This window comes from Leucoraja erinacea, chromosome 1, assembly GCF_028641065.1.
Source record: "Leucoraja erinacea ecotype New England chromosome 1, Leri_hhj_1, whole genome shotgun sequence".
NCBI lineage: Eukaryota > Metazoa > Chordata > Chondrichthyes > Rajiformes > Rajidae > Leucoraja > Leucoraja erinaceus.
Genome location: NC_073377.1, coordinates 157,152,418 through 157,215,363, shown reverse-complemented (window position 1 = coordinate 157,215,363; position 62,946 = coordinate 157,152,418). Strand labels below are relative to the sequence as shown.

At 45.2% G+C, this 62,946-nt stretch overlaps 1 long non-coding RNA gene across 1 annotated transcript; it reads left to right on the top strand.

Annotated features, from left to right (window-relative positions):
* The first annotated feature begins 19,774 nt into the window (after positions 1-19,774).
* LOC129703758 (uncharacterized) lies at positions 19,775-47,128 on the top strand. Its single transcript, XR_008724617.1, has 5 exons — positions 19,775-19,981; positions 22,919-23,191; positions 28,500-28,639; positions 39,474-39,557; positions 46,993-47,128. It is a non-coding gene; the product is annotated as an uncharacterized LOC129703758 (long non-coding RNA).
* The last annotated feature ends 15,818 nt before the right edge of the window (positions 47,129-62,946 follow it).

Sequence of the window (62,946 nt, the reverse complement as noted above, 5' to 3'; positions counted from 1 at the left end):
CTATAATAACATTTAAAAGACATTTGGACAGGTACATAGATAGGAAAGGATTAGAGAAATCTGGGCCCAAGCATGGGCAGATGGGACTAACGAAGATGGGGCATCTTAATTGGTGTGAGCAAGTTGGGCCAAAGAGCCTGTTTCCACTCTATGTGACTCTATATTTGTCCCCAATCAGTGTCAGGCCTGCACCTCTGAAGGGATGGTGGTCATAATCTCAACCACCAGTGGAAGTCCTTGGATAGGTTTAAGCAGCTTAGGACAAACTTGGCAAGGCAAGCTGAGCTTCAAACACTACTCTTGAAATATTACTTAACGAGTTGCAGACACTTCCATGGATCAGGCTTGAGGAACTGTCCAAATATATAACAAAGTGGCAGTGGGAGAACATGGCCAAAAGTATTGGATCAAAGATTCAAAAAAACATGCAGACATGAAGGCAATGGAAATAGTTCAAATTCCTCACGTGTGTTGTTTTAGTCATCAAGACAATAACTAAACCCAAGAGCAACACCACTGCAGTCAGACACTGGCCTATGCTGCCCAAACACATCTTTCACCGAACGACAATTTGTTGCTCACAAGTTCTGCCTTGCAACGTACTGCCCCAGCATACCCTCACAAAGTTCAAGTTCAAGTTCAAGTGAATTTATTGTCATGTGTCCCTGATAGGACAATGAAATTCTTGCTTTGCTTCGGCACACAGAACATAGTAGGCATTTACTACAAAATAGATCAATGTGTCCATATCCCGTAATATAAATGTATACACAGATGAATAAATAAAATGATAAAATGCAAATAACAGATAATTGGTTATTAATAATCAAAGTTTTGTCCGAGCCAGGTTTAATAGCCTGATGGCTGTGGGGAAGTAGCTATTCCTGAACCTGGTTGTTGCAGTCTTCAGGCTCCTGTACCTTCTACCTGAAGGTAGCAAGGAGATGAGTGAATGGCCAGGATGTTGTGGGTATTTGACGATACTGCCAGCCTTTTTTGAGGCAGCGACTGCGATAAATCCCCTCGATGGAAGGAAGGTCAGAGACGATGATTAGTTACAAGTGTTGCTGCACTCACATCCATATTCTATAGTTCACACACGCAACATTGAAGACACAGGACAAAAACAAAATACAAGACCTCTAAGAGTCTTGCAAGAGGTGGTCTCACATAACTGCCACAAGCAGCTAGCACTATTAAGAAAACCACTGGTGTGGTTATGGTTAATGTGGTAAGCGCCTTAATTAGATCTGGTTGCTAAACTGATCTGCCATGTCACAGGAAGTACTTACCATGGAACAGGAAGTTGTTTGAGCCTGGGTATAAAAGAAGGAGATGCTGCCATTGATAGAGAATGCTTCTACAGAGTGTGGATGGAAGTGATGCCATGGAACTAAATGGAGAACTCATGCCTATATTTGCTATTGCAGGGACTTTGAAACAGCAGAAAGGACGTGAGAGAATTATTTGTTTTTCTCAATAATTGTTTGGTTCCTGGATTGATTGAGCACACTCAATTTCAGACTGTAGTCATGACTGAGAGGTGTCAAGGACTACTGAAGGCTCTTACATTGGCTGTTGTGGGAAAAAGGAGGTCATGATTGGGGACTGTTTATTTGAATAGTGTTCTTGTACATATTGATTGGATCAGAAGCATATTGTAATAAACCAGCATGTTGCAACAGTTGTTCAGTCTCAGCTTCCATCTAAGGTCGACAAAAAATGCTGGAGTAACTCGGCGGGACAGGCAGCATCTCTGGAGACTTCTAGGCCAATGCTCGAGGCCAAGAGCATTGCTTCCCACACCTCAGCTACCAAGATCCTGGCTGACACCCCTGTTACCAAGGTCCTGGCTGCCCCACATCCTATTTATCAGAGTTCTGCTGCCGTGCCCTGGTTCCCATGGTCCTGACTGCCCACATCCTGCATACCCAGAACCTGGCCTCTCTAACCCAGTTGCCAAGCACCAGCTATGCAGTCCTTGGTTGCAAATGCTCCAGTGCCCAGGCCCCACCTCCAATGGCCCCAGTTACTCAGGCTATTGTCACTTGGGCAGTCTGCACCCTAGCGGCATAAACATTGAATTCTCCAATTTCCGGTAGCCCTTGCTGTCTCCTCCCCTTCTCAGCCCTGGGGCTCCTCCACTTCCTTTTTCCTTTCTTCTCCCGCCCCCCCCCCCCCCCCCCCCCCCCCCCCCCCTCCATCAGTCTGAAGAAGGGTTTCTGCCTTCAACGTTGCCGATTTCCTTCGCTCCACAGATGCTGCTGCACCCGCTGAGTTTCTCCAGCACTTTTGTCTACCATTGTCACTCAGGCCCCAGTTACTCACACCCCAGATATGCCAGCTCACAGAACCCTAAGCCCCAGCAAATGCCCCCTCAGCACTAATCTCCTCGGACCACCTGACTTGATGACAACACTCTAAGCACCAGATGTCAATTCCTCAGCTCACGCAGTCCACACTTCCTCCCATGCCAGCTATTGCACTGGACCTGTTGCCCAGCTCCATTTGGCCAGGCTGATGTTGCCCTGACCCAGTGTCCACAGCCCAGCCCTACTCATGAAAAGCAAGGAGCGAGTTAAAAATGATCCGTTTGCAGTCTAATGTACATCGGTCAGCGAGTAGACGAAACTCAAAGCCCAATAGCCAATCACTATGATTGGAATACTCTTATGGATACCATGGTGCTACATGTATACAGACTGAATCATAAGCATGTCCTCTTCCTGGTTAAATCTATGTGCCTGCTCCGCCTCCTACAGCTGAGGAGGAGACGAATGCCTCACTATCTAAGGACTCTTCGGAGAATTCACAAAAAAACAGCAATAAATCCCAAACTGGAACATGTGCCATATTACAGCGGCCTCTGGAGTTTGGAGCCAAAACAGATTTCACTTGTACAGACAGTACATTCCAGGCACCAGTCCACAGCTGGGCCTCAGCTTGCACCAGGGCCAAGATCTTTGTCACCACTGTCCTTCAGAATACTAGCCTGCTGAGACATTTGTCCTGGGACAAATAAGAGCATTGCTCCCAAAGGAATATTATCTGAGCAGACCACTACTCCCCTTCCTTCATAGACCACATCAGTCTTGACGTTTGCAATTCCCCTGCTGCTCCTGGGCAGAGAGGGCCAGTTGGACTTCAATTTAAGGATCTTGTACCTTAATTTGAAAAGGTGACTTTAAGCGTGAACAAATAAAAAGTCTACTTGAAGTTCTGTCCTTCAGCCCCATTGAACACAGAAACCTCACCACAAACTCCATCCTTCACAGATCTACCAGTGGTTAATGATCCCAGATGGGGTGCACAATTTAATTTCCCCTGCTTAGTTTATTAAGAGCACATACAAACAAAGAAAGTAGGAGATTTAGCCTCTCAAGTCTTCCCCACTCTTCAACGTGATCAAGGGTGATTGGCCCCAGGCATCATCATCTCCTTTGCTGTGCCCTTTGTCCCTTACCCTCAGTTCCCCGATTTTTCAAATATATTATCTTTTTCCACTTCAAATGCCCCTCATGATCTTGCTTCCACAACCCCAAAGAGTAGAGAATTCCAGAGATTCACCACTCTCCTCAGAGGGCGGTGGAGGCTGGTTCTCTGGATAATTTCAAGAGAGAGCTAGATAGGGCTCTTAAAGATAGCGGAGTCAGGGGATATGGGGAGAAAGCAGAAATGGGGTACTGGTTGGGGATGATCAGCCATGATCACATTAAATGGTGGTGCTGGCACAAAGGGTCGAATGGGCTAGACCCTGCACCAATTGTCTATTTTCCAGGAGAACATTTGACAGTACTGGGCCTCAACTCGCTGCAGTTTAAAAGATTGAGGGGGGACCTCATTGAAACTTACAGAATAATAAAAGGCATAGATAAAGTGGAAAGGATGTTTCCACAAGTGGGAGAGTCTAGGACCAGAGGTCGTCACCTCAGAAGGAAAGGGTGCTCTTATGGAAAGGAGGTTAGGTGACGTTTTTTTTAGTCAGAGGGTAGTTAATCTGTGGAACTCATTGCCACAGAGGGCTGTGGAGGCCAAGTCAGTGGATAGTTTTAAGGCAGAGATAGACAAATTATTGATTAGAACGGGTGTCAAAGGTAATGAGGAGGTGGCAGGAAAATGGAATTGGGAGGCAGAGATCAGCCATGATTGAATGGTGGAATGGACTCGATTGGCCGAATGGCCTAACTCTACTCCTATAATTTGTGAATGTGAACAAGTTCCTATGCATCCACAGTTCTGAATCACCACTCCCTAATCATGATGTTTTTTCATTCCAGGTTCTCCCACGAGCAGAAATATCAGATTACCTGCAGGCTAATTAATAATCCCTGCTGTGCAAGAGTGGTTTCCCCTGCTATAAATGGACTATACACATCCATTTCTGGTATTTATTAAATCAATGTTGACCAAGAAATAACATGTGCTATGTAATCTGCTGTTTCCAGCATGCCCAGGCAACATGAATGGAACCATGCAATCCAATTTGACACGCAGCTCAGGAGGCAACACATTTAGTTTCTCCATTCACAGATAATTCCTCTTCTGGTCTGTTAGATGCAGGAGATTTTTAATATCTTCTCATCACTTTTAGCAACATCTAATCCGAGGAACTGGGAAATCCATTGTGGTCTTTCAGGTGTTGGCAGTAACTCAGATGTTGGCAGTAAAGATCTAAAGAGCATTTGAACTAAAAATATAAAGTGAATTTCATAATTATTGTTGAAGATTATTAATGTTTCCAAGGACAGAAATAAACATCAGGAAACATCTGTCCTAAACTTCATGGAAACTAATGAACAAAAATGGCAATGATTCCCGGGGATCCGTGTGCTCGGTTGAAATGAACCGGGGAGCCGCGCGGGCCCAATCCACCCGCCGAACAACCACACGGCAGATGACCAAATGGACAACCGACGACCGGAACACACCCCGGTAGGGACGACTCGCTTCATAGGCCTCTCAGGGGACTGCGGTGAAGCCGGGCGGTGAGGTCTGTCTGGGCCAAAGGTGGCGGCGATGGGAGCCTCAGCGGCGGAGGCAACGGGTACATTGGCCACAGTGGTAGACTCGTCAGCGGCAGCGGGAGTCTCGGCATCAGTGGGAGCCTCGGCAGCAACATGGGCCTCGGCAGCAACAGGACCCTCAGTAGCGGTGGGGCCTCGCGGTTGATGAGCGTGGGGGATGGGGGGGAATGGAAGACAATGGGGACCCGGCGTGGGGGGACTGCTGTGAGGGACGATGGGAGAAGAAAGGGGGACCCAGTGTGGGGGGGGGGGCAGAGGGGGCACTCTAGTTTAGAATCTTCTGTCCAGGGGATAAGTCTGCGTTTGTTTGTTTGTTTATTTGTTCCGGTGAAATGGCTGTGCACACGGCAGCCAGCTAACAGTCGCTTGTCTTTTTCTTTTTGTTTTCTCTTGTAATTTCAATTTTTTGTGTAACTTGTGTGTTGTGACTGTCGGCAGACCAATATCCCTCCGGGGGATGACTACATTTTTATCGCATCGTATCGTTGATGCTGGAGCAAATTCAATGAATGAAAACTGAAAGCCTTGTGAAATAGTGAAGAGACATTATTAATGTTTTACTGAGTTCAGCAAAAGGGGAACTTTCTAAAAAGGTGCTGAAATGTGACAGCACTAGGGGTAAATATCCAACAGACCTTTTAGTTAAACAACCTGTAATATTGTTACAAATGAAACTGGGTTGTGACATGCAAATTAAGTGCATGATGTAGTAAAGTCATGTGATCTAGAGAGTGCAAACCAAATATCCTATAGCAATAAGATATTTGGTGCAAACTGTTGCAGATTGAGAAACCTGCAGAAGCCATTTTAATAGTTCCAACTCGATGAAGGAGATTTTTTATTTACTTTGTATCATTGTTCTAAACATCTAATTCAAGGAGCTGAGAAATCCACCCCGGGCATGTCATGGTACAGCCCTCATGGTGAGGATATGCTCTTTACTTTGTGGCACACACCAGACTTCTGCCCAGCATTCTTCTGGCGAATGTCCAGTCCCTGGAAAACAAGCTGGATGACCTCAGGGCGAGGATCAAATTCCAGAGGGACATAAGGAACTGCAACATCCTCTGCCTGACTGAAACATGGCTGACCTCACTGATTCCGGATCAGGTAATCTGCCCAACCGAGTCCTTCACTGTCCACCGTGCTGACAGAACAGAAGCATCTGGGAAATCCAAGGGTGGAGGAGTCTGCTTCATGACCAATAACAACTGGTGCAACCCTGGAAATATTAAGATGCTTTCCCGTTCCTGCTCGCCGGACCTGGAGCACCTGACGATCTCATGCCGCCCATTCTACCTTCCCCGGGAGATCGTCACAGCCGTCTACATTCCACCGCAGGCGGACACCGACGTGGCACTATCGGCCCTACACGATGTGCTATGTCAACATCAAAACAAGTACCCGGATGCGGCTATGGTGGTGGCTGGAGATTTTAATAAATCAAATCTCAAGAAGGTCATGCCGAACTTCTACCAACACATCACGTGTGCCACCAGGGGGGAGAGAACTTTGGACCACTGCTACACACCGTTCAGGAAAGGCTACAAGGCCGTTTCACTCCCTCCCCTAGGAAAATCTGACCACGCTGCTATTTTCCTGTTGCCAGAGTATAAACAGAGGATAGTTCGGGAAGCGGTAGAGACGAGGGACGTAAAGCGGTGGTCCGACCAGTCAGAGGCCATGCTGCAAGATGCACTGAGTGATGTCGACTGGAATATGTTCGAAGCAAGTTCCAGTGACGTCAGTGAGTTCGCGGAAGCAGTCATGGACTTCATCGCAACAATAACCGACAACATCGTCCCCACGGTAAGGGTAAGCACCTTCCCGAACCAAAACCCCTGGGTAGACAGATCTGTTCGTGTGGCCCTGAATGCTCGCACCGCTGCCTACAACTCGGGCTTGGCATCAAGAAACATGGACGTCTACAAGGCAGAGTCCTACCGACTGCGAAGGGCGGTGAAGGACGCAAAGAGAAGGTACAGGGACAAGATGGAGTTACAGATGGAGCAGCAGGACACCAGAAGCCTGTGGCAGGGGCTACGGATTGTAACCAACTACCGAAGCACCGCTCCCTCATCCGCATGTGCCGGCACCTCCCTAGCTGACGACCTGAACTCCTTCTACGCTCGTTTCGAGAGGGGCAACACCACTCCAGGTCTGCCGACTATCGACAATACTGCCAGCGGGCTGGCTACCGAAGCTGAAGGGAGGAATATGCACACATTCTCGCTGTCCGAGCATGACGTGAGGAGGGCACTGACACGGGTGAACACAAGAAAAGCTGCAGGCCCCGATGGCATCCCGGTGCGAGTACTCAAGTCCTGTGCTACGCAGCTAGCTCCAGTGCTCACTACATTATTCAACCTCTCCCTGGGCAAGTCCGTGGTCCCTGCCTGCTTCAAAAAATCCATCATCGTACCGGTACCAAAAAATGCCTCCCCAGCCTGCCTGAATGACTACCGTCCGGTGGCCCTTACCTCGGTAGTCATGAAATGCTTTGAGAGGCTGGTGAATAATCACATCTGCGCCTTCCTCCCTCGGAACATGGACCCGTTGCAGTTTGCATACCGTCCGAACAGGTCCACGGACGATGCGGTCTCCCAGGTCTTGCACACCGCTCTCTCCCATCTGGACAGCCAGAAGGGGGGCTACGTGAGGATGCTGTTCATAGACTACAGTTCAGCCTTCAACACGATAGTCCCCACCAGACTGGCCGGGAAGCTACTGGAATTGGGGCTCAACACCTCCCTGTGTGCCTGGGTCCTGGACTTTCTCACCGCCAGGCCCCAGGTAGTCAAGATGGGAGGGAACACATCGAAGTCCCTCACCCTGAGCACAGGATCGCCCCAGGGTTGCGTCCTCAGCCCCCTATTGTACTCCCTGTACACACATGACTGTGTGGCTAGGTTCAGCACCAATTCAATAATTAAGTTTGCTGATGACACTGTGGTGGTGGGCCTGATCTCAGACAATGATGAGAGGGCCTACCGGGAGGAGGTGGCTGATCTAGCACTCTGGTGCCAGGAGAACAGCCTCCTCTTGAACATCAAAAAAACGAAGGAGCTGATCATGGACTTTAGGAGGGCACATCATCCGAGGACGTACACTCCATTGAGTATAAATGGTGATCCTGTGGATAGGGTGAACTGTTTTAAATATCTGGGAGTCCACATCTCTGAGGATATGACATGGTCATCACACGCCTCAGCACTGGTGAGTAAGGCAAGGCAGCGCCTTTACCACCTCAGGCAATTGCGGAAATTCAGAGTGTCTCTGAGGATCCTCCAGTGCTTCTACGCAGCAGCGGTGGAAAGCATCTTGTCCGGGAACATTACCATCTGGTTCGGGAATTGCTCTGCCAAGGACAAGAAGGCTCTGCAGAGAGTAGTGCGTTCGGCCGAACGCACTATGGGAACTTCACTCACCCCCCTGCAGGAACTATACAACAAGAGGTGCAACTCCAGAGCAAACAAAATTATGAGAGACCTCTTCCACCCCTGCAACAGACTGTTCCAGCCGCTGCGGTCAGGCAAACGCCTCCGTTGCCATGCAGTGAGAACGGAGAGGCTGAGAAGGAGTTTCTTCCCAGAGGCAATTCGGACTGTAAACGCCTTTCTCACCAGGGACTAACTGTACAGAACGTTTTTCCTTCTATTATTTATTACGTAAAATAATATGTGTGTTATGATTGTGTTTATAATTTGTTTGGTTGTTTTGTTGTTCCGCGAGTATTGCCACTTTCATTTCACTGCACATCTCGTATGTGTATGTGACAAATAAACTTGACTTGACTTGACTTGACTTGACTTCACATAAATCAAAAACTGATCCAGCCCAGATAAATGTAAGAGTTACCAAAGATAGACACAGGAGACAGACACAGCTGCATACACCACAGCCAAACTCCTCTCTCAGTCAACGTTTATTATTTCCATGATGTCACTCTGATATTTAGGTTTATTTTCCATCCCTTTCATCAGTTAGACGAAGATGCTCTTCTGCCTTCCTACATTCGCTGGTATCAGAACAATGTATACCAGACACTGGTCACAAATAATCACCGCTGGGGTATGTGCAAAAGCTGTTGAGTAACAATCCTGATAACCACATAGGCTGATCTGTGAATAACTTGATTGATTGGAAATTGTACTTCATGTTTTAACTTTAAGGCAAAGTCAATTCAAAGAGTCATGTTTTCATTTTTTGGCAATTTGCCTTGTTCTTCTTAGACATTTCATTAAAATGTGTCATCATGATGTTTCCTGTATTTTATACAGGATGGATTCAAAACAAGTTGAATTAACAATGAGTTACTGAGTAGTCATTTGCAAGCTTGTCAGATGAATATTTTGAAAATGGATAAGGATTGGTTTAACCCTGTTCATTTTTATATTACAATAGAATGCAACTTGGAGCATGACTGATCAGCCAATACAAATGAAAACAGCATCATCTTGAAATAATGATATGAAAATGTACATTACCATTCTTCATAGGGTAGTCTAGTACATGAGGTGACCACCACCCAGTCAGCAGAAAGAAAATATATGATTACAATCGAGCTATTTACAGTGTATAGATGCATGGTAAAGGAATAACGTTTAGTACAAGGTAATGCCAGCAAAGTCCGATCAAAGATATTTCGAAGGTCACCAAAGAAGTAGATAGTAGTTCAGCACTGCTCTCTGGTTGAGGTAGGATGATACAGTTGCCTGATAACAGCTGGAAAGAAACTGTCCCTGAATCTGGAGGTGTGCATTTTTACACTTCTATACATTTTGCCTGATGGGAGAGGGGAGAAGAAGGAGTGGCCAAGGTGTGACATCCTTGATTATGCTGCTGGCCTTGCCGAGGCAGCATGAGGTATTGGTTTATTTCTGTATGAATCACAGAAGGTTGATATGCTGAAATGTAAGGTCAGAAATTAATAAGACAAATAGCACATTAGCATGGTATTTTCAATTTAAGAGTTAGAGCACCTGCCTGTCGTTTTATAGGACATACTGTAGGTGAAAACACATCTGGAGCTCCTGTATACTTTGGGTTGACCTAAATCACCTGATCACCAATGGCTTGAAGCATGGGACACGAAGTTAAGCTTATAACTTAGAATGAGAATATGTCAAAGATTTAAGTGTTATGGGCAGCCCCGCTTAGGCAATGTTCCAGGCGACTGCCAGCGATTGTCAAGTGGCTGGGCTGAAAAACCGGCAACTGGAAGGGCAAATGTCAGAGTGCCACACACACACACACACACACACACACACACACACACACACACACACACACACACACACACACACACACACACACACACACACACACACACACACACACACACACACACACACACACACACACACACACACACACACACACACACACACACACACACACACACACACACACACACACACAAACACACATCGCTTCCTTCACCAGCCCGTTATGCAGGCGGGGGACAGGGCAAGCGGGAGGAGCGCTGTCTGAGTGCAATTCACACGGTGCAAAGCCAATGTGATACAGACGCACACCACGATGAACAGGAAGGTTGATGCTGTAATTAAGATGGCTAAAGCAAAGTGTAAGGTAAGTCCTTTAAAAGAGGATGGGGAGAAGAAGAAGTGGAGACAACTTTTAAGAAGCCAGAGATACACGGCTGTGAAGCTCGGCGGACATTTAACATTACCAGTCGGTTATCCTTGGTTCTGAAAACTACTGCTTATGTTTTTTCCCCCAATGAGCCAATGAAATTCACCAGTCAGCACCGGCTACAACCTACGAGAACCTTCGACCTCCTGGCGACCCACTAGGACCTCCTAGTGACCCACCTATGGCACGAGAATTCTCGCTACTCTCCATGGCGGCTTCATTCTGGTCGCCGCTAATTTTTCAACATGTTGAAAAATTTGCGGTGACCATAATGAGGCCGCGACTAGTTCCCAGAATGCGGGAACTCCTCACGACCATGAAGGCGACTCCCCGGCAACCACCCGCGAACATGTGGCGACTGCATAGTCTCCTGCAGTCCCCCAAGTGGGGCAGGCCCATCAGCCATTGTTGTTATTGTAGGTTTTTTATGTCAATTAAAGTTAGGCCATCACAGGATATGACATTTTTATATGTTCTTGTTTGTTTAATCTCGGGATTGGAATCTTTTGCAGCTGTCAGGAGTTCTATCTCTACCTATAAGGAATCTTGATAGTGATACCTATCCAACACACAAGAGTTGTTATTTCAGCAGTGTATTGTAGAATAAATAAAACAAAATGGCTCCACAAAAAAATACAGAAGGAGAGAAGTAATTGAATGTTTGCTTTAAATTAATGGGTAATATTCACGGAAAGGCTTTCTTCTTCTGAGAGCTAGCAAAAAAACTGCTTTTTCACAGCAGGTTTGACTTTTTAGTTATTAATGAATTGGATATTTGACATTATCAACATGAATCATGTCCAAAACTTCCAATTTCATGATGATTTCCCCATGCTCTATTGACTTCTTGCCCTGGAAATGCTTTGCCTGATGATAACTTCTATTTCTATGGATTATTTATTTGTTATTGCTATTGCAAGAATCTGACATCCAACCTTGCTTACACGGGACCTCTGGTCTATTACAACAACAAGCTGTCATGGTTGGGAAAAGTTACAAACTGTCTAGGCTGGGACTACCTCAACAAAGAATAAAAGGTTTTCATTTAATTAAAGGACTGAAGGAGAACTCAATGCACACTTCACTGTTATTCATTATCCACATCTTCCATCAGAGGGATTATTTAAGCATTCATCCACATTGCATAACCTAGGAGGAAGCAGTTTTTTAACTGACTAGAGCAAAGCAATGCTGTGACTATTAATGTGGAAGGATGTATTAATGAACATTGGTGTAGAATAATGGAGGAGAATGTTTCTCTTTGGTGAGGAGGACAAATGCCTTTAGCAATACAGATGTTTTATTTTGCCTAGGGTCACATTGGTTTCTTGTTTCCTTTTAAAGTATCCTGATGATACCCCAGTGAGCTAAGACCATGCAGTCCAGGGCAATGGGCTTTAATTTAGTTCAGTTTAGTTTAATAATCCACACAAAAACAAGCAGAGTCTACACCGACCATTGATCACCCATTCACACTGGTTCTACATGATCCCACTTTCAAATCCACTCCCTGCACACTAGTGGCTTCTTATTCTTGCGTATGGTGTGCACAGCCTAAAGTTGGAGGACAACTTGTTCGATCTGATCTTATTTGATTGTGCACGCCGGGTTGATTGCATTGGTCGAAACAGGACGGACTACGTGAAGGTTGCAATCTTCCACACCCGTGGCAAGTTACAGAAGCCAATTAATCTACAAACCTTTAACTGAAAGGGAACCTAAACTTGACAATTGAGATCTGACTGTACAATAATTGAGCTCTTAGTTCACCTATCTCCACTCTTTAAAGTAACATTGTACAAAATTATAACTGAATATATTTTATTTATTTAGTGTTTATTAGACTTTGTATTTGAGTACATTTTCTTGACTAGATCTTTCGTGGCACATAGAGGAATTCACAAAATGTATTTTTTTTCCACTTTTGTATGAGCTCATTAACTCTGGAGACACAGTGGTGTGTGACTACATCTCTTTTGTATGCAGTTGCATGAAGACCTCTAGCCAAACACAAGTCCATGGAGACCTTTGTAATTAGAAGCTGATGTTCACTGTCTGCCCCAAACATGCCCTTTCACAGAGCACATTGACTTCGATCCATCATCTTTTTCTGAGGGGGAAATATCACAATTGTGCATGAAATCTGAACCAAATGACATGTTAAGGAGATTCCTGAATATAAGAAAAAAATATTTATTAGCCAGGAGTGACCATAACTATTCTGTACTTTTGGGAAAAAATGACCATTAAATCCCAAATCCCTAGTTTCATATCCTCTTACATATTTAAATCCCAATAAAATATGTACTGATTAACTGCATAAGACACTTAACCGTTAAGCATCACTCACCTAACTTTTGCTGAAGGCAAAATCAATAATACATCAGTTTCACTACTTCATTAAACTCGCTTGGAAACTTTCTGACTCCTAACAGAATTTTTTTTGAAGCAGTGACAAATAAATTCAATATAAGAACAAATAAATGTTATAGAAGATTTATGTGTAAAAACAAAAACTCGAGCACCAGTTCCACTTTGCAACATCCTCTATGAGCCCAGACATTGTTTTATCCTGATTATGTGAATTTAGTTACTGTCATCCGTTTTACCCAGTAACTACATGCATACGAGTTTTATTGGAAAATCAGAAAAGCTGTGAGAACCTGAATTGTCTTCCCTGCAGTGATGACATTCCTGCAGACAGAAAACATTCTTGCCTTAGATAGAGTACAGAGAAGGTTCACCAGACTGATTCCTGGGATGTCATGACTTTCATATGAAGAAAGACTGGATAGACTCGGCTTGCACTCGCTAGAATTTAGAAGATTGAGGGGGGATCTTATAGAAACGTACAACATTTTTAAGGGGTTGGACAGGCTAGATGCTGGAAGATTGTTCCCGATGTTGGGGAAGTCCAGATCAAGGGGTGACAGTTTAAGGATAAGGGGGAAATCTTTTAGGACCGAGATGAGAAAAACATTTTTCACACAGAGAGTGGAGAATCTCTGGAATTCTCTACCACAGAAGGTAGTTGAGGCCAGTTCATTGGCTATATTTAAGAGGGAGTTAGATGTGGCCATTGTGGCTAAAGGTATCAGGGGGTATGGAGAGAAGGCAGGTACAGGATACTGAGTTTGGATGATTAGCCATGATCATATTGAATGGTGGTGTAGGTTCGAAGGGCCGAATGGCCTACTCCTGCACCTATTTTCTATGTTTCTATGTTTCTATGATAGACATATCTGTGCAATTCAAAAGCTCATAAGCTCACAATGGCGGTGATACCTTTCAACTATGTTCATAATGAAATCACGAGTCAGGCACAGCTATGCATGGACTGTAATTTAGTTAATATGACCTCATTGGACCAGATTGTGCTTGATCCATTTTGCATCCAAGTCTCTACACTCTATTCCCACGGCTATGTTTAGTTTTTGCCTGGAGGTACCAAAACGTAAATGCAATCACTGCTGCAGTTGTCTTGTTAGGCAGAGCAGTCCATAATTGACAACCAGGCCTCAGGCATTGGATCCAAAGGCTTCAACCTCAGATTGTCCTGATGGCCCTTTGACAGACTACTGCTGCCAAAACCCTTAAGTGTTTTTCAAAGTCGCTGATGATCAAGGAGAGTTTAAAAACATTTCATAGAGATATAAATTATTTTTAAAATAAATAATTAAAACATAAATTTACTCCAAATGCATTTATGTGATGCAAATTAAAAAACATTAAGATCAGCTAACATGAAAGTAAATACCCATCCACATTTACCTTTTCAGTTTCTACAGCATCAGAAACCTGGGTTCAATCCCAACTTCCAGGTCTGTCTGTGTGCGGTCTGTACATATATCCCAGCAATATTGGTGTTTTCCTCCAAGTGCTCCAGTTTCTTCCCGTGTCTGAAAGATGTGTAGATTCGTGGGTTAGAAAGTCAAGGAGTCAAGAAGAGATGCGGCAGGTGAACAGGCACCTTTGGCCCACTAAGTCTGTAACAACCATTTTTATATTAATCATCTGCACCATTTTATGCTTACCAGTTTCCCAATAAATTCCTCCCAGCAGTTTCTACCACTCCTACACACTATAGGACATATTTACAGGGGCCAATTAACCTATCAACACACACAATCTTGGGGGATATGGGAGGAAACAAGAACACCCAAAGAAGACCCAAGCTGTGACAGAAAGAACATGCAAACTCCACACAAATAGCACTGAAGTAGTTGTGAGCTGTCAAGCAGCCACTTTACCACCTGCACCACTTTACTGTGCTGCCCTGAAAGGTTAATAGGCCAGAGGTAAATGACCACAATTGTGTAAGTGTGTGATAGGACTTGGTGGGCTGAGTACTCGGATATATGATTGGATAATGGAATGTGGTTGAGGGTCTCAATGTTCCCCTTCTGTTCCTAAAAGACCCTATGTTCCTAATCCCAAATCTATCAGCCATTTACAATATTTGACATTTTTTAGTTGTTTATGATCCCATTTCCTATTTTTCGTCTCAAATTGTACGTTGACACAAAATACCATCTGTCTAACCCACTCACCTCTCAATGTTGTCCTAATTGCCCTGACTGCTAGGAAAACCATTAAGAGCCCGTCCCACGAGCATGCGACTCCATGCGGCAAGCGCGACCTAACGTGGTCGCTTGAGCTGTACGGCCTCGCGGGGCCGGTGCCACTTCGATTGCTGGAGCCGTATGGAGTTGTGCGGAGCTGGTCCCGACATCGCGCGGGGCTCAGAAAAACTGACCGTGATCAAAAATTCCGCGCGGCAACGGCCTGCCGTCCCACAGCCGCCTCGACGCCGTACACACCACCTTGACAGGCATACGCAGCATCTTGATGCCGTACGCAGCGTCTTGACGCCGTATATCACGCGCGAACCTCCCGCGGACTTCGCTCGAATTTCATGTCACTCGCTCGACCTCCGCGCGGCCCCTGCTTCCGCTTTGGTCGCGCTCGCCGCGTGCAGGCGCATGCTGGTGGGACTGGCCATGTACGGGGATCACACGACCTCCGCGCGGCCCCCGCTTCCGGTTTGGTTGTGCTTGCCGCATGCAGGTCACATGCTCATGGGACGGACCCTTTAACTGTTATGCTATGCTCCTGATGGGCAAGTTATGTTTGTCTATGGAGATAGACATGAAGTGCAAGCGGATCCTGCTCTAATCCATTGGGCACATCACTACCAACTGTTCTCAGAGTTAACATAGTCTTGCACATTCTCTCTGATAACTGTGTTTCTTCCCTGGTACTAAATTTCCTTGGTGCTAATTACTTAAATAATTCCAAGGCGCATCTTTTGAACTTTTTATCAGACAGCCTTGTGCAATTCACGTCTTAGTTTATAGGAGTAGGCCATTTGGCCCTTCGAGCCAGCACCACTATTCAATGTGATCATGGCTGATCATCCACAATCAGTACCCCGTTCCTGCCTTCTCCCCATATCCCTTGACTCCGCTATCTTTAAGAGCTCTATTTAACTCTCTTGAAAGTATCCAGAGAACCGGCCTCCATCGCCTTCTGAGGCAGACAATTCCACAGACTCATAACTCTCTGTGTGATCAAAGCACCTGCAACCAATCGAAACTCCCGCGTCGGGCCGGTTGAAACTATATCCACGAGCTGGAGATCCCGAACCCGCCTCTTCTTACCAGAGGCTTCGCGATGTTAAAGTCTTCAGGCACTGCGGTTAGAACTCCAGCAAAGGGATCGCAAACTCCGTGATGTTCCGCCCCTGTCCCACTGAGGAAACCTGAACGGAAACCTCTGGAGACTTTGCGCCCCACCCAAGGTTTCCGTGCGGTTCCCGGAGGTTGCAGGTGGTTGCCGGAGGTTGCAGGTAGTGGAAGCAGGTAGGGAGACTGACAAAAAACCTCTGGGAACCGCACGGATACCTTGGGTGGAGCGCAAAGTCTCCAGAGGTTTCCTAAGTGGGACAGGGGCATTAAATAAGGATGCTCTCAATGGTGCAGCGGTAAAAGTTCACCAGAATCTGAGGAGACAGATGGACCTTCTTTAGTTTCCTCAGGAAGAAAAGACGATGGTGAGCCTTCTTGAGTGTTGAGATATTGTGGGTCCAAGAGAGGTCATCAGAGATGTTGACCACCAGAAACCTGAAGCTGGAAACACATTGCTGAGGGGTCCCGTTGTGTTGTGGAACACATTTAATTGTACCGTCGACCCTGTGTTAACCTACATATGACAAATAAAACAGAATTGAACTAAACTGAATGAAACCGGAGCCCCCAGGGAAAACCCACGCGGTCACAGAGAGAACGTACAAATTCCGTACAGGCAGCAACCGTTGTTAGTATTGAACCCTGGCCTCCGCCGCTGTGAGGCAACCACTCTACCACGGCGCTGCTCTGACATCCTATTTAGTCCTAATCTGAGGAAAGACATTCTTGCCATAGAGGGAGTACAGAGAAGGTTCACCAGACTGATTCCTGGGATGCAAGGACTTTCATATGAAGAAAGACTGGATAGACCGGCTTGTACTCGCTGGAATTTAGAAGATTGAGGGGGGATCTTATAGAAACTTTCAAAATTCTTAAGTGGTTGGACAGGCTGGATGCAGGAAGATTGTTCCCGATGTTAGGGGTCCAGAACAAGGGGTCACAGTTTAAGGATAAGGGAGATGTCTTTTAGGACCGAGATGAGAAAAACATTTTTTTTCACACTGAGAGTGGTGAATCTCTGGAATTCTGTGCCACAGAAGGTAGTTGAGGCCAGTTCATTGTCTATATTTAAGAGGGAGTTAAATGTGGCCTTTGTGGCTAAAGGGATCAGGGGGTATGGAGAGAAGGCAGGTACAGGATACTGAGTTGTATGATCAGCCATGATCATATTGAATGGTGGTGCAGACTCGAAGGGCCGAATGGCCTACTCCTGCACCTATTTTCTATGTTTCTTTGAAATGGAGAGGGCCATGAAATTGACAATGCATTGAAATGGACAGGGTCATGAAATTGACAGGGCAATGGAATGGACAGGGCAATGAAATGAACAAGGAATGAAAATTGCCAAGCTATTGTGCTTGACAAGGCATTGAATTTGTCAAGGCAACTATATTGACAGGGCATATAAATTGACAAGGTATTCAGATTGAAAAGACCTTTGAATTGACAAGGCATTGGAATTGACAAGGCATTGAATTTGATATGGCATCGAATTTGACAATGCATTGAAATAAACAGGGCAAGGAAATGGCCAAGGCAGAGAAATGGGCAAGGCATAGACATTTTCAAGATATAGGCATTGACAAGGAATTCAACCTGACATGACATTCAAATTTACCAGTCACGGAAGACGACGTTCAATAATTCAAGAGAGCTTACTGCTCTGTATATGGTGATTGTGTTTGTTGGACATTATTTAAAACACGTTTTTGCTTTAGCAGCAGCCTCTACAAGATGCTTTAAACGTTTGAATCATTCGGTTGACACGTTGTATGTTTACCACATTCTGAAGTTACTTGACATTTTAGTGTTGGTTGTGTGTGTGAGTGAGTCTGTGTGTGAGTGAGTCTGTATGTCTGTTCATTTTAAAATTATTTTATTTGTTTTTAAATCTTTAAATGGGCTCGCTCCGCCTTACCTCTCTGAGCTGCTTCATCCATACGCTCCTGCCCGGTGCCTCAGGTCAGCTGATCAGCTGCTCCTGGAGGTACCGAGGTCTAAGCGGAAGCTCAGAGGGGATAGAGCCTTTTCTGTTGCTGCTCCAGCGCTATGGAACACTCTGCCGTTGCACATCAGACAGGCCACCTCACTGTCCATCTTCAAAACCAGTATTAAAACACATTTATATTCCTTGGCTTTTGACCCTGCTTGAGACTTTGCTCCTGTTTTAGTGCTTTTAATGTTTTAATTTTATTGTTTTTACTCTCTCTTTTAATGTTTTTATTGTTGTGTAATAATTTTTTGTCCATGATTAGTCATGTACAGCACTTTGTTAGCAACAGTGGTTGTTTTTAAAGTGCTCTGTAAATAAAGTTATTATTATTATTATTATTGTGTGTGTGTCTGTGTGAGTGCGTCTGTGTGTGTGTGCATGTGAGAGTCTGTGTGTGTGCAAGTCTGTGTGTGTGTGTGTGTCTGAGGATGTGTGTATGTGTGTGTGTGTGTGTCTGAGAGTATGTGTGTGTGTGAGAGTCTGTGTGTTTGTGTGTGATTCTGTGTGTGTGTGAGTGTGTGTGTGTGAGTCTGTGAGTGTGTGTGTGTCGGTGTGTGTGTGTGAGTGTGTGAGTGTCTGTGTGAGGTGGAGGGTGTGTGTGTGATCAAGAAATAACAAATAGTACAAATAATATAGTCTTTCGTAGTTCAGAGCTTATTCATTATGTTTCATAGCCTGATGGCTGTCAGGAAGAAGCTGTTCCTCAATATGGATGTTACAGTTTACAAAAGTCAGATGTGACTCCAGAAGTCGGGCATAAGTCAGTCAGTCCACAAGCCGTAAATCAATCTGTCAGTCCAGAGGCCATGAGTTAGTTCCAAGGCAGTGAGTGAGTCCAGAGGCCATGAACTGCCAGTCCACCAGCTGCATGTGACTGTACTGCCAGCCCACCAGCCGTGAGTGACTGCACTGCCAGCCCCCACCAGACCTGAATAAGTGAACTGCCAGCCCACCAGCCGTGACTCACTGAACTGCCAGCCCTATAATCCATGCAGTCCACCCTCTCCCCCTTCTCTCTCACAGAGTCTGTCACCTGTTTTGGGCAGAATTTCTGGCAGTGACTGTACTGCCAGGCCTCAGTGACTGAGCCGCCAGCCAAGAATCCATTTGGCCCACAATGTCCATACGAGCACTCTGGAAACCCGTCCCTTCGGATCACAACACCCATACTAACGCAACAGAAAGCCCCCCCCCCCCCCCCCCCCCCCCCCCCCCCTCCCCACTGGCCAGCAATATTGGAATTGATGGTGAGGTGGAATATTACGTTGGATGACCAACCCTCTCGTGTGATGCTGGGACCCAACGGGTCCCAATTAGTCTAGTGTTCTTATAAACTTGTCCTGTCCATCCACAGTTCCCAATTCAAATCAACGTTGAATACAGATGGAGCAGTCAGTGCTGATAGTGCCTCATAATGTTTACTGCTGGGTCTAAAGATCAAATTTATGATTGGCCTGCAATTACTATTTTTACACAAAGTGTGTTTATTAACCAATGACTCTTGTAAAACTATCATCCAAATTGGGCAGAGTTCCATGTGGTGGAACTGGGAGAATTCCAGTGGATGGAAAGGGCGTAGGAAGCACCGAGCGAAGATCTTTGGCATTTACAAAAACATTTCGGTAAGAATTTTACGAATGATACTCTTTCTGGTTTATTGTTTAAGAAAGAACTGCAGATGCTGGATAAATCGAAGGCAGATAAAAAATGCTGGAGAAACTCCATGTATGTGGCAGCATCTATGGAGCGAAGGAAGAATCTCTTTCTGGTTTAGTTGATTTGAGCTTATTGCCCCGTGTACTGAGTTGTATTGAACAAGTTTTACGTTGTGTGCTATCTTGTCAGTGGAAAGACATCGATTATAATTGAGCTGCGCACAACATACAGATACAGGATAAAGGGCATAGAATTTAATGCAAGATAAAGTTCAGTAAAAGCCGATTAAATTTGGTTTGAATTAAGTTCAGTTTCTCGTTTGTTACATGTATCGAGGTAGAGTGAAAAGCTTTTTTTTGCATGCTCTCGTCAGCGAAGACTGCACATAATTCCTATCTATGGAATGGAATGGAATGCTATTTATTAGAACATAGAACATAAAAACATAAAAAATAGGTGCAGGAGGAGGCCATTCGGCCCTTCGAGCCAGCACTGCCATTCATTGTGATCATGGCTGATTGTCCCCTCTCAATAACCCGTGCCTGCCTTCTCCCCGTATCCCTTGACTCCACTAGCCCCTAGAGCTCTATCTAACTCGCTCTTAAATCCATCCAGTGACTTGGCCTCCACTGCCCTCTGTGGTAGGGAATTCCATAAATTCACCTACCTAGGTTTGAATGAAATTACATTTACTACAGTTTTTACATTACAAGAAAACCCAAGACCCACACTTGACGCAGCCGAGCGCCACCAGAGCTCTCTCCGCTCCGAAGTGGGCCACGATGTCAGGTCCACGATGTCAGGTCTGCAGCTCCGCGACTGGAGTGGAACCCTCAGGCTGGTCCCGGCCAGAGGCTGCCGCCGGCTCCACGATGTTAGGCCCAACGACACTGGAGACCCGACAGGGAAAAAGTCGTGTCCCCGTACAGGGAAGAGACTAACGGTTTCCCCCCCCCCACCCCCCACATATACACAGCTAAAAAAATAATAAAAACTAGGCTCAAGACATACATTTAACAAGACAAAAATTTTTAAAAAGGCGGACCGCTGCGGTTAGGCGCCGCCACACCTAGTCATCCATACTGTACAGATACAGGATAAATGTTTAGTTTAGTCTAGTAATTGTTACGTGTGCCGAGGTACAATAACAAGCTTTCTTGTTGCATGCTAAACAGTTAAAGGGCCTGTCCCACGAGCATGCGACTCCATGCGGCAAGCGCGTCCTAACATGGTCGCTGGGCCGTTCCCACTTCGATCGCCGGAGCCATATGGAGTTGTACAGAACTGGTCACGACATCGCGCGGGGCTCCGAAAAACTGACCGTGTTCAAAAATTCCGCGCGGCAATGGCCTGCTGGCCCACAGCTGCCTCGATGCCGTACGCACCGCCTCAACAGGCATTCGCAGCGTCTCAACGCCGTACGCACGTCTTGACGCCGTACGTCATGCGCGAATTTCCCACGGTCTTCGCTCGAACTTCACGTCACTCACTCAATCTCCACGCGGCCCCTGCTTCTGGTTTGGTTGCGCTCGCCGCATGCAGGCACATGCTGGTGGAACTGGCCCTGTACGGGGATCACTCGACCACCGCGCGGCCCCTGCTTCCGGTTTGGTCGCGCTTGCCGCATGCAGTTCGCATGCTCGTGGGACTGGCCCTTAAGTGGAAAGACTCTGCATGATTACAAACCAACCGTTTACAGTGGACAGATACAGGATAGAAGGAATTATGTTTAGAGCAAGATAAAGTCCAGTAAAATAGGATTAAAGGGAGTCGAAGCGTCTCCAATGAGGCAGATGGGAGGGCAAGACTACACTCTAGTTGGTGAAAGGATGGTTCAGTGGCCTGAAAACAGCTGGGAAGAAACTGTTCCTAAATCTGGAAGTGTGCGTTTTCATACATATACCTCTTGCCCGATGTGAGAGAGGAGAAGAGGGGATGTCTGGGGTGCGACTGGTCGTAAATTATGCTGCTTACCTTGCCGAGGCAGCGTGAAGTGTGCATGGAGTTAATGGAAGGGAGGTTGGTTTGCATGACGGTCTGAGCTGCCTCCACAATTCACTACAATTTCTTACGGTCTTGGATGGAGCTGTTCCCAAACCATGCTGTGATGCATCCCGGTAAAATGCTTTCTGCCGCGCCTCTGTAGAAATTGGTATGGTATATTCACCATGGCCATGTTCTGAAATCTACAATGGTTTTGATGCAGCAGCGAGTAGTATTGAAGCGCCAAGCTGACGAATCTTTAGAAAGGAGACGAGGGAGAATTTCTTCAGAGAGTGGTGAATCTGTGGAATTCTTTGCCAGAGACGGCATTTGGAGGCCGTCATTGGGTATTTTTAAAGTTGAAATTGAGATGATTAGTAAGGGCGTCTACGTTTATGCGGAGAAGGAAGGAGAATGGGGTTGAGAGGGAAAGATAGATCAGCCATGATTGAATATCAGTGTAAACTCTGGGCCTAATGGCCTGATTCTGCTCCTCTGGTGGTCAAGTGGTATTTGCGTACATTTTCCCCTGTTCCCAAGTCTATGCCCCTGTCCCACTTAGGAAACCTGAACGTAAACCTCTGGAGACTTTGCGCCCCACCCAAGGTTTCCGTGCGGTTCCCGGAGGTTGCAGGTGGTTGCCGGAGGTTGCAGGTGGTTGCCGGAGGTTGCAGGTAGTGGAAGCACTAGGGAGACTGACAAAAACCTCTGGGAACCGCAGGGAAACCTTGGGTGGGGCGCAAAGTCTCCAGAGATTTCCGTTCAGGTTTCCTAAGTGGGACAGGGGCATTAGAGGGACATGAACCAACTCGGGCAGATGGGATATTTTCGGTGGCATGGATGAGTTGGGCTTGAAAGTGTGATTGATGGTCAGCAACTAAGTGGCCTGAAGAGCCTTACCAATGCCAATTCATCTGCAGACCCGCCCAATGTGGAAGGAAACCGGAGCACCCGGATAAAACCCACGCTGTCGCAGGGAGAACGTACGAATTCTGTCTACAGACAACACCCTTAGTCAGAATCGAACGGAGTATCTGGCGCTCGAAGGCAGCAACACTATTGATGGTTTGAAACTTTAACAGATATCGGAAAAATGATCTGGTATGGGAGACTGTTTGTGTTAATGTTAATACTCACTGTGATGGTACTGGGCGCAATACTTCTGGGCAACTCTGAGAATAGCGATGAAAGGGGTAAGTACAGTGTGTGTAATCCCATGCCACAAAATGGGAGAATTGCAATACATGAAATGCCAAATTATTCACATGTTCCTAATCCTTTGGGGCTTCATTATTTGGACAAGTGGGTGGTGAAATGGCGAATGGAATTTCATGCAGGTAAATGTGAGGTGTTGCATTTTGGAAATTCAAACCATGGCCTTCATACAGTGATCAATCCCACTTGCCCGCGTTTGGCCCATTTCCCTCCAAACTATTCCCATCCACGTACCTGTCCAGGTATCGATGATTCATGGAGTCATACAGCATGGAATAATGACTTGCAGCCCAGCTTGTCCATGTCAACAAGATGCCTCATTACATTAGTTCCACCTGCCCACGTTTGGCCCATATTCCTCTAAACCTTTCCTATCCATGTACCTGTCCAATTGTCTTTTAACTGTATTATTGTACCCCCTCTGGCAGCTCATACCCACCTTTGAATTATACACGTCTATAAGATTACCCCTCATCCTCTTGCGCTCCAAGGAATAATGTACTAGCCGACCCAACCTATTACTAGCTCAGACTCCTTGAGTCCTGGCAACATCTTATCTGCTCTGGTGAGACAACATCTGGAGTATTGTGTACAGTTTGGGTCTCCTAATTTGAGGAAGGACATCCTTGTGATTGAAGCAGTGCAGCGTAGGTTCACGAGATTTATCCCTGGGATGGCGGCACTGTCATATGAGGAAAGATTGAAAAGACTAGGCTTGTATTCACTGGAGTTTAGAAGGATGAGGGGATATCTTATAGAAACATGTAAAATTATAAAAGGACTGGACAAGCTAGATGCAGGAAAAATGTTCCCAATGTTGGGCGAGTCCAGAACCAGGGGCCACAGACTTAGAATAAAGGGGAGGTGATTTAAGACTAAGGTGAGGAAAAACATTTTCACCCAGAGAGTTGTGAATTTATGGAATTCCCTGCCACAGAGGGCAGTGGAAGCCAAATCACTGGATGGGTTTAACAGAAAGTTAGGTAGAGCTCTAGGGGTTAGTGGAATCAAGGGATATGGGGAGAAGGCAGGCACGGGTTATTGATAGGGGACGATCAGCCATGATCACAATGAGTGGCGGTGCTGGCTCAAAGGGCAGAATGGCCTCCTCCTGGACCTAGTTTCTATGTTTCTATGGTACCTCTAAACATCGTTCCGGATTTCTCTCACTCGCTGGATTATTTGGACATAATTGGACATAATAAAAAGACTGTGGCTGCCTTCAAGGTCTTGAGGCGGAGGAGGACCCATGGGAAGCGTTCTGGAGCATCACCGGACCTCTTTTTTTATCAACAGCAAAGAGACATAAAGGCACAGTGAGCAGCAACAAGAGACACAACAAGAAATAACTTAATAATTCTCATCTTTAACATTTAAATTGTTCTTATATTTTAAGAGTGATTCACATTTTGTCACCTGTCATCTGTTTTGGGCAGAATTTCTGGCAGTTTCTCAGCTGCCAGCCTGCCAGGTCAAAAAATTTATGAGATCAAGTAGTGCTATATCTCGGTCATGCTTGTAGGATTCAATCCAGTCATCTGCAACAGACTGCAGTGACTGTGCTGCCAGGCCTCAGTGACCGAACTGCCAGCCCAAGAATCCATTCGGCCCACAATGTCCATACTAGCCCTCTGGAAACCAGTTCCGTCGGCGCACAACACCCATACTAGCGCAGCAGAAAGCCCCCCCTCCCCCCCCCCCCCCCCCCCCCCCCCCCCCCCCCCCCCCCCCCCCCCCCCCCCCCCCACCACTGGCCAGCAATACTGGAATTGGTGTAGAGGTAGAACATTGCGTTGTGTGACCAGCCCTCCCGTGTGATGTTGGGACCCAACGGGTCCCACTCAGTCTAGTATAGGTTATCAATGTGAGTCGTGTTTACAGGAATGGTATGCTGCTGCATGAAGAATTTAGTTGTGCTGCGGTTGGTACAATTGTCAAGAAAACACTCCCAGCCCTTGCTGAGAGGTGATAACATTGTTGGGATCTTAATCAAAAAGCAAAGATTTCTTTGCAATTAATTGTTGGCCGGCCCAGGACCAGTTGCTGATTATATTTACCCCTCGAAGCATGAAACTTTAAACCAAAGCGCCATTGACGACATCAAAGTAGATAATGTGGAAAGCATACCAACGCCTCTATTTATTTAGAAGGATTAGAAAATTCCCAGCTCTTAACTGGCAATTGAACCATCCTATAACCAACCAGAGAGCGGTCCTGACCTACCATCTAGCTCATTGGAAACACTGGATTTTACTGGATTTTATATTGCAAACAACGTAATTTCCTTTCTACTGGACGCCTACATTGTGGGCAGCTTGATTGGAATCATGTATACTCTTTTTGCTGACCAGATGGCAGGCAACAAAAAGCTTTTCAATGCATCGCGCTTCACATGACAATAAACTAAACATAACTAATCTATCATAAGAGATAATCAAGTTTAAAAGATGCCAGTAATTTAAGAATGACCTTTGTCTTCAGCTTACTGGAAATGACCGCAGCAAACAAATTGGACTTTGTATTTCAAGATTCAAGATTCAAGAGAATTTATTGTCATGTGTCCCAGATAGGACAGTGAAATTCTTGCTTTGCTTCAGCACACAGAACATACTAGGCATTGACTACAAAACAGTTCAGTGTGTCCATATACCATTATATCAATATATACACACATGAATGAATAAACTGATCAAGTGCAAATAACAGATAATGGGTTATTAATGATCAGAGTTTTGTCCGAGCCAGGTTTAATAGCCTGATGGCTGTGGGGAAGTAGCTATTCCTGAACCTGGTCATTGCAGTCTTCAGGCTCCTGTACCTTCTACCTGAAGGTAGCAGGGAGATGAGTGTGTGGCCAGGATGGTGTGGGTCCTTGATGATACTGCCAGCCTTTTTGAGGCAGCGACTGCGATAGATCCCCTCAATGGAAGGAAGGTCAGAGCCAATGATGGACTGGGCAGTGTTTACTACTTTCTGTAGCCTTTTCCTCTCCAGGGCGCTCAAGTTGCAGAACCAAGCCACGATGCAACCGGTCAGCATGCTCTCTACTGTGCACCTGTATAGGTTAGAGAGAGTCCTCCTTGAATCCTCCTGCTGTCATTATTTTTATTACACCGATATTTCATAAACCTTTATCATTATTGAGCGATAATGAAGCACACACCATTATATTACATCATCAGGTCGGTTCGAAGGTCATCAGGGGGGATCTTATAGAAACTTACAAAATTCTTAAGGGGTTGGACAGGCTAGATGCAGGAAGATTGTTCCCGATGTTGGGGAAGTCCAGAAAAAGGGTTCACAGTTTAAGGATAAGGGGGAAGTCTTTTAGGACCGAGATGAGAAAAACATTTTTCACACGGAGAGTGGTGAATCTCTGGAATTCTCTGCTACAGAAGGTAGTTGAGGCCAGTTCATTGGCTATATTTAAGAGGGAGTTAGATGTTTCCCTTATGGGTAAAGGGATCAGGGGGTATGGAGAGAAGGCAGGTACAGGATACCGAGTTGGATGATCAGACATGGTCATATTGAATGGCGGTGCAGGCTCGAAGGTCCGAATGGCCTACTCCTGCATCTATTTTCTATGTTTCTATGCCATCCTGCCAACCTTCTACCCATGCTAGTATCTGCCCTTTGATACCATGGGATCTCATCTTCCTCAGCAGACTCACGTGCGGCACCTTATCAAAGGCTTTTTGAAAATCTAGGTAAACACCATCTACTGACTCTCCTTTGTCCTGTTATTCACTTCTTCAAAGAATTCCTGCAGATTCGTCAAGCAAAATCGCCCTTTCAAAAATCATACTGACTTCCATCTATTTTATCACAAACTTCTAAGAACTTCATAATCTCATCCTTTATAATGGACTTTAAAATTTTACCAACCACAGAAGTCAGACTAACCGGCCTATAGATCCCATTATTCTGCTTTGTTACCTTCTTGTACAGTGGTGTAATAGTGGCAAAGTTCCAACCATCTGGAACCACTGCTGTGATTCTAGCGACACATGTGATTCTTGAAATATCACTGTTAATGCTGCCACAATCTCTAAAGTCACCTCTTTCAGAACCCTAGGGTGCAGTCTATCCAGTCCAGGTGACACATCCACCTTCATAGCAAAAGGATTTGAGTATAGGAGCAGGGAGGTTCTACTGCAGTTGTACAGGTTCTTGGTGAAACCACACCTGGAGCATTGCATACAGTTTTGGTCTCCTAATCTGAGGAAAGACATTCTTGCCATAGAGGGAGTACAGAGAAGGATTACCAGACTGATTCCTGGGATGTCAGGACTTTCATATGAAGAGAGACTGGATAGACTCGGCTTGTACTCGCTAGAATTTAGAAGATTGAGGGGGGATCTTATAGATCTTAAGAGTTGGACAGGCTAGATGCAGGAAGATTGTTCCCGATGTTGGGGAAGTCCAGAACAAGGGGTCACAGTTTATTGGCTATATTTAAGAGGGAGTTAGATGTGGCCCTTGTGGCTAAAGGGATCAGGGGGTATGGAGAGAAGGCAGGTACAGGATACTGAGTTGGATGATCAGCCATGATTATATCGAATGGCAGTGCAGGCTCGAAGGGCCGAATGGCCTACTCCTGCACCTATTTTCTATGTTTCGATGTTTATTCTTTGGAGCTCAGTAGGATGAGGGGTGATCATACAGAGGTGTATAAGATCATGAAGGGAATGGGGCATCTTGGTCGGCATGGCCGGGTTATGCAACGGGGCGGTTGGGGGAAGTGGAGGAAATGAAATCGCTAGCGAAATGTGAGAAATGTCGGCTTTTTTAGAGGAGAGCTGAGCGGCAGCAGCTGTTTATTGCGAAAAATGAGTGCGTGGTAGGATTTTATTAAAAATGTGTACAGAAAATGACGAAATTTGATGAGGAGTGGACGAGCGAATGTAAAAGTGAAATCGCTAGCGAAATGGTAAAAGTCTCGGCATATTTGCGGGTGGTTTTGGCGGAGTAACGAATCAAAGGGCAAAAAATTGACAAAGGGCAAAAAAATGATACACACACACACACACACACACACACACACACACACACACACACACACACACACACACACACACACACACACACACACACACACACACACACACACACACACACACACACACACACACTTTAAAAGTATATAGATACATTTGAAGTTCGAGGGCAGACATGATATTGTTCTGTTGCACTAGATAATGCATTCACGCTTTATGAATGGTGTTTATCAATGCTGTAGTGGGATGTAATTGAGTATTTTATTCATTTCCTTTTTACCATTCACAGAGCCGATAACAATGAACATTCCCATTTTTGCAATCGTCATTTCCTGCTTGGGTGCATTAATACTGGGAGGATTTATAGTGTATTGCATAAGAAGAAGATGCCATCGTTGCCGTCATCGATCAGTTACATCGAAAATTAAGGTGAGGTTATAGAAACATAGAAACATAGAAACATAGAAATTAGGTGCAGGAGTAGGCCATTCGGCCCTTCGAGCCTGCACCGCCATTCAATATGATAATGGCTGATCATCCAACTCAGTATCCCGTACCTGCCTTCTCTCCATACCCTCTGATCCCCTTAGCCACAAGGGCCACATCTAACTCCCTCTTAAATATAGCCAATGAACTGGCCTCAACTACCAAAGAGTTCCAGAGATTCACCACTCTCTGTGTGAAAAAAGTTCTTCCCATCTCGGTTTAAAAAAAATTCCCACTTATCCTTAAGCTGTGACCCCTTGTCCTGGACTTCCCAAACATTGGGAACAATCTTCCTGCATCTAGCCTGTCCAACCCCTTAAGAAATTTGTAAGCTTCTATAAGATCCCCTCTCAATCTCCTAAATTGTAGAGAGTATAAACCAAGTCTATCCAGTCTTTCTTCATAAGACAGTCCTGACATCAATAATGAAAGACAGACACACAGTGCTGGAGTAACTCAGTGGGTCAGGTAGTGTCTCTCGCTCCAGAAAATGGATAGGTACAAAATGCTGGAGTAACTCTGTGTCACGCAGCATAGAAACATAGAAAATAGGTGCAGGAGTAGGCCATTCGACCCTTCGAACCTGCGCCATTCAATATCATCATGGCTAATCATCCAACTCGGTATCCTGCACTTGCCTTCTCTCCATACCCCCTGATCCCTTTAGCCACAAGGGCCACATGTAACTGCCTCTTAAATATAGCCAATGAACTGGCCTCAACTACCTTCTGTGGCAGAGACTTCCACAGATTCACCACCTTCTGTGTGAAAAATGTTTTTCTCATCTTGGTCCTAAAAGACATCCCCCTTATCCTTAAACTGTGACCTCTTGTTCTGGACTTCCCCAACATCGGGAACAATCTTCCTGCATCTAGCCTGTCCAACCCCTTAAGAATTTTGTAAGTTTCTTTAAGATCCCCCCTCAATCTTCTACATTCTAGCGTGTACAAGCCGAGTCTATTCAGTCTTTCATCATATGAAAGTCCTGACATCCCAGGAATCAGTCTGGTAATTCAGTCAGGCAGCATCTCTGGAGAACATGCATAGGTACAGAATTCTGGAGTAACTCAGTGGATCAGGCAGTATCTCTGGAGAACATGGATAGGCACCAAGTACTCAGGAGGAACTGCAGATGCTGGTTTAAACCGAAGATATGCAAAAACAAGTTGGAGTAACTCAACAGGTCAGGCAGCATCACTATAAATAAGGTATAGATGATGTTTCCAGGTTGAAATCCTTCTTCAGATCGAGCCATGGGAAAGGGGAACGAGAGATAAAAAAACAAATGGATGGAATGTATGCAAGAAGCAGTAATTAACGAAGAAATATGGAGCCCACAATGGTCTATTGTTGGCTGTGGGTTCGGTGATAACGAGTTATACAAACACTGAAACTCAATGGGATGAAAGTGAAACTATTACAATGACTATGATGTTGGGGTGGGGGAGGGGAGGTGAGGGGTGGGAGGTTGACAGCGATACAGAGAGAGAGTGTACGCAACGGTTGCTTGGAGTTAGATTTATCTCTTCGGGCGAAAGGAATCAAGGGATATGAGGAAAATGCAGGAACGGGGTACTGAATTTAGATTATCAGCTATGATCATATTGAATGGCGGTGCTGGCTCAAGGGGCCGAATGACCTACACCTGCACCTATTCTTCTATGTTTCTATGTTTTAAATAAATCGACTGCATTGTACGCCGCACAATCGTAAATATGAGATGCTGTTCCTCCAATTTGCATTGGGCCTCACTCTGACAGTGGAGGAGCCCCACGAGTTAAAGGTCAGCATGGTGATAGGATGGGGAGTTAATGGGTTTGCAAACCGAGAGATCACCTACGCCAAGGCTGACTGAGCGAAGGATAAATAACGCATGCAGAGTTTACTTAACATGTTCACAATGTGTTGGATTTTTCAGAGCAAGATTCTTTCCACCATAGTCATAGATGTGTTGAGGTGTAGAGCCCTAGATCATAGTCAGAGAGTCACAGTGCCATTGTTACATGTGCAGTGATAGATTTATGATAAAAACATAGAAACATAGAAAATAGGTGCAGGAGTAGGACATTCGGCTCTTTTCGAGCCTGCACCGCCATTCAATATGATCATGGCTGATCATCCAACTCAGTATCCTGTACCTGCCTTCTCTCCATACCCCCCTGATCCCTTTAGCCACAAGGGCCACATCTAACTCCCTCTTAAATATAGCCAATGAACTGGCCTCAACTACCTTCTGCAGCAGAGAATTCCACAGATTCACCACTCTCTGTGTGAAAAATGTTTTTCTCTTCTTGGTCCTAAAAGAGTCCCCCTTATCCTTAAACTGTGACCCTTAAAATGTTGCATGTTATCCAGTCAGCATAAAGACAACACACGATTACAATCAAGGCGTCCTTACTGTACAGATATTGGATTAAGGGAAAAACGTTTAGTCCAAGATAAAGCCCAGTAAAGACTGATTAAGGATGGTTTGAGGGTCTAGATGGGAGGTCAGGACTGCTTTCAAAGGCGGTTCACCTGATTACAGCTGGGAAGTAACAGCCCCTGAATCTGTAGGTGTGCGTTTTCGCACTTCTGTGCCCCTTGCCTGATGGAAGGGGTAAGTAGAGGGAGTGGATGAGACTGAGCCTTGATTATGCTGGTGGCCTTTCCAAAGCAGCATAAAGTGGAGATGGAGTATTTAGACTTCAAACTTTACTTTAGATAGAGATACAGTGTGGAAACAGGCCCTTCCGCCCACTGAGTCCGCACCAACCAGCGATTACCCCATACACAAGCACTATCATACACATAAGCGTGGCACAGTGGTGCAGCGATAGACCCACCACCTTAAACCCCTGTCCCACGGTACGAGTTCATTCCAAGAGTTCTCCTGAGTTTGCCCTGATTCGAACTCAGAGATTTACGGTAATGGCCACTCGTCGGTTCCCTGGGCTCTCGTGGACATTTTTCATCATGTTGAAAAATCTTCACGAGTCCTGTGCTTAGCTGCCGTTAACGAGTCTTCCCGAGTACCTGCCATTAGCGAGTCTTCCTGAATACCTGCCATTAGCGCTGAGACGTCCCCGAGCTCCGACGTACCCGCTATGTTCATTCTCCGTGCTTACCACGAGTTGGTTTTCTTTTTTAACTCGGGAGAGCTCTTGGAATGAACTCGCACCGTGGGACAGGGCTATTACAATGCCAGACACCAGAGTTAAATCCTGACCATGAGTGCTATTTGTACAGAGTTTGTACGTTCTCCCCGTGACCTGCGTGGGTTTTCTCCAAGATCTTCGGTTGCCACTCCAAAGACGTACAAATTTGTAGGTTTATCGGCTTGGTATCGTCCCGAGTTTGTGTAGGATAGTGTTAGTGTGCGCCGATCGCTGGTGGGTGCGGACTCGGTGGGCCGAAGAGCCTGTTTCACTGCTAAATCTCCAAACTAAACGAGACTAAACACTAAGTCAAGAGTCAAGAGTCAATTTAATTGTCATTTGGACCCCTGGAGGTCCAAACGAAATGCCGTTTCTGCAGCCATACATTACACACAAATAGACCCCAGACACAACATAATTACATTTAACATAAACATCCATCACATAACTGTGATGGAAGGCCAAAAAAACTTATCTCTCCACTGCACTCTCCCCCCCCCGATGTCAGAGTCAAAGTCAAAGCCCCCGGCTGGCGATGGCGATTGTCCCGCGGCCATTGAAGCCACGCCGGGTGGTGCGAGGTCGCACACCGGGTCTTGGTGTTGGAGCCCCCGGTGTGCGCTCGCAAAGTCCCGCGGCCGTTCCAGCCGCGTGGGGCAATGGTGTTAGGCCCCGCTCCAGGAGCTCTTCAACCCCGCAACACGGGCGGGAGAATTCGCCGTTGCAGGAGCCCCGAAAAGCGGTCTCCCTCCAGGGAGCCGTGGGCTCCCGGTGCCGCCGTCCGCAGACCCGCAGTAGCAGCCTCCGCATCAGCAGCAGCAGCAGCAGCAGCAGCAGCAGCAGCAGCGGCAGCGGCAGCGCTCATCCACCGCTCCACCCGCTCCGGTCTCGGCCAGCTCCGCGACGGCAACGGTGAGTCGCGGAGTGAGTATATTCGAATATACTCACTATAACTAGTGAGTATATTCAATTTACAGAAGCCAATTATTCTACAAACCCGCATGTCTTTGGTGTGAGATGTGAATGGGGAAAGGATTTAATAGGAACCTGATGGGTAGCTTTTATCACACCAAGGGTGGTGCGTGTTTGGAAAGAACTGCCGGAGGATGTAGTTGACAATAGACAATAGACAATAGGTGCAGGATTAGGCCACTCTTCGGCCCTTCGAGCCGTTCAATGTGATCATGGCTGATCATCCCCAATCTGTACCCCGTTCCTGCCTCCTCCCCATATCCCCTGACTCCGCTATTTTTAAGAGCCCTATCTAGGTTTCTCTTGAAAACATCAAGTTCCGGTTCAAGTTCAAGTGAGTTTATTGTCATGTGTCCCAGATAGGACAATGAAATTCTTGCTTTGCTTCAGCACACAGAACATAGTAGGCATTTACTACAAAACAGATAAATGTGTCCATATACCATAATATAAATATATACACACATGAATAAATAAACTGATAAAGTGCAAATAACAGAAAATGGTTATTAATAATCATAGTTTTGTCCGAGCCAGGTTTAATAGCCTGATGGTTGTGGGGAAGTAGCTATTCCTGAACCTGGTTGTTGCAGTCTTCAGGCTCCTGTACCTTCTACCTGAAGGTAGCAGGGAGATGAGTGTGTGGCCAGGATGGTGTGGGTCTTTGATGATACTTCCAGCCTTTTTGAGGCAGCGACTGCGATAAATCCCCTCGATGGAAGGAAGGTCAGAGCCGATGATGGACTGGGCAGTGTTTACTACTTTTTGTAGTCTTTTCCTCTCCAGGGCGCTCAAATTGCCGAACCAAGCCACGATGCAACCGGTCAGCATGCTCTCTACTGTGCACCTGTAGAAGTTAGAGAGAGTCTTCCTTGACAATCCGACTCTCCGTAATCTTCTCAGGAAGTAGAGGCGCTGATGAGCTTTCTTGATAATTGCATTAGTGTTCTCGGACCAGGAAAGATCTTCAGAGATGTGCACGCCCAGGAATTTGAAGCTCTTGACCCTTTCAACCATTGACCCGTTGATATAAATGGAGCTGTGGGTCCCCATCCTACCCCTTCCAAAGTCCACAATCAGTTCCTTGGTTTTGCTGCTGTTGAGGGCCAGGTTATTGCGCTGGCACCATATGGACAGTTGCTCGATCTCTCTTCTATACTCTGGCTCATCCCCATCAGTGATACGTCCCACAACAGTGGTGTCATCAGCGAACTTGATGATGGAGTTCGCACTGTGACTGGCTATGCAGTCATGAGTATAGAGTGAGTACAGCAGGGGGCTGAGCACGCAGCCTTGAGGTGCTCCCGTGCTGATTGTTATCGAGGCTGACACATATCCATCAATATGAACAGACTGTGGTCTGTGAATGAGGAAGTCGAGGATCCAGTTGCAGAGGGATGCGCAGAGACCAAGTTCTGCGAGTTTGGTAACCAGCTTGGAGGGGATGTTTGTGTTAAATGCCGAGCTGTAAGCGATGAATAACAGCCTGACATATGAGTTTTTGTTGTCCAAGTGGTCCAGAGCGGAGTGGAGGGCCAGCGAGATCGCATCCACCGTTGATCTGTTGTGGCGGTACGCGAACTGCAGTGGGTCCAGGTTTTTGTCGAGGTAGGAGTTGATTTGCTCCATGATCAACCTCTCAAAGCACTTCATCACCACCGGCGTTAGTGCCACTGGTCGATAGTCATTGAGGCACGTCACCTTACTCTTCTTGGGCACTGGTATAATTGATGCCTTTTTAAAGCAGGTGGGGACCTCAGACCTCAGAAGTGAGAGGTTGAAAATGTCCGTAAAAACTCCAGCCAGTTGGTCCGCACAGGTTTTTAGAACACGACCGGGTATACCATCAGGTCCAGGTGCTTTTCAGGGGTTCACCCCTCTGAAGGATTTCCTGACGTCGGCCTCTGTGACTGAGACTGAGATGCCATCACAGCGAATGGAGGATCGGGAAGGCACATCAGTATTCTCCCTATCAAAGCGTGCGTAAAACGCATTGAGCTCGTCAGGGAGTGATGTTTCGCCGACATTCGAGCTGCCTCCTGGTTTCGCCTTGTAGGAGGTGATTGCATTCAGGCCCCGCCACAGCTGCCGAACATCTGTCTCATCCTCCAGTTTGGAGCAGAAGTCCCTTTTGGCCTTTTTGATGGCCTTACCAAGGTCGTATCTGGACTTCATGTAGGCCACTGTATCATTGGAAGTGAATTCCCTGTGTCTGGACTTCAGAAGAGTGCGGATCTCAAAGTTCATCCAAGGTTTCTGATTGGGAAACACTCAGAAGGTTTTTGTAGGGATGCAGTCCTCCACACATTTCGTTATGAAGTCTATAACGACTGTGGCGTATTCGTTCAAGTCCGTTGCCGAGTTCTTGAACATTGCCCAGTCTACAGACTCCAAACAGTCCTGGAGTTGTTCCTGTGCCCCCACCCCCCCCCCCCCCCCCCCCCCCCCCCCCCCCCCCCCCCCCAGCTCTGTACTGTCCTCACCTCTGGGGGTGTGCTCAATTGCTGTCTGTAGGCAGGAAGAAGCAGCACCACGGTATGGTCGGATTTACCGAAGTGAGGGCGAGGGATAGAACAATAGGCATTCTTGATGGTGGTGTAGCAGTGGTCGAGGGTGTTAGGTCCTCTGGTGCAGCAGGAGACATGTTGGTGGAAGTTGGGGAGTGATTTCTTTAGGTTTGCCTTATTGAAGTCCCCAGCAATGGTGGTAAATGCCTCGGGGTAAGACGTCTGGTGTTTGTTGACCACGGCGTGCAGCTCCTCCAGTGCCAGACGGACGTTTGCCTGGGGTTGGATGTAGACCGCGGTCAGGATAATGGAGGTGAATTCCCTTGGGAAGGTAGAAGGGACGGCATTTCACCGCCAGATGTTCCAGGTGTGGAGAGCAGGAGTTGGACAGGACTGCCACGTCTGAGCACCACGCAGAGTTGACCATGAGGCAGACGCCCCCTCCTCTCCCTTTCCCAGATGCCAGTGTACGGTCCATACGGTGGATGGAGAACCCTTCAGGCTGGACCGCTGAGTCTGGGGAGCTGGGGGTGAGCCATGTCTCTGTGAAACAGAACACAGAGCATTCCCTCAGCTCCCTTTGATAAAGCAGCCTTGCCCTTAAGTCCTCCACTTTGTTTTCAAGGGACTGTACATTAGCCAGTAGGATAGTAGGGAGAGGGGGCCGAAGTCCCCTGCGCTTCATTCTGACCTGAAGTCCTGCCCGTCGGCCACGTTTCCGGACACAATGGAGGCTTCCCCTTTGTTTCCAGGTACTGTACTTGCTGTACCTGCTGTTTCTGCGGACCTGCGCTGGAACGGGGATTCCCTCACAGACGGCAGCTCCAGCTCCGTAACGAACGGGGGTTGCTGGATGATCCAGCCCGTCGGCTCTGGGGGTCATCCCGGGGTCTCCAGGTACCGTACCTGGGATCCTCAGTCAGGTCGGGAGTTCCACAGCCAGCGTGGGGAAATTTAAAGTCCGGGGTTCCCGCAGCTGCGGGAGATTGCGAAATTGCGAGAGCCTTGACGTGCTCAATCAATCAATCAATCAGTTTTAATCGCCACATTGCACATAAAGTGAAAGTGAAATGAATTTGTCAGCAGCGGTACAATAATAAAGAACACACAAACACAATAAACATATTACACAAACATCCACCACAGCATTCATCACTGTGGTGGAAGGCACAGAAATTGTCCAGTCCTCCTCCATTTTCCCCCGTGGTCGGGACCTCCACCCTCCGCAGCCGCGGAGGACAAAGTAAAGTCCAGGATCAGCGCTTCCCCACCGGAGACCGCGGCTTCAGGCTGGTGTAGGCCGCAGGCCGGCGGTCGAAGATTTAAAGTTCGCACCGCAGCCAGAAGCACCGCAGACTGCAGGGTCGGCGGTCGAAGCTCCCCTCCAGGGGTGATGGTAAGTTCACGCCGGGCCCGCGGTAGAAGTTGGCCGCAGGCCGGCATTCGGAGCTTCTTCTTCCCCCGAGGGATCCTGGGCTGTAGACGCCGCGCCAGCTGGAGCTGTGCAGGCCGCGGCTTCAGGCAGCCAGCTGCTGCGGGCCAGCGAAACGGAACACTCCCCTCCGGAACACTCCCCAGCGAGGGCTCGCCCGCCCCACGCTGACAGTCCATGGCGCGCCACCCGCTGAAGCCCTGGGCGCGTCTCCGGGAAAGGCCGCGCCGATCCACATTGTTAGGCCACGGGGGAGGCGACCAGGATAATGTTGCCTCTCCGTGGAGGAGGCGACCGAAACAGTTTCCCCCTTACCCCCCCACACAAAACACACAAAGAAACATTAAAAACATACTGTAAAACATACTAAAAAAAACAAAAAAAGTAGAAAGAACGGACACGCTGCTGACAGGGCGCCGGCTTACTGCGCCCCCACCAACCGGCTCAAGCAGCTTGTCTGAAACAGCACCAATTTCTGCCATTTTTCTGATCCAGGTAAATTGTTGGAAGTTGTAGTTGAGCCTTTTATGTTCCGGAGCTCCGCAAAATTCGCCGCAGGCAGGTGCCATCCAGAGAACCTGCCTCCACCGCACTCTGAGGCAGAGAATTCCACAGACTCCCCACTCTGAGTGAAAAAAAGTGTTTCCTCGTCTCCTTTCTAAATGGCCTATTCCTTATTCTTAAACTGTGGCCCCTGGTTCTGGACTCCCCCAAAATCGGACCATGTTTCCTGCCACTAGCGTGTCCAAACCCTTAACAATCTTATATGTTTCAATGAGATACCCTCTCATCCTTCTAAACGCCAGAGTGTACAACCCCAGCTGCTCCATTCTCTCAGCATATGACAGTCCCACCATCCCGGGAATTAACATTGTAAACCTACGCTGCACTCCCTCAATAGCAAGAATGTCCTTCCTCAAATTAGGGGACCAAAACTGCACACAATACTCCATGTGTGGTCTCACTAGGCCCCTATACATCTGCAGAAGGACCTCTTTGCTCCTATACCCAACTCCTCTTGTTACGAAGGCCAACGTGCCATTTGCTTTCTTCACTGCCTGCTGTACCTGCATGCTTACTTTCATAGACTGATGAACAAGGACCCCCAGATCCCGTTGTACTTCCCCTTTTCCCAACTTGATGCCATTTAGATAGTAATCTGCCTTCCTGTTTTTGCTACCAAAGTGGATAACCTCACATTTATCCGCATTAAACTTCATCTGCCATGCATCTGCCCACTCCCCCAACCTGTCCAAGTCACCCTGCATTCTCATAGCTTCATCCTCACAGTTCACACTGCCACCCAGCTTTGTGTCATCTGCACATTTGCTAATGTTACTTTGAATCCCTTCATCCAAATCATTGATGTATATTGTAAATAGCTGTGGTACCAGCACCGAGCCTTGCGGTACCCTACTAGTCACTGCCTGCCACTCTGAAAGGGACCTGTTTATCCCTACGCTTTGTTTCCTGTCTGCGAACCACTTCTCTATCCATGTCAGCACCCTACCCCCAATACCATGTGCCCTAATTTTGCCCACTAATCTCCTGTGGGTCCTTATCAAATGCTTTCTGAAAGTCCAGGTACACTACATCCACTGGCTCTCCCTTGTCCACTTTCCTAGTTACATCTTCAAAAAATTTCAGAAGATTAGTCAATCATGATTTCCCCTTCGTAAATCCATGTTGACTCGGACCGATCCTGTTACTGCTATCCAAATGTGCGGCTATCTCATCTTTTATAATTGACTCCAGCATCTTCTCCAACACCGATGTCAGGCTAAAGGGTCTATAATTCCCTGTTTTCTCTCTCCCGCCTTTCTTAAAAAGTGGGATAACACAAGCTACCCTCCAATCCCCAGGAACTGATCCAGAATCTATAGAACATTGGAAAATTATCAACAATGCATCCATGATTTCTAGAGCCACTTCCTTGAGTACCCTGGGATGCAGACCATTAGGCCCTGGGGATTTATCAGCCTTCAGTCCCATCAGTCTATCCAACACCATTTCCTGCCTAATGTGGATTTCCTTCAGTTCCTCTGTCACCCCAGATCCTCTGTCCTCTACTATATCAGGAAGATTGCTTGTGTCCTCCTTAGTGAAGACAGATCCAAAGTACCTGTTCAACTCATCTGCCGTTTCCTTGTTCCCCACAATAAATTCACCTTTTTCAGTCTTTAAGGGTCCAACGTTGGTTGTAACTAATTTGTTTTTGTTTTTGTTTTTTTGGCATGGACTATCACCATGTTTAATACAGATTGGGACAGATACGTGGATAGGACAGATTTAGAGGCATATGGGATAAATGTGGGCATGTGGGCACTTGTAGATTGGGCACACAAAAAGCTGGAGAAACTCAGCGGGTGCAGCAGCATCTATGGAGCGAAGGAAATAGGCAACGTTTCGGGCCGAAACCCTTCTTCAGACGGGTTGGGCAAGTTGGGCGGCCTGGGTATGTTTGGTCGAAGGGTCTGTTTCCACGCTGCACTTCCCTATGATTACAAGAATGTGGGAGGAAACCGGAGAAACCAGGCGCTCACGGGGAGAACGTACAGACTCCAAAACGACTATACCCGTGGTCAGGATCGAAACTGGGTCCGTGGCGCTAGGTCGTAGCAAATCTACCGCTGCGCCACCATATCGTCCTCTCGTCCGGGCGAGCGTTCTTGTAGATCCTGTGCTGTTTGGGTTGGAATTATTGATGGTTTGGATTTTCTTGCCTCTAGAGATTTTTCCGCAAGCGCTGCCGTTGCAAGAGGTATGCGTGCCGACGCGTCAAGTGAATGAAGAACAACCTCTAACGCTACAAGGTGAGAAACCAAGCTCTTTAAAAAGAAAGCCTCGTAAAACTGATGAGGAAAACATAGAAAGACAACAGCAGAAAACAGGTGCAGGAGTAGGCCATTTTCCCTTCGAGCCTGCACCGTCATTCATTGTGATCATGGCTGATCATCCACAATCAGTAACCCGTGCCTGCCTTCTCCCCATATCCCTTGACTCCACTAGCCCATAGAGCTCTATCTAACTCTCATTTAAATTCATCCAAGGAATTGGCCTCCACTGCCCTCTGTGGCAGGGAATTCCACAAATTCACAACTCTCTGGGTGAAAATTTTATTTCTCATCTCAGTTTTAAATGACCTACCCTTTGTTCTTAGTCTGTGGCCCCTGGTTCTGGACTTGCCCAACATTGGGAACATTTTTCACAACTCCCCCATCATTGGAAACATGTTTCCTGCATCTAGTTTGTCCAGTCCTTTTAGAGTTGGATACGTTTCTATAAGATCCCTTCTCATCCTGCTAAATTCCAGTCTTTCCAATATTTCCACACATGACAGTCCCGCCATCCCGGGGGTTTACCTCGTGAACATACGTTGCACTGCCTCAAAAGCAAGGTTGTCCTTCCTCAAATTAAGAGATTGATCCCTGGGATGGCGGGGCTGTCATATGAGGAAAAATTGAAAAGACTAGGCTTGTATTCACTGGAGTTTAGAAGGATGAGGGGTGATCTTATAGAAACATATAAATTTATTAAAAGGACTGGACAAGCAAGATGCAGGAAAAATGTTCCCAATGTTGGGCGAGTCCAGAACCAGGGGCCACTGTCTTAGAATAAAGGGGAGGTCATTTAAGACTGAGGTGAGAAAAAACTTTTTCACCCAGAGAGTTGTGAACTTGTGGAATTCTCTGCCAAAGAGGGCAGTGGAGGCCAAATCACTGGATGGATTTAAGAGAGAGTTAGATAGAGTTCTAGGGGTTAGTGGAGTCAAGGGATATGGGGAGAAGGCAGGCACGGGTTATTGATAGGGGACGATCAGCCATGATCACAATGAATGGCGGTGCTGGCTCGAAGGGCCGAATGGCCTTCTCCTGCACCTATTTTCAATGTTTCACAGGACATGTACAAGGTCCTCAATAAGTTGGTCACCTCTGTATTTACTGAGGTGAAATACAGGGGGCGTATGAACTGGGGCATTTAATGGAATGGAAGTGTCTTGAGAGCAGTCTGTTACGATTGAAGAAGTACTGAAGTTACGTACTATCGTGTATGAAGGTAGAAAAATCTCCAGGGCCTGAACAGATCAGATTAGGGATCGACAGCCTGATTTTATACGTGGGAGTCGTGTCACACAAATCTGATTGAGTTTTTTGAAGACGTGACCAAAAAGGTCGATGAGGGCAGGGCTGTAGATATTCTATATATGTACTCAGCAAAGCATTCGACATGGTTCCGCATGGTAGGCTGCTCTGGAAAGCGAGATCGCGTGGGATCCAACGAGAGAGCGCTGAATGAATCGTAAATTGGCTTCAAGGAAGGAAGCAGAGGCTGATTGTGGAAGGTTGCTTCTCGGACTTAAGGCCTGTGATGCGTAGTGTACCTCGGGGTTCATTTCCGGACTGTGTGTCATCTATATCAATGATTTTGGTGAGAATATTCACAGCAAGATTAGCAAGTTTGCAGATGACATAAAAGGTGGTCGTTTTGCAGATAGTGAAGATGGTTGTGAAAGATTGCAGCAGAATCTTGATCAATTAACCAGCTGGGCTGAGGAATGGTTGATGGAATTTAATACACAGAAATGTGAGGTGTTGCATTTTGGGAAGTCTAACATGTGCATGACCCATACAGTGACCAGTAAGGCCCCGGGAATGTTGTAGCACAGAGTGCAGGTGCATGATACCATGAAAGTGTAGTTGCAGGTAGGTCAGGTGGTCAACAAGCCTTTTGACACATTGGCTTTCATTAGTCAGAGTATTGAGTATGGAAGTTGGGAGGTCATGCTGCAGTTTGTATAAGACTTTGATGAGACTGCATTGAGAGAATTATGTTCACTTCTGGGCACCATGGTATAGGAAAGATTGTTTCAACCTGGGAAGGGTATAGAGAAGATTTACGAAGACTAGAAGGTCTGAGCCATAGGGAGAGGTTGAGTAGGCTGGGACTCTATTTCTTGCAGCGCAGTATGAAGAAGGATTATCTTATAAAGGTGTATAAAAACAAGTGAAGGGTAGATCGGGTAGATGCGCAGATTCTCGTACCCGGAGTAGGGGGATTGAGGACCAGGTTCAAGGTGAAGGGGAAATTATTTCATAGGAAGATGCGGGGTATCTCTTTCAAGCAAAGGGTGGTAGGTGTATGGAACAAGCTGCTTGAGGAGATAGTTGAGGCTGGGATTATCCCAATTCTTAAGAAACAGTTAGGCAAGTAGATGGATAGGACAGGTTTGGAGGGATATGGGTCAAATACGAGCAGGTTGGTCTAATGTAGCTGGGAAATGTGGCAGGTGTGGGCAAGTCGGGCCGCAGTGCTTGCTTCCATTGCTGTATCACTCTTTCACTGTCTATGACTCAATGCTGGAGCAACACAGCTGTGCGGACACAGCATCAGTCAGGGGAAGGTCCAGAGAAGGTTTACAAGAATGAATCCAGGGATGATTGGTTTAACATATGATGTGCATTCGACTCAGTGTAGTTTAGAAGGGTGAGGGGGGGCCTCATTGAAACTTATCGAATAGAGTGGATAGATTGGATGTGGAGAGGATGTTTCCACTAGTGGGTGAGTCTAGGACCAGAAGGCATAGCCTCAGATAAAAGGACGTACCTTTAAAATGGTGTTGAGGAGGAAGACAGCATCTTCAGCCAATGGGTCGTGAATCTGTGGAATTCATTGCGGCAGACGGTGGTGGAGGCCAAGTCATTGGGTATTTTTAAAGTTGAGATTGACAGGTTCTCGATTAGTTCGGTTTCTTGATTAAGATCGTAAGACACAGGAGCAGAAATAGGCCATTCCGCCCATCCAGTCTATTCCACAATGCATTCATAGAAAACGGCATCAAATGTTATGGGCAGAAGGGTGGAGAAGGGAGGAGAAGGGGTTGAAAGGGAAAATAGATCAGCCATTATCTAATGACGCCAAATACAGGACACTAAAGTGGATGGGTTTGTAGCTAGAGGCTATAGAGGAAGTACAGAGAAGGTTCACCAGACTGATTCCTGGTATGGCAGGACTTTCATATGAAGAAAGACTGGATAGATTTGGCTTGTACTTGCTAGAATTGAGGGGGGATCTTATAGAAACTTATAAAGTTCTTAAGGGGTTAGACAGGCTAGATGCAGGAAGATTGTTCCCGATGTTGGGGAAGTCCAGAACAAGGGGTCACAGTTTAAGGATAAGGGGGAAGTCTTTTATGACCGAGATGAGAAAATCATTTTTCACACAGAGAGTGGTGAATCCATGGAAATCTCTGCCACAGAAGGTAGTTGATGCCAGTTCATTGGCTATATTTAAGAGGGAGTTAGATGTGGCCCCTGTGGCTAGCTAAAGGGATCAGGGGGTATGGAGAGAAGGCAGGCACAGGATACTAAGTTGGATGATTAGCCATGATCATATTGAATGTCGGTGCAGGCTCGAAGGGCCGAATGGCCTACTCCTGCACCTATTTTCTATTTTTCTATGTTTCTAGTGAAGATGGTTGTCAAAAATTGCATCATGATCTTGACCGGTTGGGCAGGTAGGCTGAGGAATGGTTGATACGGACAAGTGTGAGGTGTTGCATTTTGGACAGTCAAAGTCGGGCAGGGATGTAGGAGTGAAGTTACATGGTTCCCTAAAAGTGGCATCATAAGTCCATTGGGTGGTCACGAAGGCTTTTGGCACATTGGCCTTCATCAGTCAAACTATTGAGTATAGAAGATAGATCCAAAATGTTGGAGTATGTGGGTTTTTACATGCAAAACGAAAATGCTTCTGAAGCTAAATTTATCATTAAAAACATCTCCAGACTTACAAGTTTCTATCACTGAGGAGAATAAAGAATGTAAAACGAATCTTAAAAAAGAAATTAGAAAAGCTAAAAGAAGATATGAGGTTGCTTTGGCAAGTAAGGTGAAAGTAAATGCAATGGGTTTCTACAGCTATATTAATAGCAAAAGGATAACGAGGGATAAAATTGGTCCATTAGAGAGTCAGAGTGGACAGCTATCTGCAGAGTCAAAAGAGATGGGGGAGATATTGAACAATTTCTTTTCTTCGGTATTCACCAAGGAGAAGGATATTGAATTATGTGAGGTGAGGGAAACAAGTAGAGTAGCTATGGAAACTATGAGATTCAAAGAAGTGGAAGTACTGACACTTTTGAGAAATATAAAAGTGGATAAGTCTCCAGGTCCGGACAGGATATTCCCTAGGACATTGAGGGAAGTTAGTGTAGAAATAGCAGGGGCTATGACAGAAATATTTCAAATGTCATTAGAAACGGGAATAGTGCCGGAGGATTGGCATACTGCGCATGTTGTTCCATTGTTTAAAAAGGGGTCTAAGAGTAAACCTAGCAATTATAGACCTGTTAGTTTGACGTCAGTGGTGGTCAAATTAATGGAAAGGATACTTAGAGATAATATATATAAGCATCTGGATAAACAGGGTCTGATTAGGAACAGTCAACATGGATTTGTGCCTGGAAGGTCATGTTTGACTAATCTTCTTGAATTTTCTGAAGAGGTTACTTGGGAAATTGATGAGGGTAAAGCAGTGGATGTTGTATATATGGACTTCAGTAAGGCCTTTGACAAGGTTCCTCACAGAAGGCTGGTTAAGAAGGTTCAATTGTTGGGTATTAATGGTGGAGTAGCAAGATGGATTCAACAGTGGCTGAATGGGAGATGCCAGAGAGTAATGGTGGATGGTTGTTTGTCAGGTTGGAGGCCAGTGACGAGTGGGGTGCCACAGGGATCTGTGTTGGGTCCACTGTTGTTTGTCATGTACATCAATGATCTGGATGATGGTGTGGTAAATTGGATTAGTAAGTATGCAGATGATACTAAGATAGGTGGGGTTGCGGGTAATGAAGTAGAGTTTCAAAGACTACAGAGAGATTTATGCCAGTTGGAAGAGTGGGCTGAAAGATGGCAGATGGAGTTTAATGCTGATAAGTGTGAGGTGCTACATCTTGGCAGGACAAATCAAAATAGGATGTACATGGTAAATGGTATGGAATTGAAGAATGCAGGTGAACAGAGGGATCTGGGAATAACTGTGCACAGTTCCCGGAAAGTGGAATCTCATGTAGATAGGGTGGTAAATAAAGCTTTTGGTGTGCTGGCCTTTATAAATCAGAGCATTGAGTATAGAAGTTGGGATGTAATGTTAAAATTGTACAAGGCATTGGTGAGGCCAATTCTGGAGTATGGTGTACAATTTTGGTCGCCTAATTATAGGAAGGATGTCAACAAAATAGAGAGAGTACAGAGGAGATTTACTAGAATGTTGCCTGGGTTTCAGCAACTAAGTTACGGAGAAAGGTTGAACAAGTTGGGGCTTTATTCTTTGGAGCGCAGAAGGTTAAGGGGGGGACTTGATAGAGGTCTGTAAAATGATGAGAGGGATAGACAGCTTTGACGTGGATAAGCTTTTCCCACTGAGAGTAGGGAAGATTCAAACAAGGGGACATGACTTGAGAATTAAGGGACAGAAGTTTAGGGGTAACATGAGGGGGAACTTCTTTACTCAGAGAGTGGTGGCTGTGTGGAATGAGCTTCCAGTGAAGGTGGTGGAGGCAGGTTCGTTTTTATCATTTAAAAATAAATTGAATAGTTTTCTGGACGGGAAAGGAATGGAGGGTTATGGTCTGAGCGCAGGTATATGGGACTAGGGGAGAATACGTGTTCGGCATGGACTAGAAGTGTCGAGATGGCCTGTTTCCATGCTGTAATTGTTATATGGTTATATGTATACTTTGGCAAATAATAAAATGTCCTGACAGTTTAAACACCCACTCCCTTTCAATAGGATATTGTCAATTTGCTGAGGTTGATTATGTCAATTAACAGCAGACAATTATTCCATTCCTTGGCTTGCATCTTGAGTAAAATGTAATTCAAAACCCACGTATGGTTTGCGATTTTTTAAATAATAAATTTTGCTTCAGAGGTGTTTTCTTTTTTATATAAAAACCCACTTGAGAACCATGGGCGGTTTTAAAATTTTACTGCCAGATTTATCACTTCTGAAACGTTTTAGATGCCAAAGGAATCAAGAAAAAACACAAATAATGCCTTACTGTTGATGAAATGCATTGAACAAAAGTGATAATTCCCAATATTTTCAATCTCGATATCTGCACGGTCAATGTTCGCCAGCTCACCAGCCATGGCTAAGTGAACTGCCAATCCACCAGCTGTAAGTGACTGAACTGCCAGCCCACCAGCCGTGAGTGACTGCACTGCCAGCCCACCAGCCGTGACTAACTGAACTGCCAGCCCACCAGCCGTAAGTGACTGACCTGCCAGCCCAATAATCCATTCAGTCCACCCTCTCTCTCTTCTCTCTCATAGAGTCTGCCACCTGTTTTGGGCATAAGTTCTGGAAGTTTCTCAGCTGCCAGCCTGCCAGTCTGAGTCACTGTACTGCCAGGCCTCAGTGACAGAGCTGCCTGGCCTCAGTGATTGAGCTGCCAGCCCAAGAATCCATTCGGCCCAAAATGTCCATACTACCCCTCTGGAATCTAGTCTCTTTGGCCCACAACACCCATACTAGCGCAGCAGAACCCCCCCCCCACTGGCCAGCAATATTGGAATTGGTGGAGAGGTGGAATATTGCGTTGGGGGACCAGCCCTCCCGTGTGAACATGAGACCCAACGGGTCCGACTTAGTTTGCACTCACACACACACACACACACACACACACACACACACACACACACACACACACACACACACACACACACACACACACACACACACACACACACACACACACACACACACTTGCACACACACAGACTCTCACATGCACACACACACATGCACACACACACACACACACACACCCCGCTACAGCTACACCCACAGATGCCCACACACAACTGCACACACCGATACATAACACTCACACACACACACACACAGACTCACACACACAGACTACACACACACACACACAGACTCGCACACACTCACACACACACACTCTCAGACATACACATACACACACAGACTCTCAGACATACACACACAAACACACACACATACAGCCGCATACTCACTCAGACACACACACAGATGCATACTCACAGACACACACACACACACACAGACTCACTCAGACACACACACACACACCAATGTTGTCATTAAAAGTGTTCTTCATTGAATGATGACTTCGGAGATAAATTCTCAGATTTTCTTTGTTAAAACTTGACTGCTCAATTTCTCTATATTTAAATTGTCTCTTTTTTTTATCAACAGCAAAGAGACATAAAGATGCAGTGAGCAGCAACAAGAGGCACAACAAGAAATAACTTAATAATTTTCATCTTTAACGTTTAAATTGGTGTTATATTTTAAGAGTCATTCACATTTTAAACTTTAATAAATCCTTTTTCCACTTATCATGCCTGCGAGTTCTTCATCACAATGGGAACCTAATGGGCAGGAATGGCTGCTCTATGGGAGAGCCACTAACAGTGCATTGGGGGAAGGTTGTGGGGAGATTAACTGCATGGGTGGGGGGGGGGAAGGGGAATGGCAAGGAGCAGAGCTGGGCGGCTGAAGGGAGGAGGGGTGACTGTTTGAAGCCACCACACCAGCCATGAGTGACTGCACTGCAAGCCCACCAGCCATGAGTAAGTGAACTGCCAGTCCACCAGCTGTAAGTGACTGAACTGCCAGCCCACCAGCCATGAGTGACTGCACTGCCAGCCCACCAGCCATGAGAAAGTGCACTGCAAGCCCACCAGCCATGACTCATTGAACTGCCAGCCCACCAGCCATGAGAAAGTGTACTGCCAGCCCACCAGCCATGTGAAAGTGTACTGCCAGCCCACCAGCAATGACTCATTGAACTGCCAGCCCAATAATCCATTCAGTCCACCCTCTCCCCCTCCTCTCTCACCTGTTTTGGGCAGAATTTCTGGCAGTTTCTCAGCTGCCAACCTGCCAGATTTGAGTGACTGTACTGCCGGGCCTCAGTGACTGAGCTGCCAGTCCAAGAATCCATCTGTCCCACAATGTCCATACAATGTCCTCTGGAAACCAGTCCCTTCGGCCCACAACACCCATACTGGTGCAACAGAAATTCCCCCCCCCCCCCCCTCAAGTTGGGCCTCAAGCTGGGAAAAGGTGAAGAACAACAGGATCTGGGAGGGTCCTTGCTCATCAGTCTATGAAAAGCATGCAGGTACAGCAGGCAGTGAAGGACGTGAATGGCATGTTGGCCTTTACAACGACAGAAGTCGAGTATAGGAGCAAAGAGGTCGTTCTGCAGTTGCACAGAGCCCCAGTGAGACCACACCTGGAGTATTGTGTGCAGTTTTGGTCCCCTCATTTGAGGAAGGACATTCTTGCTATTGAGGGAGTGCAGCGTAGGTTCACCAGGTTAATTCCCGGGAGGCAGGAATTAACCATGCGCCAATTCCCAGGAGCCGCTCCATTCTCTCATATGCTGAGAGAATGGAACGGCTGGGCTTGTACGCTCTGGAGTTTGGAAGGATGAGGGGGATCTTATTGAAACATATAAGATGGTTAAGGGTTTGGACAGCTAGAGGCAGGAAACATGTTCCCGATGTTGGGGGAGTGCAGAACCATGGGCCACAGTTTAAGAATAAGAGGTCGGCCATTTAGAACGGAGATGATGAAACACTTTTTAACCCAGAGAGTTGTTGGTCTGTGGAATTTTCTGCCTCAGAGGGAGGTGGAGGCCGGTTCTCTGGATACTTTCAAGAGAGAGCTAGATGATGGAAATCTGAAACAAAATTTAAAATGCTGGAAAAACTCAGCAGATGAGTCAGCATCGGCAGTAAGAGAAAAAATCAACACAATATCTGTGACCTTTAAAATCATCAGAACCCCTGAGAACTGTTGATTTGATCAAAAGCAAATTTGTTTTCTTACATACACACACACACTTACTCAGAGAAATGTGGGTAATGAATTGATTTTAAAATTCATGCAACATTAATTCCCAATCATCTAACCATGTAAGTAATAAAGTAATGGATGACAAACTGATGGTTGCAGATTAAGCCGAACAGACCATTACAGGTGCACAACCTTTTATCCGGTGTTCCGGAAACCGAAAAACTCCGAAAACTGGCTATTTTTCCAGGATGTCGTCTGCACACCAAAGCTCGCGTTTGGCGCCAAACTTGACCCGAAACGACCCACGGTCAACCCAGGTCTGTACTACTGTAGCGGCTGCCTCCTCCCCCGGAGACCGGGGAGACACTTAAACATCTGTAAATCATTGCTTAAATGTTAGTCAGTTTGTTTGGAGCGCTTTTATGTGAAGGGGGGGTGAAGGGGTAAACTTTAATTCTTAGTCCCCTACCTGGTCGGAGAGGCGGGGAGCGGTCAATGCCTTACTGGGTCGCCGTGCAGTAAGCTCCGCAGCGCTGTGGCCGCCAACTTCCAGCTGGGGCTGTGGGCGTCCGGCCGCGGGCGGCGCCGGTTGTAGCTCCGACCTCGGCAACTCTACCCCTGGCTGCGAGGCGCTCCAAATCCAGGGTGGCCCGCGGCCGGACGCCCGCAGCCCCAGCTCCGCGAATGTTGGGAGTCGGCGGCGTCGCAGCGCTGGGATACCAGCGGGGAGCGGGCAATGCCTTACCGGGTCGCCGTGCGGTAAGCTCCGGAGCGCTGTGGCCGCCGACTCCCAACATTCGCGGAGCTGGGGCTGCGGGCGTCCGGCCGCGGGCGGCGCTGGATTTGGAGCGCCTCGCAGCCAGGGGAAGAGTTGCCGGGGTCGGAGCTCCAACCGGCGCCGCCCGCGGCCGGACGGAGCCCCCAGCTCCGCGATGTTGGGAGTCGCCGACCAGGTAGGGGACTAAGAATCAAAGTTTCCCCCTTTACCCCCACCCCACCACCACCACCACATAAAATCCCTCCAAACTAACTGACTAACATTTATGCAATGATTTACAATGATTCCCCGGTCTCCGGGGAGGAGGCAGCCGCTCCAGACTTTTCAAGCCGCCCGTGCTACCTACCTAATCTACGCTAAAAATCTTCCATTCGGAAATCCGAAAATGTCCGAAATCCGACAAGTGTCTGGTCCCAAGGCTTTCGGATAAAAGGTTGTGCACCTGTACTTGCACGAGCAATGGAGACTGTATAACATGACAACACTGCAAATATGCAATGAAACGCAGGAACATAGAACAGTACTGCACATGAACAGGCCTTTTGGCCCACAATATCTGTGTGGAACATGATGCCAAGACCAATTCATATCTGTTTCCACTTAACCACATGCATCCATCCCTGCATATCCATGTGCTTATCCAAAAGTCTCCTAAATACCACTATTGTACCTGGCTCCACTACTTGCAGTAACGTGTTCCGGGTACTCACAACCCTCTGTACAAAATACCTGTCCTGCACATCTCCTTTAAGTTTTTTTCCCCTCACCTATACCCTCTATTTGATTGTTCTATCCTGGGGAAACCATTTTGACTGTCTACCCTTTCTATGTTTCTCATAATTCTACATGCTGCTAATCAGGTCTCATCGCAACATCTGGCATTTTAGAGAAAACAATCCAAGTCTGGACCTAATATCCCCTAATCCAAGCCTCATGCTGATAAATGTTGGCACCCTTTCCAAAGCATCCATATCCTTCCTATAATGGGGCGGCCAGACTACACTCAGTACTGCAAAAGCGGCCTAACCACAATCCTATAAAGCCGCATCATAATTTCCTGATGCTAAATACTAAATGCTCCTCCGTGCGAAAGCAAGCATACCATATGCCTTCTTTACCACCCTATCTACTTGTGTTGCCTCTTTCAGGGAGTAATAGACTTTGTTTCCGAGATCCACCTCTGCATCAATGACTTTACGCCATTGTATGGATATTTTCCTCGTACATTTGACGCCCCAAAGTGCAACACCACACACTTGCTCAGATTAAACTACATCTGCCATTTCTCTGCTTATTTCTGTAGTTGATCTATATCCCGTTGCAAACTTTGACAGCCTTCCTCACGGCCCACGACTCCAGCAATCTTGGTGTCATCTGCAAATTTACTAACCAGCCCATTTACATTTACGTCCAAGTCATTCATATATATCACAAACGGCAGTGTGCCTAGCATAGGTTCCTGCAGAATCCCACTGCATACAGACATCCAGCCAGAATTTTGTCCTTCTAGCACAACCCTCTCTCTTCTATCATTGAGCCAGTTCCAAATACATATAACCAAGTCGCAGTCAATCCCATGCATCTTAATCTTCTGGATCAACCCACCATGGGGGGGGGGCATTGTCAAATTCCTCACTAAAATCCATGTAGACCGCATCCACAGCTGTACCCTCATTGTTTACTTCCGTCACCTCTTCAAATAAAGCAATAAAGTTACAAAAACACAATTTGCCCTGTTCAAAACCATGCTGACTGAGGGTTTCGGCATGTTGCCTATCTCCTTCGCTCCATAGATGCTGTTTCCCTGCATTTGTGTGTACCCTAATTGACCATTTCACTTCCTAATGGGAGCAGATCATAGCCCAAAGAATCCTATCCAATAGCTTTCCTACCACTGACATGAGGCTCACTGGCCTATAATTCCATGGATTCTCTCTATTTCCTTTCCGAATTAAAGGAACAACATCAGCTTCTCTCAGTCCTCGTCTGCAGCTAGAGAAGATACAAAGATCTTTGTCAAAGCTCTCATCATCTCCTCTCTTGTCTCTCTCAATAAACTGGGATAAATCCCATCAGATTCTGAGGATATATCCACCTTAATTCTCTTCATAAAAATAAGCACATTCCAGCCCATCTGCATCACCATATGCCTTCACTTCCCCCCTGCCTGTCCTTCCTTTGACACCCAAGAAAGGGGATGCCGCTTTGGTATATGTTACCTGTAAAAGTAAGTTTTTCTTCAGGCTAAAGGTTACTGGTTGACCAATGGACAATGTGTAGCTGTCTAGCTAGTAAGCTGAGAATGTGCATGACCCAGCCGCATGCCTGGAGTTTGGCTTTGAACAACCCAGATATTCTCATTTCTAGGTTAAATATTTCTGGCAGAATAGGCTTTCTCAGAACAAAGACAATGTGAGGTGGTGTCCATTGTGAGGTGGTGCCCATTGTGAGGTAGTGTCCATTGTGAGGTGGTGCCCATTGTGAGGTGGTGCCCATTGTGAGGTAGTGCCCATTGTGAGGTAGTGCACATTGTGAGGTGGTGCACATTGTGAGGTAGTACATCCTGAGGTAGTGCCCATTGTGAGGTGATGCACATTGTGAGGTGATGCACATTGTGAGGTGGTGCACATTGTGAGGTAGTGCACATTGTGAGGTGGTGCCCATTGTGAGGTAGTACATCCTGAGGTAGTGCAGATTTGACAGGCATGATGATGTGATGCTGGTCACAAATGAATTGCACAATGAGTATTTGAAATATTTTTCTGATAAAAAGAACTGCATGTATTCCCAAATCTGTTTTAAAAATTTCACATAGTGCAACAGCACCATTTACAAACAGCACTGTAAGTGTCCCATGTGTAAAGCTACATTGTTTCAGACACAACAGATGTTAATGAAAATTACTGGTCACATTTATCGACGCTGTCAGTATTTAGCTGTTACCTCATCAGGAAGCCCTTAAAGACACACATTAAAACACCAGCTGCAATCTTTCAACCTCTGGGAGGTGCTGTTAAATTGCAAATAGCACTGCCAGTAATAACTGCGCTATAAAAGGGTCTCGACCCAAAACGTCACCCATTCCTTCTCTCCAGAGATGCTGCCTGTCCCGCTGAGTTAATCCAGCATTTTGTGTCTATTGTCGGTTTGAAGCAGCATCTGCTTGATTGGTACAGGTGTCAGGGGTTATGGGGAGAAGGCAGGAGAATTGGGTTAGGAGGGAGAGATAGATCAGCCATGATTGAATGGCAGAGTAGGCTTGATGGGCCGAATGGCCTAATTCTACTCCTATTCCTTGTGATCTTTTGATCTGCAGTTCCTTCCAGTAATATCTGAGAACTACTTTGTGGCGTTGTATTAGTCGGGTTTTTTTCTTGCCAGAAATCTAAATAGATTGTGGCTCCCTGTGAATCTTGAAGATGCTTCCCGGGCCTGAAAAGTTAACTATTTTTCTCTCCTCAAATTCTGCCTGAACAGCTGAGAGTTCCAGCATTTCTGTTTTTATTTCAGACTTCCAGCATCTGCAGTTTTTAAAAAAAAATTAAATCTTTCATTAACTGTCAGTATTGTATGGTTGTGTGCAAGTGATTGTTGGTCGGTGCGGACTTGGTGGACCACAGGACCTGTTTCTACATTGTGTCTCTGAACTAAAATAAACTAACCCAAACTAAACTAAACTGTGTTTAAGAGGGAACTGCAGATGCTGGAGAATCGAAGGTTACACAAAAAAGCTGGAGAAACTCAGCGGGTGCAGCAGCATCTATGGAGCGAAGGAAATAGGCAACGTTTCGGGCCGAAACCCTTCTTCAGACTGATCGGGGACGGGGGTGGGCGGGGACAAGAAAGGGAAAAGGAGGAGGAGGAGCCCGAAGGCTGGGGGATGGGAGGAGACAGCAGGGGGGCTGAGGAGGGGGAGGAGACAGCAAGGACTAACAAAATTGGGAGAATTCGATGTTCATGCCCCCGGGATGCAGACTCCCCAAACGGAATATGAGGTGCTGTTCCTCCAATTTCCGGTGCTGCTCGCTGTGGCCATGGAGGAGACCCAGGACAGAGAGGTCGGAGACGGAGTGGGAGGGGGAGTTGAAGTGCTGAGCCACCGGGAGGTCAGCTTGGTAACTAAACTGTGTTAGATCTTCCAGAGAAATGCAGATAGTTCCTTGTGCAATTGCTGGAATTTCCTCTCATAAATCCCAATTCCAGATCTCTGCTCCCTTCCGTCATGTCAGTTACTTGCTCATTCTTTAATTTACTATTCTCTTCTTCCTTTTTTTCCCCTGGTACTAAGGGAATTGAGGGATTGGGATATCTTAGCTGAGTGCAGCGTAATTTAAGAAGTGACAAAAAATAGATGTATAACCATTTTACTAAAATGAATAAATGTCATAAAATATATCACAGGAATCAGATATGGACATGTCTTCTTTCTGTATATATAAAAAGTTTCTAAAGAAATCTCTACTTGGATGTTCAGTTTTGCATGGAGGACAAACTTTTAATTCTTCGATACAATTATAATGGCAGCTGAATGTCAAGTTACATCTGTGCTTCAAATCAAATGTTTCTCTTAAAATGGACAATCAAAACTTTTGCTTACAAATACTTGATTTATGATTACAAAATACTCTTTTTGGTGATATTTTTTGTTAAAAATCACTATTCTATCAAAATAGTAAAATTAGCCCCAGTAAGAATGGCAATCTCATCTTTGTGATGTTTTTCAGTTTTGATAGATTTGAAGAAGCTTTAAATGTTTAGAGAGACACAAGAAACTGCAGATGCCGCAATCTTGAATAAAACTCCAAATGCAGAAGGGTCCCGACCTGAAATGTCGCCTATCCCTGTCATCCAGAAATTCTACCTGACTCGCTGGGTTACTCCAGCACTTTGTGTTTTACTGAGGCTTTAATATTTTTCATAAGTAAAACGAAATTGCCGAAATTCAGCAGGTCCAGTAGTATCTGTGGAGAAAGAAACAAATGAGAATTAAATGAGGGGCGTAAGACAAGAGAAGGGGTGTAACAGGTGGAGAACTAGAGAGACTGAAGTGGTGGAAGTGCCAGCTGAGAGAGGGTGGCAGACACCGATAAAGGAATAGCAGGAATACCTGGGAGAGGCGAGAGCAAGAAGGGACTTATTATAACACGAGGGAGAGAAGAAAAACAAAACCTGAATGCTGAATCAAAGGCTGGATTTGCTGATTACCTGAAATTATTGAATTTTCTGTAGTCTGGGAGGCTGCAACGTTTTTCTCTGGCAGATGAGATGCTGCTCCTCATGTTGTGCTTCGTGTCAGTAGGACAGAGATAACTGTGACCTCAGGATCACCATTGTAGACTGAACAAAGGTGTTCTGCAAAGAGGTCTCCCACTCTACATTTATTTTCCCTGCTACAGAATAGATCGCATTGAATACAGTGCATTACATTGAAAGAAGAACAAGTAAATAATTACTTCACTTGAATAGAGTGTTTTGGGCCCTTGTTCTAGAAGGGAGACAAAATGATAGTAGTTGCATCCTTGGGAGCAGGTAAGTGGGTATAAGAGGAGATAGAAGAGTCCCTGCACAGTGGTCAAAGGAAGGAGGTCGAATTTCTATTTCTCTGCTGAGTTGTATAAGATGTTGCGGCTGAGACTGCTATTATTATTCTGCTTATCAGTTATCCATTATAATGCTTGAAATGTGTAAACACTATTACTTTTTCGATTTCTTAGCTGTAAAAAATAAGCAGGGAAAAAACAGACTGTTGATGTGACTGGTTCCGATTCAAATACGTTGAGAAGCCAAAGGCAGGAAAGCAGACAGCTTTAGAGGTTCAATGCTGCTTTTTCATCACTAGATGTCTGTGTTGCACTTTCAAAAATATTCACTGTATTGAAAAATATTTATCAAGAACATTGGAATCAATAATTCCAATAAAACTAGGTTTTTGAGCTGTTGTGTGTAAATAATTATTTTAGTGGCTACTAATTTAATATTAGTTCCCTCTAAGACATCTGGATCATGATGGTCAGTTTCACAGCAATAAAGGACGTTCCTTTGGGAAGGAGATGAGGAGGAATTTATTTTGTCAGAGGGTGGTGAATCTGTGGAATTCTTTGCCACAGAAGGCTGTGGAGGCCAAGTCTATGGATATTTTTAAGGCAGAGATACAGTCGATAGATTGTTGATTAGTACGAGTGTCAGGGATTATGGGGAGAAGACAGGAGAATGGCGTTGGGAGGGAGAGATAGCTCTGCCATGATTGAATGGAGGAGTAGAATTGGTGGGCCAAATGGCCTAATTCTGCTCTGTTATCCATCTTACTGCAGCTTAAGTGTTGAACCTTACGGCTGCATAATGTGCAAAATTGGTTTTAATGCCTAACCTCATATCTCACTTCTACAAGAGGTTTATCCATTGGACACATCAGTTTCAGAATGTCTACCTTCCTGACTGTGGCCCTTGGGCAAGTCTTGGAAAGAGATTCAGAAGTATCACTGGATGGAAATTGCATCAAATAAAACCAAATGTCTGTGTTGTACACAGTGTTTCTGATAATCATGCATCATTTGCACTAATGCATGCAGACTTTGGATATGCACAGTGACACACAATGACATATAATGTCTGCATGGAATTCATTTTCATTGGTGTTGAATGGGGTCTACAAGTTGCCTTGAACATTTGCTAGGTAAGTGCTGGAAACTCATACCAGTAAGTTTTGATCCATATCCACATCCCCATTTACAAACCAATATTAACCATCAAGTATTACCTCTGGTGCCAATCAGAGACCACTACTTATCCCCCTTCCTATCACCAATCCCCAGCAACTAAGGTTGCTCCCAATCCTCAGCTGCTTAGTCTACAACCAAGGCTCCTCTCCTCACCATCGTAGCCGGTCTACCATTGTGGCCCAGCCTCGCCTGAAATCCCATGTGTGCCCTTAGTTTGTTCTGATGCAGCGTTTAAAGAGCCTTTACAGTTGCTAATGAGGGACTAATCAACTCGCTCGATCTCCTCCAACCAGCTGCACAGAAATAGGAAGAATATGCGCTACACTCACCTTTCTGACAACATCCAAATTATATTCAGAATAGCTCAAGAAATTTAGAACTGGACTAATATTAACCCCATTTCCCTATCTTAATTTTGACATCTTTAAGATGGATCTCCATGAAAATTCTACTAATTTCAGTTTTGAAGTTTCCACTATTTATCCATTTAATAATTTTTCAGTATCCAGGTTTCAGTGGCAGATCAGGATTTATGAAACGTCTTTAATTGTTCTTGAGTAAGGGTAGGTATGTTACAATATTTACCTTCAGCGGCGCTGCAATTCTACCACTGGCCGTGTGCGCGATTTTGGCGCCTTAGAGGCGGGGCGGGGGGGGGGGGGGGGGGTTAAAACGCGTTTTTTTTTTTCCTACCTTGTCCTGGAATATATTTGGTTGGAGTGCAAGCTTTTGCTGAAGAATCGTTCCGATGGGATGTTCTGTGTATTTATTTATTTTTTGAAATCGCCCGACAATTTCATGGCTGGAGTAATTTTAAAATCAGCTTCTAACGCCGTCAACGCCGACGGATTTCAGGTACGGGACAGGTAAAAGAAAGCTGTTTATTTTATGTATAAAAGTGGTCCTTTAGATGCCTTTAATTCACATTTTAAGTTGCGAAACGGTGATTTAGTCCCCATCTGAATCAGCAGTATTTTTCCTGCCGAAAAATGGATTAAATTCACCGCAAACCGCAACGTTCCAAATGATCACGTTCCAGAAAAACCCACTCGCAAGATGATTTAAATGGCCATTAATTTACAGGTATTAAACATTAAATTTCTTCCATTTGGCCTATAAATCCATGACAATGAGATTTAAAAATTATGTTATATTGTGAATTCTTGTGTGAATGTTATTTGGATACTTAGGCTATTTAAAAATGTTAATCTATTCTTAAGAAATTGATAGATGTTTAGATCTAGTAATTGAATTTTGTAATTAGCTACAATTATGCAACTAACTAATTACATGCTTTAATTTCAAGTCATCTAAGTAAGATTGTTTCATATTTGTTTCAGAATGCTTCAATCTATAATAACTGAAAATTTCTTTCAGTTCTCTTAATTATTAAGAAAGTTATGGCCATTTGACTGTCCTCGATCACAGCTTTTGTGTTAAGTCAATTAAAAAGCAATAAATAAATAAATAAATAAAAAATACTTTATTGATCCCCTCGGGGAAATTCAGATAGGGAAGAAGATGCTAATTTCCGAGTATGAAAATGGCCATAACCTTTTTAATACTGAAGATATGAAAGTGAATTAGGTGTCAAATTAAACTTGTTTTATGTTTTATCTGATGGGATAAATTACAGACTAGATTTTTTAAATCTCAAAATTTTGTAACATTGCTAGTAAGTGGTAGAGGAGTAGCTGAATGAAGTATGAATGATCTTCCTAGCGCCACCACAATCTATCTAGTTTGGCTTCATAACAGTCTATTGTGTGCCCCTGAATAGTCTACTCAACTTCTGGTACCAATAAGTCAAGCCTTTGTGGTGCATACTGTATATCACTACTACAAAATTGAGTTGGTGTTTCTCAAATGGCATTTCCCTTCCCCCTCGGCCCCAATTTTACTGTTTTTCAATCTGCTGAAGAGCTGTAAAAAATAGTAGCAGCTGTACTGAGTGAGAAAATGGGGCAGCAATAGATCATGGCTTCTTTTTATCCAATGTAACAGATTCCTCTAGATAGTGCCAGTTATACAGAGCCCATGGCTGCCTTATTGAGATAATCCAACATAAACTGTTATGATGCACTTAGGTGTGTTGATATAAAGCACTTTTACTTTGTACCAGTACTGACTCGTACTGTAAGTGCAGCCTGAATCCAAAATCAGAATCAGGGTTCAAAGTATGAGTGCGGCTCCACAGAGTATTATTTTGATCCACTTCACTTCACAGTCATTCTGGGTTGCACAAAGTTATAGCTTTGCTTCAAAACCAAACTTGCAGAGTAAATGCCTCTGGTGTCTGATGGAAACCTTAATCCAAATGGAAATATATAACTGCTGATGCACACAGAGAAATAAACACCTCTGGTTGTGAGATTTTGGATAGTCCAGTTACAAGATGATTCCATTTCATGCTGTACCCCTTTTTGGATTTACATATTCTTACGAATATAATATGCCGTCAAAATATTAAAGTGAAATGATTTAAATGTCTACAAATGTTCGTAACATTTGTAGACATTTAAATTCTTTAATGTCTTATCTTTATTCGTGTGCTGCAATGGCAAGTCAAATTTCACTACACCAATTGGTGTACGTGATTATAAATGTCCTTTGTTTCCTTTGTAACATGATGTGCATTCCTGTACAGACTTTCATCTGAAAGATTTGATAGATTAGAGACACTGAATTCTGGCTTTTGATTAAACAGACTTGCATTTGACTTCAGTTGGAATCTATGGCTCAGTTCTGGTTTTGTGGGATCTTGTAGAAAGAGCCTTTCAAATACTGTTTACTCCTAATCAAGTTCACCAGAATGCTGCCTGGATTAAAGTGTATTAGCTGTGAGAAGAGATTGGACAAACTTGGATTGTTTTCTCTGGAACATTGGAGGCTGAGGGGGAACCTGATAGAAACATATACAATTATAAGCATATAACCATATAACCATATAACAATTACAGCACGGAAACAGGCCATCTTGGCCCTACAAGTCCGTGCCGAACAACTTTTTTTCCCCTTAGTCCCACCTGCCTGCACTCATACCATAACCCTCCATTCCCTTCTCATCCATATGCCTATCCAATTTATTTTTAAATGATACCAATGAACCTGCCTTCACCACTTCCACTGGAAGCTCATTCCACACCACTACCACTCTCTAAGTAAAAAAGTTCCCCCTCATATTACCCCTAAAATTCTGTCCCTTAATTCTGAAGTCATGTCCTCTTGTTTGAATCTTCCCTATTCTCAAAGGGAAAAGCTTGTCCACATCAACTCTGTCTATCCCTCTCATCATTTTAAAGACCTCTATCGTCCCCCCTTAGCCTTCTGCGCTCCAGAGAATAAAGACCTAACTTATTCAACCTATCTCTGTAACTTAGTTGTTGAAACCCAGGCAACATTCGAATAATTCTCCTCTGTACTCTCCCTATTTTGTTGACATCCTTCCTATAATTGGGCGACCAAAATTGTACACCATACTCCAGATTTGGTCTCACCAATGCCTTGTACATCCCAGCTTCTATATTATGAGAGGCATTGATAGGGTAGACAGTCAGAACCTTTTTTAAAACAGATGTGCAATATAGTTGGGGTTTTTTTAAATACAGAGTGTTGGATGCCTAGAATTTAAGTGTTTTTTTTATTTAGGCACATGGAATTGCAGCCAAGAGGGATAAAGATCTTGTGCAGGCAGAGGCACTGTTCCTGTACAGTTAATGCTGTTCTATGTTCTAAATCTAGAAACAATCACATCAGCTGAGACATAATACAATTTCACCCATCAAAGCTCATTCTGATATCATCCTGGAATCACTAAGCCTCTGATGCAAATTGTAAACACATTCTCTGTTAGTCTTCCATTCCCTGCAATATCAAATCAGAATTATAAAACTATATTGTCATTTTATAACTTTTACACAGTCTCTGTGATCAGACATTTCGGCGCTCTCTTCTTCCCACCCAAGTCCATCCTTGCTTTAGAAGACTACCTTTCTCGAATGAGAAGAAAGAAAGATATGAATACAGTAAGGAATAAAATGAAGGGAGTTGAGTGGTATATGGATTTATAACATGCATAAAGTATATTAATCATATATTCCTGTATATAAATTATACATTCCAACAATGTTCCTGAGCAATTCAAATTGAGACAATCTGAGGGCACAAATAATTGCTGAAAAGCTATATATTTCTAGATGTTTCAAGGTTCATATTGCATAATAAATAAAAGTAATATTATGGAAGCATTTACATGCAAATTTTATTTTTGTGCAGAACAATTCTGGGTTTGCCAAAATTTTGTGTTGCCCAGATTAGCTGTTAAAACATTAGCTATTGAATCCCGAGTGAAATTAATAAATCCACCTGGCATATATTTGGCTGAAAAAGATCATAATAAATTCCCTGACTGGGGACCTCTCAGTTCTGATCCATTTGCTCGTACCTAATAAATTTCACAAGCAGGTTAATAACATCAAAATGCTGCAGGCCCGAATAGACCGTTCTTTTCATGTTTTGTGCTTTAAAAAGAAAAGTCAATACTAACAGAATCCTCAGATGACAGTATTACACAGTTCAACAATGACCTGCATGCAACTAACATACCATAATTTGAAGATGCATAGGATTTTGGGTGATTATTCTTGTATTTACAAACTATAACAGCCTTCAGGAAAAATCCATTGAAAACCACTTCTAGCACTTTGGAAATTTAATAGTGATGTTCTCTCCAAATGATTAGCTATTTGTAGTTATTCTAAATCTTTGGCTTATGCTTATTACTCTCTCAATGCTCAGTACTAGTGCATCAATAGTCCCCTAGTGCTACTGAAATGTAAATATCAATGAAAGATAAAGTTTAGCTTTTAGATACATGCAGTGAGCTAATATGAAGATTTAACACATCACTGGTAACTGAATGAAAACAGACCTTCAATGTTTGTTTCTAGCAATTCAAAGTCAGCATTGTAAATGTAACTGAAAATTGAGTTGGACATTGTAAATTGTATTAGGCTTATAATGGCTGCTGTTAGGTTGTTTTGCAACCAAGTATATTCAACACCAAACTTGGTTTGGCTTGAACTTTTTTTCTGAATGAAGGTAGCTTTTTAAAAGGGCATTGTCTTATGGAAACAAAATCTGCTGTGAAATTGCTATTATCCTGGAACAATCTTGCCATTACTGCAGGGGCCAAGCAGTATAATTTAAGATTTAGCTTCAATCAAAAATATGCATTGGATTTTGAACAAAACCCCTGGGACTCTGCAAGTACCACTTGAGTTTATTGCTTTTAATAACATTTGCTTGATAGAATAGTGTGACTAGGCAGACAAGGCCAGCACAGTGGTAGAGTTGCTGCCTTTCAACACCAGAGATCAGGGTTCAATTCTGACGATGGGGGCTGCCTGTACTGAATTTGTACGCTCTCCCTGTAACTGTGTGGATTTTCTCCGGGTGCTCCGGTTTCCTCCCACATTCCAAAGAGGTGCAGGTTTGCTTGTTAATTGGCTTCTGTAAATGATGTAGGTTGATCATTGGACAGTGTGGACTTGGTGGGCCGAAGGGCCTGTTTCCACACTATGTCGTTAAACTAGAAAACGAAACTCAACTAAGTTGCAAGGTCTACGATGGGCCTTCTGATTTTCAGTTTGTGTGAGCACATGATTATATGTGAGGCTCACTGGATAAATCTTGAACTTGGCAATATTTAAACCAGTGATCAGCAAACAGCATAAATCCATTCAATAGAAATTGACATAAGGCAGTAGCAAGATTAGACTTTTAAGCTTTCATACAAGATTCAGTAAATAATACTTTGGAAGAAATTGTATTTTGCTTAAGCTAAAGGGCTTCAACATTGTTTAATGATTCTCAAGGAGAAATGTTCCTGTTCTGAGTGGAACAATTTCTATTTGCAATAAAAATTACAGCTGCACTATTCAGGGTCACAGTAGGAAATAAATTGAATTTACCATTTACGAGTCCCACACCGTTAACAACTTGGGGTCACATTAACTGAAAACTCAAGTGGGCAAACCACATGCACACTGTAACTACAAAGGTATATCAGAGGTTGGGTATCATGCAACGAGTCACTTGATACAAGGCACTACAAAGCTTAGCCACCATCGACAAGACCATTTAGGAGTGCAATGAAATACTCTGCACTTTCCAGATGAATACAGCATCAACAACACTCATGAATCTCAATGTCATTGAAAACATAGAACCCCACTTGATTTGTATACACTGCACTGTTGTTACACACTGACTGCAGTGTGCTAGAATATAATATAATAAAAAATAAAATAACATAATATAGTATATATATACCGACAAAGGGGGCATTTTAAAATACTGTTTTTAACATTATTATTTTAAGTTCCAGAGTGGACCTTTACCCCAGGTTGGGAACCCTTGACCTAGAGGAACAGAGACTCCACGCACATCGGAACAACTGCAGATAACGTCATTATCACTGAACTCATTCCCAGAATTGCCTTCTCACCAGCACTGTGGGAATGCCTCCATCACAGGGACTGCAGTGGTTCAAAAGCAGGCAAGTATACTCTGGTTTACCTCTAGTTCAATGCTAGGGAAGGCAAATTCACTGCTAGCGTTTATATCGACTGGAAAGCTGAGGCTCAAGAAAGGAGCTGGTCAGACTGCATTTGGAGTACTGTAAGCAAATTTGGACCCCATATCTGAGGAATGATGTGCTGGCTCTGGAGAGGGTCCTTAGGAGGTTTACAAGAATAATTCCAGGAATGAATGGGTTAGCAAATGAGCGTTTGACAGCACTGGGCTAATACTTGCTGTAGTTTAGAAGGTTGAGGGGGGACCTCA